We start from the raw sequence: 70,910 nt of genomic DNA on the forward strand, positions 1-70,910 counted from the left end.
TCTGTCCAAGATGGCTAGAGTATGGTAGTGTCTCTAGAGGAGACTAGTATTCCAAAAGATGGAGCCACCAGGCAGCCTTTTAAAGACTTCTTTTAAGAAGTATTGTTAATCCCACCCCTACTCCTCACACACCCATCTCTCATATCTCATGATGTGTGACTGCAGACATGTATACTCCGTGGCACAAGATTTTGGGGATCAGTTCTTGCCTCCCACCTCATTGAAACAAACAGGCCTCCCTTACTCTCCCACTGCACAGTGCACACCAGGCTAGCTGGCCATTTGGCTTTCAGGCAGGTCTCCTGTCTCCACCTCCCTTTTCACTGCAGGAGAGCTGGGGGCACCGATGTGTGCCGTTGCATCTAGGTTTTGTTTTGTTTAAAGAAGGGGTTCCTAGCTCAAATCCAGATCACCAGGACTGTGCGGCAAGCGTGTTTACCTTGAGTCATCTTGACGTCCCCTAAGCAGCTTTCTCACTGTGCCAACCTTGGCTCATTGCCAAAAGACTGTTTTTTAAAAAAAGAAGCAGTTGATTTTCTTGTTTCTGGTTGTTTTGAGGCAGGGTTCTACTTTGTCTGTCTGTCTGTCTGTCTGTCTGTCTGTCTGTCTGTCTGTCTGTTTGTTTGTTTGTTTGTTTGTCTAAGACAAGGTCTCACCATGTAACTGTGGCTGACCTGGAACTCACAGTGATCCGCCTGCTTCTGCTTCCTGAGTGCTGAGGTGCAAAGGCGTGCCGGACAGTGCTCCCTGTTTGTCTCCGGGCTCCGGGGGCTGGAGCACGCACCACCACACTGTGGCAGAAGTTGGTTTCTGTTCCCAGTGATGGCCGACTAGGCCATCTTCTGCTACATATGCAGCTACAGACACGAGCTCCGGGGGTATTGGTTAGTTCATATTGTTGTTCCACCTATAGGGTTGCAGACCCCTTCCCCTTGGTATTGCAAACTTTATATGCCCCAGTATAGGGCCATATGCCAGGGCCAAGAAGCAGGAGTGGGTGGGTAGGGGAGCAGGGAGGGGGGAGGGTATAGGGAACTTTCGGGATAGCATTTGAAATGTATATAAAGAAAATATCTAATTTAAAAAAAAAGAAGAAGCTGGTTTCTTCTGTGACCCATTCAGGTCGGAGAGAAAAACATTGTCAATCAAGTCTTTACACCATCCGTCCGCCGGCAGCTCCCCAAGGAAAAATTGTGATTCCAGCAAGGAAACCCCAACACAGAGGGCTAACTGCACTGCTTGGATTGATTTCTGTGATTTGAGGGGAAAATATAACCTTGGGGCTCCCACTCGGAGTTACAAGTCCTTTGATTCTGCACCTGTAAATTAAAAAAAAAAAAATCTCATTACAGTTTTATTTTTTCAGCACAAATGGGTAGTTTCTTAGGTTGGAAACTATACTCATGCATGCCAGCCCCTTCCCACTCTCTCCCCAGGCAGGCGTCAACAGTTAACATCAGCATCCTTCCCACTAAGCCCAGAGGCGGCTTCAGACTCAGTCTCAAGGCTCTTCCATCTGCAGCAGCTGTTGTGAGCCAACCAGCACTGCCCTCAGGACGATGGAAACTCCTTGCTATTTCTGAATTAATTGCAATCACAGGATAAACTGCACATTAAGTTCTTGTTGAATAAAATACTCAGAAGGCTTCATGTTTGTTGTTGTTCACTCGTTCCCTCACATAGAGAAAGGGTGGGGACAGATGGGGGAAGCTGTGTTTCAGAAAGGCAAGGATTTTTTTTTTCCTTGCCTTGTTGTTTTCTGATTTAAGACACAGTGCAGATCTGCTGGCATTTCCACCGACATCCTTCCTTCCTGGCAGTTCCTAGTCCTTTTGACTGTGAGATTCTTCTCTCCTCTACAGAGCTCAACCCTGGAGCTGGGCACCCCTTCCTTCAGGGACAGCATGTGACACGGATCTGCCACTGGTTCTGTATGTGTGGCTCAGATTTCAGGCCACACAGTGAATACAAACTGAATGGAAAGCTCCCCCAGTCTCATTCCTTAAAGAAAACATACATTCAGTTGCCAAATTTTGTGTAGGGAGAAAAAGAAGGCAAATAGCCAACGTCGATATTCCGAGGAGGCTTCTAATCTGTCATGGAGGAAATTGTTTTTAATTGCCTTTATTTATTTTAGTGAAACATTTCTTTTTTTTCTAAAAGATTTTTTTCATTTATTTTATGTATATGAATACACTGTAGCTGTACAGATAGTTGTGAGCCTTCATGTGGTGGGAATTGAACTCAGGACCTCTGCTTGCTCTGGTTGCCCCTGCTTGCTCCGGCCCAAAGATTTATTTATTATTATAAATAAGTACACCGTAGCTGTCTTCAGATGCACCAGAAGAGAGTGTCAGATCTCATTATGGATGGTTGTGAGCCACTGTGTAGTTGCTGAGTTTTGAACTCAGGACCTTTGGTAGAACAGTCAGTGCTCTTACACACTGAGTCGTCTCACCTGCCCTAGTGAAACATTTCAAATGTATAAAAGCTCATATAAGTTTGTGTTAGATAATAATATCATTAACAATAACCCATGTGCTCTCTGTGCAATTTAAGGAACTGATGGGTTATTCTTCAATGAGAAGCAGTGAAGCTCCTGAACTAGGCTAGCTTCCTTCTCCCCAGAGGACTCTGCCGGGGCGTGTGGCTGAGTAATTGTAGTGGGATATTGGCTAGCACAGATTTATCATCAGTCTAAAGCACTGAATTTCAGCAGTCCCCAGGCGGCTTTGTTTATTGCTGCATTCAATCAGAACTGGATGGAAGTAATGTCCTCTCCAGGGTAAGACCCTGGTGTGGAGTTCTGATGGGCGGGTGAATAGGTTCTCTCTGTCTTAGTACTCCATCTGCATCATACTGAGACCATCTTGGGCTTTAACCCCTGAGTGTTCATGTGGCCCAGCCAGGGTGATTATGAAGCTCTGCAGCTCTGGAGCACTTTCCCAGAGTCTAGCAAGTCACCATTTTCTCCCCCATGGCAGCTCTTATGCCACAATCTCCAGGTGATCTTTTGGATTTGTTGTTGTTGAGCATGGGACCTGGCTGTTTTCCCACTTTGGTATGCCTCTTAGCTTTCATAAGAGTAGGAGGGAGGCTGCTGTATGCTGTTGTATAGAAGGTAAGGGGCCGGGTTGCCTAATCTTCAGGGGCTTCGTTTGTCAAGGAGGGACAATTCATGCCTTCACTGAGAACCTTGGCTCTGACTTTGCCTAGTGGTTTGGGACCCTGGAAGGAGTTTTGTCACAATCGTTGTGATAACGTTACCCAGGCGCCATATATAGAAGAGGCCACACCAGTGTTTACCTATGAAGTTACTTCACCATGCTTTTGTCAAACAAGTCCTCAGAAACAATGTCCAGCATCCAGAAGTTCAAGTCCGGACACTCCTACTTTCTCCAGCTCCTGCCTGCTTACATCTGTCTCAAGCTGTGTCTCACTGCTTCCTGTAATACGTTTGCCCTAAACACTGAGTCAGCATGCTTCTCTTCCTTCCCTCCCTGCCAAGCAAGTCTTTGCTAATTGCCAGAACAACTTCCAACATACTCAACCTTATCACACAGAGGTCTGCACTTAGGCACCTGGACAGCTCTACTGGGGAGGGACCTTGTGCTTTTGTTAGGTGACTGTCCTTGTGTACCAAGGCTGAGCCTTTCCCTGTTCTCTGGTTTCTAGTCCCAAACACAATCTCTCACAGGGTGACCTCTACTGAATGCCCAGAGAATTGACTCAGGGCCTTCCAGCTACCTCTCTGGACTCTGTAGTCCATCTCTTCTGTCACCTCCTCCTCCAGGTTGTCTTCTGCCTTCTGTCACCTGTCAGTGGCTGTCCTGGTTCTCAGAGGCAGAGTCTCAGTGTTATCTGTTCATTCTCTCCCCCAGTAGGACCAGAAACATATCAGCTCGCAGAGGCTGACATACAAAGGTGCTTGCATTTGCAAGTGAGGAACATTCAAATAAAATGCGTAATGCTGAGAGCGCAGTGGTACATGTGTAGCCCCAGCTTCTGGGAGAGGGAGGCAGGAAGATCAGTAGTTCAAGGCCAGCCTCCACTACAGAGTGAGCTTGAGGCCATCTTGGGCTACATGAGACCTCACTCTCTCAACAGAGATACTGGGGGTGGGGGAGAGGAACGGGAGTCTTACTGACAGAAGTTTAAAGGAGATTGCTTCAGCACCGGAGGAAGAAGCCTATGGCTATTCCATGATGGCTTCTCTCTATCATGTGATACCCTCTTTAAGGAATCACAGCCATACCTGTGCATGACAGCTATTTCCACTGATGATTCTTTTTTAAAAAAATTTTATATATTTTTGTTTTATGTGCATTGGTGTTTTGACTGCGTGTTTGTCGGAGTGAAGATGTCAGATCCCCTGGAACTGGAGTTACAGGCAGTTGTAAGCTGCCATGTGGGTGCTGGGAATTGAACCTCTGGAAGGAATAGGTCCTCTGGAAGGGAACAGCCAGTGTTCTTAACCACTAAGCCATCTCTCCAGCCCCTCAGTGATGATTCTTGATTATTCAGTTCCCAACATCCCTCTGAGGACCAGAGAGATTAAATAGGTTGACCAAGGTCACAGAACTAGGAGTGAGACAGAGGATTTGAACAGGAGTTATGTGCTCATAGGACTACCAAGCATGTCAACATCATGGTAGGTCTTTGTGGTAAACACCCTTCAGTCTTTTCCCTTCCTAGGCTAAATTGTTTGATTCTTGATTGACAGACTATCAGACCATCCTCTTGTGCCTGGCTGCCGTGGGAGGAGGACTGTCCATCAAGTAGTTTTTCTTTGACCAGAAGCTAGGCTGGTCATGATTGCAGCCCAGATGCCTCAACTACCACAAGGAATCTGTAGTCCAGAAATAAAGACCGCTGTGATCAAGGCTGCTACTGAAGTTAGGACTTCTGTTTCTGTTTCCGGAGGCCTTGCTGTAGCCACTGGCATCAGCTACTGGAGATTTCACTTAGACCATGATTAATCTCAGTGACCTCCAGGTGACCTCACCTGTGCTTGCTTCCCTACCCTACCCACCCGAGAGAAGGGTACCCACACTAAGATTCAATAAAATGCCAGTGAATGGTGGACTGGAGGCTACTTACACATGAAGCCTGTGGTTGATGACATTGGAAGCTGGACATAAGCATTCCTTGCCCCTTTTCTAAGGAGGCAGCCTGATTCCTTAAGACTCCCCTGACCAGCTGGAAAGGCCTTCTTCCTTGATGTTACCCATGTTGATGTAATATCGGGCCCCAACACAAGCCTCTCCAGAATGGACTTTTGTCTCTATCACGGTTTGATTATGCTGAACAGGTTGTAAGAACAGCAGGCAAAATCCTGGTTCCCCTCAAGTCCCCCAGATACTTAGAAGCAGCACCAACTAGAGAGGCAACTGGAAAATGATGCCTGTGAGTACAGCCAGGGCTTCCAGGGCTGTAAATAAACATTTGACTCACTTAGCAGTGCAATGTTGCTGAAGAGTTCCAGAGAAACTAAGAGCATAGACTCCAAAGGATGTCCAAGTGCAGAGAATATACAACTCAGTAGAGAACTGTGAAGACACTGGGCAAGAGGCTGTGAAGAGCTGAGTCAGCAGAAAGCAAGAGATTGCAGAAGCCATGCAGAAGAACTAGACTGCAGAGCCGGAAGAGTTCCAGAGAGTCACTGGTGTCTAAGCTGAGGGCCCCAGCGTCTGAAGCTTGGAGCTGTAATATTAATTGCTGGGCACAGGGCTGGTGGCATTCAAAAATCTAGAGTAAAACCCCTCTGACTTGAGCATCTACAGCCAAGAGTCTCTGGCCTTGAAAGCCCAGAACCCCAAGCCTCTGGCTTTGAGACATTAGAGCTGTAAGTATCTGTATCTGCCTTTAAAAGCCTAGAATTACAAGTCTGATTCTCAAGGCCTAGAGCTACAAATCTCTGCATTTGGAAGTCCAGCCATGACCATCTCGTGTTCTGGGCTACCTATTGCTTCTAGCCTATTCATGATATCCATCCAAACAGCCTCAGCTGTTGGCAGCATCGGCAGAGACAGATGCTCTAGTGCCACACTGCACACTTCTCCAAGTCTCTTAGCCTCAGTGTCTGTCTGCTGCCTCAGTCTACTTCTGCCTTTGCCCTCCTCTGTGCCTGGGGAAGCTGACTTGGGAGCTCAGCAGCACGGGCTCTAGTGCTGCCTTCTGATTGGGTTTTGTCTATGCAGTCCTCACAGGAGGGACATGTGGCCAAAGGGAAACTGAGCTTTCACTGTGCTGCCATGTTGCTTGTGAGATCCTGGAAAGGTATCTTTTTCACCTGAAGTAATTGTCTCCAAGGCTTACTGCCTCTATCTCTAACCTAGGTCTATTCCTGGAAGTGTCTAGTCTCTATACAATCTTATCCAGGCCTAGAATGTTTCAGCCTCTGAGCCTTACTGCTGAATAAGCTCACCCTTTCTGGTACTTTCTGAACTCTGGCTGGCTGGTTCAACTCAGGTGTTCTGGCTCAAACTCCTCTCCAATCTGATTGATTCTCTCTCGGCTTCTCCTAAATTGCTCTGCTTTACTTCAAACTAACTGCAGCAATCTGGTCTAGTCTTCTGGCTCCTTCTCGTTCTCTTGCTCACTCGCTCTGTCTTTACCTGTGTCCAGCTTGTTTTCTCTTTAACCTGTCTCCGTAAAACAGTGAAACTGCCTCCTTTTCTTCTTCTGTTTTCTCTGTTCTCATGATAGTTTGGCATTTCCCAGGCTGTCAAATCTTTCTCTGATTCATCACTTTGTCTGCTACTTGATTAGACATCACTTTCAAACACTGATGCTTCCTTCTACAAACTAACTTGACCTTCATCACTTGGGATTAAAGAAGTGTACTAGGGGCGTGTCTGTATTTCAGTCAGAGGGATTAAAGGTGTGTGCTGCAGCTGAGCCACACCACAACTAGAAACAGTTGTTTTTTTTTTTCCAATAAAAACACAGTCTCAGGGTTTGCAGTGTGATCAAATATCCTACAACAAGATCCTGGGTTGGTTGTCCTTGATGGAAGATCTGTGGAAAGGGTATTTTATACAAGACTTTCCCTGTTCTGTTTCAGGTTGCTTTTTCATGGGTGATGGCAGTAGCTCTTCCATTCTACTGTCCCCAGTTCCAAGGCCTTGCATGATCACATGTATTTAGCCCATGTAACACCTACACCTTCATGGGCAACCCTCATTAAATGGGTTTGATGGTTAAACTTCATTGTTAATTTGATTGGACTTAGACTCACCTAGGAGAGAGGGTGTGTGTGTGTGTGTGTGTGTGTGTGTGTGTGTGAGCATTTCCAGAGAGATTTGACAAAGGAGGGGGAGACCTACCCTGGATGTGGGCAGCACCTTCCTGTGGGAATGGGGATGGTGGACTGAATAGAAAGGGTGGGGAGGGGAGGAGAAAGCTATTGGGAACAGCAGTGGCTTCCTCTTTCTCTCTTTGTCATTGTAGATTCAGTGTAGGCAGCTGCTTCCTGCTCCGGCTCCCACACTGTCTGCACCAGGATGGACTGTGTCCTCAAAATGTGAGACAAAAACAAGCTCTTCCTTAGGTCGCGTTTCCTAGGTGTTTTGTCATAGCAATGAGGACAGTAACTAGCTCAGCTGAGCTCTGTTTCCTGCTGGGACCCAGTGATACATTCTCTTCCTGTGTGTGTCACATTGGCAAATAGCATCCACATCTGCAAAGTTTCCCAGCCCAATTTTAAGCATACTCTTTTCTTTTTTCACCTATTCTAGGACCCAGACACCATCCAAGTCCATCCATTTGAGTTGCACCCTACTCTGTCGTGTCTGGATGCTCTCCATTTCCACCCCTTTTGTAGCTGGCTCAGAATCTCCAGGCTGGACCCTATCCATCTATCTTATTCTGGCTGAAGGCCTCTCGATGTATTTCTTTTTAAATTAAAATTTTCTGCAGTTGTATTTCTCTGTGTTTACCTGTAGCAATGCAAGGATGTACGCATGGAAGTCAGAGGACATCTTGTGGGAATCGTTTTTCTCCTATCTTATGGGTTCCTGGGATCCAATTCAGGTTATCAGTTTTGCAGCTAGCACCTTTTCCTGTTGGGCCATCTCACCATCCCAGGTCTCTTAATACACTAATTGCTTCCAGTGTTTCTTCATCCCCCACAACATCAAGTCTAAATTGATTGGTGTGGTGTACAGGCCTCCAGTCTTGTGTCCCTGTTTTTCACTTCCAAGCTATATCCACATTACCTACAACATGCACTGAGCTGGGCTTGTGTCCCCACAATTACAAACACCTTGACTCAGGCTGGGACAATTTCTCCTGTGATCTCTGCTCATACTTTTATTAGAGTAGCCTTCTTCTATGAACATTCCTTTTGCTCACCATGGATTTGATGTCACTCCAATAGATATATTTACTGGACAGGAATCTGTTGACCCACCTACCTCCTGAGCTGTGTCTCTGGACCAGGAGTTTTATCCAGATGCTGATTTTAAAGCTGGTGTTCTTTCCGTCACCCTGATCCCAGCTTTCCATGGGGCTACCTATTTCATAGAGGTTATTGAGAAGGTTGTAGGAGACAATAGAAGGTAGGTGCTCAATGAATGTAGCAATGAATAATTTCAATTCTTGTCTCCAACGTGTCTCCTTGTGCTCTGGATTCCAGCACTCAATCTGAAACATTTTCTGGACATTATGATAGTCTGGGCTTCATCTGAGAAGAAGCTCCTATCAAGAAAGATTGAAAACAGGGATGGCTGTCAGAAAGCTGAGCCTGTCAGTTCAGAAGATTAAAGTCCCTGATAGGCAGCACTACTGATATATGTGTATGTGTGTGTGTGTGTGTGTGTGTGTGTGTGTGTGTGTGTGTGTGTGTACGTACGTACAATGTGCTTGTTCTGTGGTGAGAAAAAACTAGCTACTGGGGGCAGGAAGTTAGATTTCTGTCTCTGCAGTCTTGTCCAGCTGCTTGCCTCTTTCTGCCCATATTTTTGAATTTTAAAAAATATTTATATCCATTTATTTTCTACATAGCTGGTAAGTTTCATTTCAATAGAAGATCCACTCTCCTATAAGATTTTGAGGTGCTGTGGTGGAATTTTGTTTACAGGTCAGCCACCAGAGATTGAAGGAAGGGCAGACGTCTAGTCGTCTGGATTTATGAGGCTCTCCCTTCTGGGTTGATGGAGTGTAGTTGATAAGAAGACAACCGTTGTGCCCAGGCTCCCTTTTGTCTGCACTCAGATACCAAGGACAGGAAGAAACAATTTCCAAGCCCAGCCACACCTGCTTAGAGCCACCACTGTGTTAGTGTTCTCCAGGCTGGGCTGAGTGCCTTCCTCATGTCTTTAGTGCAGTGTGTGTGTCCCAGCAGCCCAAGCCTGGTGTCTAGATAAACAGGCATGGTTGTTGCTTTACTGTGCCTCCTAATCCTAGGTAGGAGCCCACAAGGTGCAGCCTCCTTGCCACTTAATGGACCCATGACTGAATACTCTCTTCCCTTTTAGCTGCTGGGCTTCAGCCTGCCTTAACAAGAATGATCCAATTTGTTTCTACGGGAGTGCATTTCCTTGGTTGCCCAAATGTCCACCCGGATAAACATTTCTGTCCCAACCATCCACTCTGTTGCTAACCAGGAATTTCCTACTGAATTTGTCCTCCCTCAACTGAAGTCTCACAGGAAGCTCTCATCGTGACCATCAAAGTGGGTTGGCTCTGGTTTCAGAAAGTGCTCACTTAATCTTAGCTTATATGGGTCAATAGAGAGTGCTGGACCCATGCCAAGCCCCACTGAGGCTGGCAAGCATGGGAGGTGGGTTAGCACTGGATCCTACTTAGTTTTGGTTATTTACAACCCTCTTTTGTAGTAATGTAATTAGTAGTCTTCACCTGCACATATACCCCTCCCCAAACAAATGATCTAGAACCTCAGGACCCGCCCTCGACCTTCACCTGCTGCAGTAAGGCAAATTCTGCCCTTCAAGTGAACCCTTAGGAAGGATCACCTATTGACCATGCATTCCTATGCATAGCTGGGTGTGCATATAATTAAAATCAGATGCACTGTGAGAAGTAGGATGCGTTATGAATAGCAGAAGAAATGAATAACTGACCTAATCTAGCCATCAGAATAGACAGACACCCAAACGATGACCCTTCATAACCAGCCATACTTTCCTTTAAATACCATAAAAAAATAAGAGCCCAGTCTGTAACCCATTGCCTGGGGAAGGGCACGGCAGTTGGTAGGTGAAGGGCTTGCTGTGACTAAGAGACTCCAAGAGGCAAACTGCAGGGACTCGAACTCAGGGCTTCTGGCATTTGAGGGAACCACTCAACCAACCAAGCCACCTACCCAGCCCTGGTTATTTTCATCATACTTTGTTTTGTTTCCCTAAAACTTCCTCTCCAGATAGTTTAACCTCTCTAATTTCTCATGGTGCCATGGAAGAGTGGGACTTCACACTTTCCTCCTCTGATTCATCCAACCGTGGGAAGAAGCCACTGCCCTGAGCATGGACTTTAAACTCTCTACTTGCTGATGATTGAGCTAACCCAGCCCACATGTGCTTGATTGACATTGATCAAGAGTCAGCTCTGGTGCTGGGAATGCAGTCACAGCTCATGAGCTCCGTGGGGAAACTGCTCCTCAGAGGAGAAGTGATACTGAACAAAGGTACATCCTGATTCCTGTTGGGAAGAGAGATGTGGGGAATGGCCCCTACATACAGTGGCCCTTCTGTGTACTGGGTGAAAAGATGAACTGGGTTAGACTAGAGTAGGAAATAAGAGAGCCCACTCCATGTGACAAGGACAAATATGATTGCACAGCACGACCCTCTCTGGCAGTTTCTGTGAACATACTCACACTTGTGGGTGGTGGTGATAACTTATGATCGCTATGGTCAGGAGAGCTGAAAATGACTGAGCTAGCGTGAGCCCTACTTTCGCCTGGGAATCCCTTCTGATGACCCAGTTTGTATGGGGCTGGATCTGAGTTGGAATGCCAACAAAGGATGCGGTCTTCATGTTGGGGCTACATTCCTTCTGGCCCCTCAGGAGAAGAGGTCAGAAGCTTTGTAGCTTGCTGCATTGCTCTCTGTTCTCTGTCACCCACCACTTCTGTGTTGGTTCTCTCAGGGGAGGAGGGATTCACTTCCTGAACTTGCAGGCTGAGCCAGTGGGTAGGCTGATTTCCTCTAACACAGAGATGCCTGGGGCATTAAGTGGGCAGAAATGGTGTGTGTGTGTGTGTGTGTGTGTGTGTGGTGTATGTGTATGGTGTATGTGCATGTGTAAGTGTGTTTGTATGCACATGTGAGCATATGTGAATGCATGCATATACATGAGTATTTCAGAACTGCTCATAGAGAGTTTTAAAAGGCCACAGAGTCTGGTGGCAGGGAGCTGATGCAGATGTCAAGCTGCTGATGAGGGTGGTTAGCTAAGTTAGCTAGGACCCTACTGCACCCAGTCATGGAGCTGCTGGAGTGCAGACAGACAGGATCCTGACATAAGGTAACTCTGGATTATGAATGAATCCTAAATCCAAAGACAAGTGCCCTTATGATAAAGAGAAGAGCAGTGGCCCATACAGAACTGAGGTAACAGGGCTGCTGCCGCAGATGTGAGGAGCTACAGGAGCTGTTGCAGGCAAGGAAGCATCCTCTCCAGGAGGCTGCAGGCGACCTTGATTTCAGATGTCGGGCCTCTTGGCTTGTATAAGAATAAATTTCTGGCCTTACAGTGGTGACACACACCCTTAATCTCAGCACTAGGGAGGCAGAAGCAGGCAGATATCTCTTAGTTCTGGGCCAGCCTAGTCTACAGTGTGAGTTCCAGGACAATCGAGGCCACATAGAGAAACTCTATCTTAAAAAAAAAACAAAACAAAAAGCAAAATAAAAACAAACAAACAAAAGAACACCAAAAAGAAAAAAAATTAAATTTCTGCCTCTTAAGCCATTAAATTATTATGACAAGCAGAGGAAACCAACACAGACCCCCAGGGTATCTGTGTTCACCCTCCCTTCCCTCTAGGATGCTGTTAAAGGACAAGAAACCCAAGAAAACCAAGACCAACCAGTGGTAGGACAGTAAGAGCCATTTCCTTTATAGGCTGTCTTAGAAGAAAGCCTCTCTGAAGGAATTTGAATAGCTGCTACCCTCCCTCCCGGGAAAAGAACTGGTTTCCACAATGTACCACAGTGAATCAACCCAGGGAGCCTCGGAAAATTAACTATGGTTTCTGGCCGCCCAGTTTCCCGCTTAGGGGAAGAACAGAGGGATTAGTAACTGGATCACATTTAATCAAGCTGCCAGAAGATACACAGGAATTATTTCTCTGTGTCTGCCTGCCTGCTTGTCTGTCGCTTTTGCTTGTGACCTGTCCTGGGTGATCAGGACAAGCTACATCAGGCCCAGTTTAACACAGGAGGGTCCCTGCTATGAGGGAAGGCTAAGCCCCACAGTACTCAGCCTCCTCAGTCCTGCTGTGGTGGCCACTGTGCAGCCAAGTGAGTGTTCTGCTTCCTTCAAGCTGAGGGCCCTATATGGCTGATCTCGAAGTTTCTTTTGGTTGAAGCATTTTGGGATTTGGAGATGAGAGTTCACACTGATGTGATAGAAAACCAAGGGCCAGAAGGGTCTGACCACACACAACACAGATCCAGGAACAGGGATCGTGGCTCAGGCCTCTTGGGGACATTCTGCCCCGCCCACACACCCCCTTACTCTTGTTTTCTTTGGTTCAAGTTCCAGCTGTACCTAGAAAGAAGCAGGTAAGACTGGCTAGGAGTGCTGACACGGCTTCTCCGGGACATCTTTCCCGACTGCTTCAGGAGAGTTGGATTTCCTCATGCTCCACACTTCCGGTACACTAGCACTTTTCTTCTTTGACTTCTAGTGGTAAGCATCTTCCCACTAGACTGGGAGTCACTGGAGTCACTGGAGCACATGGAGGCTGAAGTACTCTTGTGGCCAACCAGAGTTCTTGGCTACCAGTGAGATGTGTGTGTGAATGTGTGTGTGTATGTGTGTGTCTGTGTACATGCTAGCACACATGTGTGTACACATGCATGGGGAAGCCACAGGTCAATTACTCTCTGCCTCACTTCTGGGGAGAGAGCCTCTCACTCATCCTGGCACCTGAGCTTGTCACTTTGGCTAGGCTGCCCAGCCATGGAGTCACAGGGATCCTCCTGTTTGTGCTCCCCAGTTCTGGGGTTGCGGGTGTACTCTGAGCCCATTTTAAACACTGGAGCAGGTGATCTGAATCCACGTGTTCCTGTTTATGTGGCAAGTTCATTATCTATGAAGCCATTTCCTTAGTGCCAGACCCTACTTTTAAAAACTATTTGTATTTATTTTTAGTGTGTGTGTGTCTGTGAAGACAACTCTTGAGAAGTAGGTTCTCTCTTCCCACTGTGAATTGTAGAGATCAAACTCAGACCACTAGACTGCGTGGCCTCTTAAGGTTCTCAACACTGCTTTCAGAGACGGTCAGATTCACTGGTTGAGGTGTCTGTGTAGAGACAGAGGTGGCTCGGCAATTAAGCTCACGTTCTGCTCTTGCAGAGAATCTGGGTTTGATTCACAGCATCCACATGGCAGTAAACAGTAGCCTATAACTCCAGTTGTAGGGGATCTAGAAAACCTAACACATTATTTTGGTGTCCATGGATACTCTATACATGTGACACATAGGCACGCATGCAGGCAGAACACCTACACACCTAAAATTAAAACTAAGTTGAGCTTGGTGGCTCATGCCTTTAATCCCAGCACTTGGATGGCAGAGGCAGGCAGATCTCTGTGTGTTTGAAGGCAGGGTGGTCAACATAATGAGTTCCAGGACATCCAGGGCTAAAGACTTTGCCTTTAAAAAAGGGAATTAGCTAAAACAAATATTCAGTTTGTAATAACATAAAGACCTTTTTTGAAAACCACCACTCAGTTATTACAGTGTCCAAACACTTTGGGGGGAGTGATGGCTAATGTTTAGAGAGAAAAGATGACTTGTTTACATTCATACCACCAGTAAGGGGCTGGACCAAGACAGAAATGTAGTGTTTGGACCATGGCTAGGATTGGGGCTGGGGAACAAGATGGGGAAAGATCAGGGATGCTAGGATCAGTACAGTGAGGAGCTGGAGCAGTCTCATCTTGTTGAAAGGTGTGTGTTATGATGGAAAGACAGAGACAAAGCTGAAAGGAGAGTTTGGCCAGGTGGTTCAAAACCAGAGGCTCAGTTTGGGGACAAAATGTGCTCAGGATCCGGGCTTGATATTGAGGTCAGTGGGATTCCATGCGTCATCTGCTTTCAGAGAGGTGACAGCGGATCTCTGGGCTTCTTGGAGGATGGGTGGCAGAGGAGCTAGACTGAGGGGTGGTCCAGTTGGGAGCCATCTCTTGGCAACAGTTAAGATGGAAGATGAAGAGGCTGTGGAGTTTTCGCAATGAGATCAGTGACTAAGGATGACAGGGAAATTCAGGAATCTAGAAAATCCACCTACCAGTGTCTGTGGGACCACTAATCAAGCAGAGAGGACATGGCACCTGGCAAACATGATTGGCATTTGCCTGAGAACTTTGAAGACTCCCTGTATGCATCTAGAAGTCTAGACTTGCAGAAGGCAGGGCTGAAACTAGGACCCACAGTTACATTGTATACTTAAAAGCTTTCCACAGGAATGAAGCAACACTTAGGGAAAAGTCCCTGCCTGGCCTGGCAGTCCATAGAGATCTGGCTTCAGACGATGTGGTCCTCACTGGGCAGCTCTGTGCTCTGGTTCTGGGCTTTGTTCTTGGACACGGAGCTCCATCCTGTTTCTCAAGACACCCAGCAATTCAATGAGTTTCTTAAGGGCCTCATTAAATTTCTTCTGCATTTAAACCAGCCAGGCTGTGTTCTGTTATTTACAATTATGAGCCATGAGAATGAGCGTAGGAGGGCAGATGGAAAGAGGCGACAGGGCACAGGGGTTTATTAGAGGTGTTAGAGAGGTACCGACATGGAGTAATGTCCAAGAGGCTGCTGGCCAAGTGGCTGGGAACACAGACTTGAGATCATTAACACGTTGGGGGGCAATGAAATGCTTTGGGATGAATTTGCAACCTCAGGAAAGTCATTTTAGGGGGGAAGGAAGCAGAGGAGAGTTCAGAGAAAACAAGGGTACCTAGAGGAAGCGCTAGCATGAGAGGAGAGAGGAGGCACTTGTGTCGAGGGTACAAAAGGCAGAGTGAGGGAGGAGATGGTGAAGATGGCACTTTAGGCATTAACAGGGTGAAGGGTGATTCAGGCAACTGCCTCAGTGATGGGAGCAAGAGTGGGGCTGGCATAGGTCCAGGAGAAAATGGGAAGGGAGAATGGAGTCTGTGCTGTCTAGAAATCCATTGAAAGAGACATAAGGAAGAAGTGCCAGGGACAGTGCCCAACAGCATCCACGGGGTCAGGAGGAGTTGCATGGTCTGGTCCTGAGGTGTGGGCTGGGTGGGGATAACCAGGAGGCAGTTCAGGTTGCTAGGAGGCAGTCTAGGTTGCTAGGTGGGGATAACCAGGAGGCAGTCCAGGTTGCTAGGAGGCAGTCTAGGTTGCTAGGTGGGGATAACCAGGAGGCAGTCCAGGTTGCTAGGAGGCAGTCTAGGTTGCTAGGTGGGGATAACCAGGAGGCAGTCCAGGTTGCTAGGAGGCAGTCTAGGTTGCTAGGTGGGGATAACCAGGAGGCAGTCCAGGTTGCTAGGAGGCAGTCTAGGTTGCTAGGTGGGGATAACCAGGAGGCAGTCCAGGTTGCTAGGAGGCAGTCTAGGTTGCTAGGTGGGGATAAACAGGAGGCAGTCCAGGTTGCTAGGAGGCAGTCCAGGTTGCTAGGAGGCAGTCTAGGTTGCTAGGTGGGGATAACCAGGAGGCAGTCCAGGTTGCTAGGATTCCCATTTGTAGGAAATTGATGCTCTTTGATACTACTATAATTCTGTCTCCTCTTTACATACTCCAGTTGTACAATAAAAAATACTTTCAGCTATTTGAAGCTCAGGTTGGTTGTGGGGTGAAAGTTACATGGGTGGGGACTCAGGTTCTAAGGACTATAGGGTTCTTGGTCCTTAGTTTTTGAAATCTAAGGAATGCTAAAGTTAAGGTTGTGGGATCATGAGTTGTACAAAGGCTGGGGAGCTCAGGGACCAGGGTGGATCTTCCTGACCCATATTTTCCATGACTTCTCCATGTGGATACTATATCTGACCACAGTCTCAAAGTTTGTGTTTTCTCAAAATCTTATGTTGGGACCAAATCCTCAACGGGAGAGGATGAAGACATGGCTCCTTTGGGTAGTGATTTAGTTAGGAGGATGGAGCCTTCAGAAATGGGTTAGTGTCCTTTCAAAGATGCTGGAGAGCTTGCAGTGAGGAAGGAGGCACTGTCTGTGAAGCAGAATGGGACCTCACTTGACACCCAATTTGCCAGCATCCTGATTTTAAGCTCCCTGGAGTCCATGATTGAGAGCAGTAGGCTTGCGTTGTCTATAAATCACACAGTCAGAGGTATTTTGTTATAGCTGTAGAACATATTAAGATACCCTACAACTCTCAGTCCCTATTCTGTCTGGTCCCTGCCTGGCTCCTTCTTGTTATAACTGGCTCCTCCCCATCTCCCCTCACTTCTTCTCTTCTTGACAATTTCTTCTTTGTGTAGTTCCAGATTCTGTCCTGATGGCTAGCCTGAGTTCATGATCCTGTATACAATAAGCCAAGTCCTCTTTCCTTCTCTTTAAATTTACACTGTTCACTGCCGGAGTTCTTGCTGTTTTGTACCATGAGTGAGAGCTCATGGCCTGTCTGGTTTAATGGTTTTAGATGTATAAAGTAATATTTAAAAGGAACTCAATTATATTGAAATACAGTTATCCAAAATATCTATTAAAACATATTTGTAATGTGGCAGTGGGTAAGATTTTTTATTAACATGTCAGGAACTTAGAAATGGTCTGACAGGAACCATAATTTCCATGTAGTGATGAGCAGAAGGGATCTTTTGAGCTGTTAGTAGCAGTAGTAGTGGTATTAAAATCACTGTATTTTTATCTTGGTGATGAAATCATAGGTTCTATGAATCTTTTTGTAGGTTTTAGCCTGAAGTTAAAGTGGAAAAAAATCCATAAAAATTCAGTTAGAAGTTAGTGAAAATAAACACTTTTTTTTCCTCTTTACTCAAGTTCACAGGTCCTCCTGTGTTCCTTAGGGGACAGCTACCCCAGGTTAAGAACTCAAGGCTGGATGCCTGAGTTCCCTTTGTTCTGTTGTTAATTTCTTATCTTTTTTCCTAAAATGTTTCACAGCCACTTCACTATAAGGAACCAATGACAGAGGTGATACATTGGAAGGCATGTTAGACAAGAGAGGCCACAGTTCAGGCTGAGGAAGCAAGATCCCTAAAGGAAGACCAGCGACCGTGACCTCAAGACCATCTCAGGAGCCTAAACCAGGTCAGGGGTTATTTTTGCCAATCCTTCAGCCAGACACGCACCAGGTGCACCACACACTCATATTTTCTTTTCCTCCCTCCCTCCCTCCCTCCCTCCCTCCCTCCCTCCCTCCCTCCCTCCCTCCCTCCCTCCCTCCCTCCCTCCCTCCCTGCCTTCCCTCCCTCTCTTCTTTCCTCCCCTCTTTCTTCTCTCCCTCCTCCCTCTCTTCCTCTTTCCCTCTCTCCTTCCCTCCCTCCTTCCCTCCCTCTCTCTTTCTTCTCTCCCTTCCTCTCTCTCCCCCTCTCTCCCTCCCTCCCTCTTTCTTCTATCCCTCCTCCCTCCCTCTCTCTCCCCCTCTCTCCCTCCCTCCCTCTTCCTTCCCTTCCTCTCTCTCCTCCTCTCTCCCTCCCTCTCTCTTCTCTTTTCTACTCTTCCTCCCTCCCTTCCTCTTTCTCTCTCTCCCCCTCTCCCTCCCTCCCTTTCTCCCTCCTTCCCTTACCTTCCTCTCTCCCTTCCTCCCTCCTTCCCTCCCTCTCCTCTCTCCTTCCCTCCCTCTCTCCCTGTTGATCTGCACATGTACAAATGGCTTTTCCTTCACGTCCACCACTGTATGTTGTCGCTGCCCACAAGCTCCCACCATGTCTGCAGCTGTGTAGAGATCTATTAAAGGTTGCTCAGCACACCTCCACCAGCTTGATCCTCTCAGAAGGGAACCCATTTTTTCAGCACTTCCCATCGTCATTTCTCACACTTTCCCAAACTTGCTTCTCAACTCACTTCACCTCCATCCTCATCCTTTTGCCTTTCAATCCTTGAGGTGACTTGAGGTGACACCAGTTTAGTTCCCCGGTCACCTTTCACTCTGCATCTGCTAGCCACAAAGCCATCCTGACTGTGCCAAGAGGGCTTATTCTTGGTGCATTTGATCCTGTGCCCGGCAACTCCTGGTCTTGTCACAGGGGAGGGTCACAGTGAATGCTTGCTTAATTGAGTTTCTGAAGAATGGAGCAATGTCAGCCCTTCCGTAAGCTCCCAGGGTCTCTTCTGTGAGTGCCAGTCACCGGTTGTCACGCCCAGTTCATTAAGCTGGCTTTTCTTCAAGCACTGGCAGCTAAGAGGAAAGAGACTCGTTCAGCCAATGCCACTGCTTTATAAGATTTCCTGGTTACAGTTTCCTCATGGTAATTGTGTATTCTGGGAAGGAGCTATGGAGGGTGGTGGGATCTGGAGGCCCTTAGAACACAGGGGCTCTGAGGATTAGCAATATTCCCAAAGTCATGACGCCAGCAAGCAGTCTGGTTCAAAAGTCAGTGTGTCTGCCTGTGGGGTTCTGGCTTGAAGCCACAAGGTCCAGGTCCACAGGGACCTTCCTCTCACTGCTCACGGATGCCTGCTGATGTCTGCAGGCAAGAACCCTATTTTCACAAAATGCTTTGAGAAAAATGGCATGGTGGTTGAATCTGTTTGAATAATACCACAGGTTGTGTGTCCCACTTGCTGCTTCCTGTGACACCATGAAAAGACCCTAGAAAACTCTCCAGAAAGAAACTGGTTAGGTTGCTGTGCTCGGTGTCCCCCAAACCTCTGACCGTGGAAAGCAATTGTCCCCAAACCTCTGACCGTGGAAAAGCTTTGTAGTACTGTAGACTGAGTACCTCTTCTCTGGTAGTACTGTAGACTGAGTACCTCTTCTCTGGAGTCCTTGAGTGTCCCAGGTTTAAGGGTCTTCCCCCCCCCCAAATCTGAATATTTGCATGTACACAATGGTATATCTTAGATGAGGTTTAAGTCTAAACTTGAATTCTGTCTGTTTCATGATCACCTTATACACCTACCTAAAGGCAGTTTTCTATATATGGCATTTTAAATAGCTTTGTGCACGCAACAAGGTTCTACTGTGTAGAATTTTGGATGGGTCACATTATGTCAGAAAGTCCTCTACTTTGGAGACATCTAGATTTTAGAGTTTTGGGTTGGAGATGCTCACCCTGTATTAGCATAGTAGAAAACATTCCTTGGAAAACACTAGTTTTTATTATTGTAGAGAGAAGATGGATGGCCCAATACAGGATCCATTAGGTATGTAGTAGAGAAGGCTGGAGGGCTTCCCTCCAGCAAGAAGGGCTATGCACAGAGTCACCTTCTCATGAGCCCACTGTGTGTGTCTGCTTGCAGATAAGGCCCCTCTCATGCTCACACCATACTACAGGAAGATCACCAGCATGGCCCGAGTCCACTTCTCTGCAGGAGCTGCCAGGGTGGAGCCTGAGTGCGTTCTTATCTTCAGTTCCTCCTCCTGGTAAATGATCCAGGGGCATTTACTGCTTGTATTAGGTACCTTGTCATTGTTAGCAAAGGCTAACAATTTCATTCACAGACTGAGTGTCCAGCCCATCATGACAGGGAGATCAAGGCTGCAGAAATAGTGGACGCAGGCACCATTGTATCTGTAGCCTGGAGTGGGGAGATGACTGACTGCTGGCACTCAGCCACTTTTTCACTAGTTTGTGTCCATAGCTCATGGTATGATGATGCTCACAGCCATGGTGGATCTTTCTGCCTCAATTTCCTTTTGCTGGAAATACCCTCATAGACGTATCCAGAGGTGTGTTGCCATAGGGATTCTGAATCCAATCAATTAGACATCAAAGCCTAACCAGCTCATAGGTGCTTGTCCAGAGCTTATTAGAGAGCAGCCTCACCCGTGTATCTGTGAGAAGCATCAACACCACAGATGCAGTGTCTGTCTCCATATTGGGAATTTTAACCTTTAAAGTTCAGCAACAGATACCACCGCACCCTCTGTCTTCTCAACCACCTCTGTGTTGAATCCAGGGCAAACACTCACCTAATGCTTAATAGCTTGAGTATGAGAATATAAACACTCACATAGGCTGCATGGTTCAATGTGGGCGAGGAGAAAAAAAAATCAATGTTTCAAATCTCTTGATTCATCACTAAAGTTATCCTCCTGGCCCAAGCAGAAAAGAATGATGCAGAGATGGAAATGGATATCAAGTGAATTGCAGGCAACTGTTTGAAGTGTGGTGCTCTTGGAAGACTTAGAACAACTGTCAAAGTCCCCAGTGTATCCATTTGTATCCTCTCTGACAGTGATGGGATGCTGTTGGAGATTCAGGTCTCATCTTCGCCTCTGAGCTCATCTGAATAATGGTGATGGGAGGGAAGAGAGAGATGAGGCATTTAGAGGCAGCCCTGGATCCGGCTATATAAATCCGAAGGAGGTCGGGTAGGACAGCTTGGCCTTCTCGGCTTGTCTAGCACAAGGCAGCGCAGAAGGAAATAAGGGGTACCAACGTAGACTGTGTTTGTCTTCACCTCAAGTGATCATGAGAGGTACTGTGCATATCTTCATCATGCTCCTTCTAGCAACAGCGTCCGACTGTGCGGTCATCACAGGGGTAAGTTTCTAGTATTCTCCATAGACCTGGTATCGGGGCCAAGATCGGGGTTCTACAACAGAGAGTGTACTAAGCAGCACAAAGGCGCTGCTGCTCCAAGTCACCTAAACCAAAGGGATTTTGGAGGTAATCACTGTCTGGGAGTGGGGTTGTGTGTGACTTCGGATGGGTTAGACCTTACTCTGGCAGACAGAGTTGTGGGTAAATAGAACACCATTTTAAATACATTAGGAGGGCGCTGGGATTTTGACATCGAGTCTTTAGTAAAATGGAGATTCCTTGGTGTGTGCCATAGGACATTTCTTCACGGGGCAGATTAGTGTCCCCTCCCCAGCCCCATTTGTCTTGTGTACACCTTGGTTGTCATCTTTGTCTGGTTCACTTGTCCGTGTTAACTCACAGAGCACGCTGTGAGTTCAGGGCGGCAAGCACACAGGATCCCTTCTCAGTCTTACTTTAGCGATTAGAGAGAATGCTTAAACACCCCCTTTCACTCTTTAGTGGCCTCCGAGGGGGAGATGTGTGGTGCCAACATTGGCAGAATGCACCCCAAACATGTTAACCTTGAAGCAGAGGCTCAGGCCAGGGGCACTGAGTCTGTCACTCAGGGCATGGAGTCTTCTCATCTCCTGCTATACCTGCGCTCCTGTCATGTAGGTACGCGCAGGGCCATAAACTGGACCTAATCGCAAACCAAAAAAACAGTGCTTCTCTTAAGAGCTCCCCAGGCAAAAGTCAGGAATTAAAAGAGAGAATTAAGTTTTATTTCAACTTCCTCCAACCTTCTACCTGGAAGGTAAATATGGAGTAATGCCAGCCAGTTCCTGGAACTGGATAAATTTTAATTTTCACAGAAAAGGCAACCTCACTTTCAAAGGAAAGAGACTCCGTTCAAACTAACACACAGGGCAAGCACATGCTCTGAAGGCAGGCTTGCATCTGGCAGGCATGACTGATGAAAGCCGTCATGAAGACCAAGGTCAGACCCAGGAGAGAAGTTAGGGTCGCCCGACACAGTGAGGGATGGGGGTACACGGAGGACCCAATGAGCTGCTCAGTCACAGTGCCACCAAGCCAGCGCCAACATCTATTCCAGATTGGCAACAGATAGAGAGGCCTAAGGGAGGTGGAGGCATCTGTTAATAAGAGCCCAGTGAGAGAAGAAGGTCAGGTCAGTCTCGGGGAGTAAGTGAATGGTAAGATGAACAGTCAGAGGAGGGTCTTGAGGGGAGGAGAGCCAGGCAGGCCCAGCTGCCCTCCATTTCCCATATCCTTCTGACATTCCTCCTCTGACTCTCAGAAAGAAGTCAGCTCCTGACCTCCTGACCTCTCCACCTTCCATTGCTCCTTAGTGACAGCCCAGCTGTAGGGCCCGGCCTCCCAGAATGCCACGGCTACCATCATCAGGAGAGAGGAGTCCAACTAGGGCCCACCACCCTTCACCTGCCATTCTCAGGGGGCTGGCTTGGGTGTGAGAAGCACCCCTGGTGGGCTAAGATTAGCTGCTGGTGACTGCCACCTGGACCTTCTCTGGGTGATGAAAAAGATTTGTTATCTGTTTCCTTCCTCATCCTTTCTAATAGAAAGGTTGGAGCTTCCACGTCCTGTCATGTCCCATGCTGGTAGCCTGAAGGTGTTCTGTGGCCTGCTACTGAAGAATAACGAAAGAAAACTCAGCCTCAGACTTCAGTTCTGAAGAAGCCACATGGCCTCTGGGTAGTGGCCAGGTTGACTGGCTCTCCATGAGGCCCTACTTGCTCTCTTGACCCTGGCTTTGGTGTAAAGTTAGCTTGTTTGAAAGTTTCTTTTGTTACCTGGTTATCCAGCAGGTCCAAGCAGCCCAACCTAGAAGGGTGCATCCATGTCGGGGGGGGGGTCCAGGGAGGCCAGCAGAGAAGTGTGTGTGTGTATAACTGTTCATTAGGCCTCTGTGGGTTACCAGATGGGAGACTCACAGAAAGGCAGCTTAGAATGGATGCTGAAGAACAAAGGAAAACAAAAGCTCGGCAGCCAACATCCAGGGCCTTGGACCACGAAGGACCCTCCCTCCTTCACCACAGAGTTCTAATCCATCAAATTCAACCAGTGTTGACTGGGATTAGAAAAGCTATGCCTTCTAACACAGGGTTTCCCGGGGAACAGGGACTGACTGCCTCACCACTGAGCAGGAAGAGTTCCCCAGACTGAAGTCTGGTACTCTGCTGGGCCCCAAGTGTCCCTCTCAAGAGACAAGCAGTGATATTAGACCCAGGCCAAGGTGTCCTGTTGACCCGAGATGCTTAGTCACCGCCTCCGAATCCTAATTGGGATCATTCCTTTGGGCTACACTAACGGGTTGGCCCTTTTTTCTCTCCCTTAGGCCTGTGAACGAGATATCCAGTGTGGGGCCGGCACCTGCTGTGCTATCAGCCTGTGGCTGCGGGGCCTGCGGTTGTGTACCCCACTGGGGCGGGAAGGAGAGGAGTGCCACCCAGGAAGCCACAAGGTACTAGGTTGGCATTCGATGGGCCTGTGTGTGAACAGGCATGGGCTCAGCAGACAGGGATCCTGGGGCCAGTTTAGAACAGCGAATCTGTGGCTTCTGAGGGTGATGTGGGGAGGGGCAATATACTGCTTCCTCCACAGTGGATCCAGCCTCTGACTGAAGTCAGGCCAGCAAGCAGCCATGGCTGTGCTGCTCCAGGTGACCTCACATAGGCCTTTTGTTTGGATACTGGTTCAGGTGTTGACAGAGTCCACCTACCCTTCTTCTTCTTCTTTATTTTCCTAAAACAATTTTTTTAAAGATATTTTCTTCATTTACATTTAAAATGCTATCCCCTTTCCTAGTTTCCTCTCCAAAAGTCCCCTATACCCCCCCCCCCCCCGCCCTGCTTCCCAACCCACCCACTCCTGCTTCCTGGCCCTGGCATTCCCCTGTACTGGGGCATATAATCTTCACAGTTCCAAGGGCCTCTCTTCCCAATGATGGCCAACTAGGCCATCTTCTGCTACATATGCAGCTAGAGACACAGTTCTGGGAGTACTGGTTAGTCCATATTGTGTTCACCTATAGGGTTGGGTTGCAGACCCCTTCAGCTCCTTGGGTTCTTTCTCTAGCTCCTCCATTGGGGGCCCTGTGTTCCATCCAATAGCTGACTGTGAGCATCCACTTCTGTATTTGCCAGGCACTGGCCTAGCCTCACAAGAGACAGCTATATCAGGGTCCTGTCAGCAAAATCTTGCTGGCATATGCAATAGTGTCTGGGTTTGGAAGTCAGTTATCACAAATCTGGTAAACAGTGGGTCTGGGATTTGAACCCATGTAGTCTGGTGCTGGACCTAGTCCCCTTATTGCTCTATTTAAAACTCACTGGGGGCTGGTGAGATGATGGAGCAGGGTAAGGCACTTGCTATGACAACATGGTGCCCTGAGTTCCATCCCTGGAATGCTTGCCAAGGAACAGTCTTCACAAGTTGTCCTATGATCCTCACAGGCGTGCGCTCCCCACTCTGCCTTCACACACATATAATAACATATATATTAAAAAAATAACTTTTCAAAACTCGGGGAACCCTTGGATGCTCTTTGATGTGAGTTGGTGGACAGAGAGGATGTTTGTCCCTTCACAGCTCTGCCTCAGAACCTGGCCACAGAGCTGAGGACACCCCAGGGTAAGCAGAGAGATTCACTCAGCAGAGGTGGGAGGGTGTCTGCCCACAGGGCCACACATGTTCTGAGTGTGGAGAGTCCGCCTGATTTGGGTTCAAATCCTGGCTCCTCCAGCTGTGTGATGTGGACATATCATTGAGTCACTCTGTGCCAAGGTGAATACAGTCACCGCTATTGTTGGCTGGCAGGGGACATTTGCAGGCCTTTCCTGTGGCTAACATACCACCTTCTTCTCTCTCTAGATCCCCTTCTTGAGGATACGCCAACACCATACCTGTCCCTGCTCACCCAACCTGCTGTGCTCCAGGTTCCCGGACGGCAGGTACCGCTGCTTCCGGGACTTGAAGAACGCCAACTTTTAGTTTGTCTGGACTCTGTCTGGATCCTGACTGGGTGACCTCTTGCTTTACACCTGTGTGATTTAGTTCCCTGCAACTTCGCCATTCCCCATCGTGTCCGTGTATGTGCAGACAGGCAGACCTTCTGCTATGGAATAGTTCACCAGAGTGCAGAGAGGAGTTCGTGGCACTGAGAAGTTGGCCAGCCTGACCTTCCTGGCTCAGACTGCCTGAAGTTGTGACACTGTGGTTCTCTTCAGTTGCCTGCTCCTTCCTGCATGTGCGCTTCTTCCTAAACCACACCTTTCTGGGCACTGGCCCATGGATGCATCACTAAGTCACAGGGTCTGTGGGGCGGACGATCAACTTTCTCTTCATTTTTCTTTTATTGACTGGCTGCTTATTTTTAGGTCTGTTAAGTCCAAAGTCAGCACTTCTCAGGACACTATTCTAAAGCGAGAGGATTTCAGGGTCTCTTTGAGCTAGGGTGGGCGGCAGCTTAGAGGGCTCTGGGGATGTGTGCGTGCTCGCATCCGAGTGCTTGTGGTGGTGCGAGAGATCATCTGGGAAGGATGGGAGCGTGCAGAAACTCTATGGAGGGGACTGGCGTTGGCCACTGCAACTCTCAGAGCCAAGCGTCAGTCCCTTTGGCTTTATGCCAAAGTTTCGACCCACAGGCCACGCGTGCCATGTGATAGTAATTTGTGTCAGTGATGGAGCTGGCAAGGTCCAGAGCCTGAACCCACGCCTGGGAGCTTTCTCTACACGCAGGTTTCTGGTACAGCTGATTCTTCCCACCCCATTCTTATTCTAGATACAGGACGTCCAGCAACATTGTGACAAAATTTTGCCCTCTACAAAGTTCAGAAAGGAGCAATTGAGTTGCAACAACCAAATCTCTTTTTCAGTAAGCTTACACTTTTTGCCTTGGGCCACATTGATAGCTCTCCAAAGCAAGCAAGCAAGCAAACAAATGAACAAACTAATGAACGAACAAACACCAAAAGAACGTGAAACGTGAAAGGACAGGGCGCTGCACCCACTCCGGTTCTCAGGAGCCTTAAGGAGAGTTCACTGAGGTTTCCGAGGCCCCGGGTTCCTGCCCTCTACCGGTCTTTGCTCAGTCCTTAATCCAGGGCCCACTAGCCTGGGCATTGGACAGCACAGGGATCTTTCTGTGCTTTTGTCCCCTTTAGACAGACATTGTCACCTGTTCTGCTGACCTATGCAGCTCTTCCCTGAATGCAGACCACAGTCTCTTTCCTTTCAGGCTCCAGGCCTGGTTCCTGGTTCCTTTCCAAGTCTATGGACCCATATCTGACAGATCTCCATGTTCCACTAACTGCCCTCGGGTCCTAATCCCCAGACTGTGTCCCTCCCAGCACACAGAGCAACCCTGAATGCAGTGGCCTACAGCCAGTGCCTCAATGCTCCATAGATAAGATACTGGGGTGGCCTATGGAGCTCCCCTGCACAGTCACATTGCCTGTCCATCCTAGCCTTAGGGCAGGCCACCCACAGAACTATAGGGTGAACCATCAATTTAATGTGACTGTATTCATTTTCGTTTTTAATGTCATAATTTTGAGGACTGTGTAATGAGTCTCTACCTTACTTCTCTGCTGTGGCGAAAGATAGGACAGTGGAGAGGTTAGGAGGCTTAGAACTTATATTCAGGAATATGCTCTTCAGAAATATGGATATAAAAAACTACCTATAGGGTGAGTATGCAACTAAGAATATATTCTAGAAGAATTAGGAGAGGCAAAGTTGACCTTCTTTCAAGATCCATCCACAGCTTAAGTGACTGTTCTTAGGCCCAACACTTCCATCTTCAACTATTGGTATCTGGCGCCATCTCGTGGACAACATGGAAGTAGCAAGGAACATGAAGACGAAAAGAGGACTGCATGATTCCAGAAATAGATGTGGGAGTTCTTCCTGGTTTGGACTCCATTGGAGATCCTGAACAGTGCTTGTCAAGAAGCCAGCCTCCCGAAGGACCACAAAAACAACTCTTTATTAACACTCTGTCCTGCCCCACCTTACAAGTGGCCTTGGAAGCCACAGTTGCCTTCCTGTTGGGTTTAGGTTCTCTAGAACGAGAGAGCACATGTGGATAAGGTCCCCATCCTCCACCCTCTACACCCCACCCCCCTCTGTGAATCACCAGGATGTAGCAGGCTCTGCAGGGCCGCTTTTGAAGCTAAATCACTCGGACTCCTCCCCATCTCTGGTTCATTTTGAGTGACTTGCTTTCATCACTCTCTAGGTAGCCAGGACCTAGAGATACCCCCATACTCACAGGACAAAAGGGCCAGATCCAGAAGGTCAGAGGCCAGAGCAGAGGCTGTGTGGGGACCAACGCTTCCAGATCTCCTGCCAGAGCCTTCTCTGTCTGCCGTTCATCTTCAAACTCCCCTCAGTGTGGCTCATTCTGAGTAATGTCCAGGGAAACTCGAGTTAGCTACTATCTATCCAGTTATTACCTAGTGATGAAACTCGAGTTAGCTACTATCTATCCAGTTATTACCTGGTGATGAAAGGGCTTCTTGAAGTCCATGTCCAGGGGTGAGACTGGACCATGCAGGAGCAAGAGGTTCTTAAGGCTGAGGAGAAAGACCAGAGAGGGAAGAAAGGCTGCAGGGTTGGATGCGGACTCAGAGCTGACCCTGCCGAGTGGACCCAAATCATTGATCCAAGGTCAGCTCAGACCAGCCAAAGAGCCAACATCGAGGCTTTGTGTGCAGTTTATTAAAAAGCAAAATAATCATACCCAGCCATGTAGGTAGAGAGAAACACATGCTGAACTGGGGTATACTAATGGTGTCTTCTGAGATGTTTTCCCTGACCAGGGCTGGGCACTGAAAGCAAAGAACTGACCTGGTACGAAAAGCTCCTTTCCATTCCAGATGAGGACAATATGATATCCAAGCATGGAGTATCACTCAGCGCTGAGAAGACATAAGGCACGGATATTCTTCATAGCACGAGGGGCCCTTGAATCATTAGACAGTGGAAGCTAGTCATAAAAGGTTACATTGGTACAACTCCACTTATGTGAAATGTCCACAACAGGCAAACCCACAGGGCAGGAAGCAAGTTTGTTAGGATTGGGGTGGAGTGAAGGCAGAAAAATGGCGAGGCACTGTAAAGGGACTCAGGCTTCTTTAAGGGTGACAAGAACATTCTAAAATTAAATGGTGGAGATGGCTGTATAATCTGTCAGCATCTGCAACATTGCTGAAGTGTATGGTTTGTGCGGGCAAATGGTGTGCTATATGGATTACATCACAATACAGCTACTTTGAAAGTGTTAAAATACACAAAGTTGAAAAGAGGATGGAGGTTAGGAAAAGTGTCTCCCCCCTCCCCCGACTTCAGGATCCCGAAGGAAGGACTGGGTGCGGTGTGGCAAGAAGACCCTCAGAGTCTCCTGTGGGGAATGGGTGCGCTGTGTGCTGTGAAGTGGCTTGACTTCCCTTCAAACAGGAGGGCGAGGAGAATGGATACCTTATTAACTAAAGCTACACATAGCATCACGCGACCCAAACCGCATATAGTCAGCCCTCCGGACCCTGGGGGCTCTTCATGGGAATTCCACCAACTGTGGATCAAACATATTAAAAAGTGCATCCGCATTGAACATGTGTTGAGCTTGTTCTTGTTATTCTCTGAACACCACACATATGGCTGTGTGGCACGGCACTGTGTTCAGTTTTATAACTAACCTCGGAAGAGTTAAAGCGTGTGAGAGGATGAGCACAGGTCCATGTGATCCCACGACGCTTTCTATAAGGGACTTGAACATCCTCAGATTTTGCTACCCACTGAGGGGTCCTGTGAATTCCAGGGATGTTGTTGTCTCTTCTCTTGCATATTTGGGATATTCAGTTTTCAACCCCAGGCAACAGCTCCATGAATGGAAGTTCTGATTATACATTGGTTAGTCGTACCAAAGTGGCCAGGATGGGGTGTCAATCTGTTGTGACTGTGGTGTCTTTAAATGAACACGAGGATTGTTTTTCCCTTCCCTGGAGGGCACTGCCCTGCCCACCTTGGCAGGAGCAGAGAATCTAATATAGAGTTAACGGACACCTAGTCCTGCCTGTATCTCTGAGATGGTTGTACCCCTGTTAGGATCTTGTCATGTATGGTGAGCGCTAGGCAGGAGCGAGGCTGTGATATATGAAGCATACCCTCACTGTCTGCTCCCCAGCTGGGGCTGTTTAGCTCCAGAAGCCCACAGCCACTAGACCACAGAGGCAAACGAATTTCAGATGGGTAAGCATGAGCTCCCCCATATGACTTTACCTTCAACATCTGTAAAGAAAGCACCATATGTTCCCACTCCATGTGGCTAGCACTGCTTCAACCTCCCCTAGCTCTCCTGCCTAGCTGAGAAGAGCAAAGCACTTGGGTCTTGGGAAGATCATGTCACACAAGGCATGAGACTCAATATCCATTTCCCTTAAAGTCCTCGCTCTCTCCCTCCCCCTTGCTTTATCTGTGTGTCTCATTCCCCCTCCTTTCCTCTCTCTCTCTCTTTCTCATCTCATCTTATCAGGTACCCTTGGATATTCTGGAACTCATTATGTAGTTCAGATGGGTCTCAAACTTACAGCAATCCTCCTGCCTCTGCCTCTCAAGTGCTGGGATTATAAGTGTGACTACTATAGCTGGCTGCCTAGGCAGGGAGATGCTTTGAAGAATAAGGAGCTGTGAGCATGCCTCAGGAGCCTCTGAAATTCTGTCACAAAAGCAAAGTCCAAAGGTTAAATAAACAGACACATCTGCACTTGTCATTTCCTTTGCTCACAGTGCAAGCTGCTGTAGTCTGCATGTCTTGATTCCTGACAAGGGGCAGGCTGTCCAGAGCTTAGCATCACAGCTTGCACCAGCTGCTTCCTAAGTTGGGGCTTTTGGTCAGTTTACTGAACTTTCTGTGTTTCAATTTCCCCCTTTATTAATGGCACCACCATTATCATCATCATCATCTTCTCCTCCTCCTCCTCCTCCTTCTTCTTCCTCCTCCTCCTCCTCCTCCTCCTCCTCATCATCATCTGCTTCTTGGGGTGGCAGTGAAGATTAAGTGTTAGCGAACGGGAAGTGCTCAGGATATCATCTGCCCTGTGGAAGCGTCATGGGGGTGGTCAGCTACTCATCTTTCATCCTTATGAAGGCATCACGAAGAGTCAGCTTTCAGCTCCTTGGCCCAGCCTCTGGGGGCTTTTGTACCACACCCCTTACCAAACTGTCAGAGCTTGGACGCCTCTCCTTAGTTGGGAAAACCAAACATCTGGGAAGAAAAGCTTTCTGGATGCCTTTCAAAGGCCCCAAATAGTAATTTAACAGCCAGAAACCCCTGTGTGTTCAGTCAATGTTCATTCCTTGCCAAGTTCAAGTTCACACACAGGTTCCTAGAGGCGGAGCCTGATAACAGCTGTGATTAGAAAGAAAAATACACTAACCGTATCTCCCGGAGACCCTGTTAAACTGAGAGGCACCGATCGTGAGTGAGGTATAATGTTTGCTCTGTCTGGGATCTTAGCACAGAGCTGTCCGCACAGTGGACTCTGGTCTGCCCTGGCTTTCCCCAGACTGTGAACAGAACAACTGTATCAGGAGCATACATTCCCTGGCATAGGCCTCCCTGGCAGCTTCCAGCTATGTCAAGCGGCACAGGATGGATTCTGGGGTTACCAGCAGGATTCATTTGCATTTCCTGGCCCCTCGTCAGCTCTCTAGCTTTGACTCCCACATGAGACTTCTGTACCTTTTACCTTCTTAGAAGCCCCACCTCAGCCTGTCAGTCAACCCAACCATTGGAGGAAACTAATTCAACAAATAACGAAAAATCAACACTGCTTTGCAAAGAGAGGTAGCTCCCATTAGCTAACCCTCCAGTCTATGTAGAGTGTGGACTTCATATTTAAACAAGTATCATCATGGCTGCCAGCATAGCTTGTCTAGTCCACCTGAACTGGGCAAGCGGGGCATGATTTTGATTCCCATGTTAAAAAACAAAAACAAAAACAAAAACCCAAAACACAACCACAGCAGCTGGGTGTGACGATGAATGCCTGTGGCCTCAGTGCTGGGGACGCAGAGGCAGGCTGACCCTTGGGGCTAGCTAGCTGGCCAGTCAGCCAAGCTGAATCAGCAAGCTCCAGGTAAGAGTGAGAAATCCTGCTTGGTAAACAAAGCAGAGGCCTGGCGGGACAGGTCAATGAGTAGAGGCGTTTGAATGCATGTCTGATAGCTTGAGTTTACACCTTGGATTCCACAGGGTGGTGGAAGAGAATCAACCCCTGAGAGTCGTTCTCAGACTTCCATGAACACAGTAGTGCACACACCACACACACACACACACACACACAGACACAGACACACACAGACACACACACACACACACACACACACACACACACACACAGACACAGACACACACACACACACACACACACACATACACACGCACACACACAGAGACAGAGGGAGAGACAGAGAGACACAGAGAGAAAGAGACAGAGAGAGAATAAACAAGATGGAAAGTAACTTTGATACCCAGGTCTTTACATGCATATTCATGTGTGCGTCCCTGTATAAGCACACAACATGCGAGCACCACAAGAAGTACCAGGGTAGTAAAGAAGACAGGAAGAATGGGGCGTGTTCCTTCCTCCTCCTTGGTGTTTGAGATGTTGATGCTTGAGCTCACGTAGCACAGGCTAGCCTCAAACTCACCATGTGCCCCAGGTTTTCCTTAAATTCACTGTGTAGCCAACAATGACCTTGAACTTCTGACCCTCCTGCCTCTACATCACAAGTGCTGGAATTACAGGTGGGCAATATCACATCTGAACTTGTGTTTTGCTTTAATGTCTTAGACTTTGTCCCAGATAGACCCATCCCATCCAGTACTTCTTATGGCCGCCCCCTCCAGTCTGTGCAGTGCCCCAATGGGGTCTGTCCATTCAGTTCAGGGTGAAGATTGTAATCAAGGCTATTTTCAATTCCCACAGGGCAGCAAACATTAGCTTCAAAGTACTTACGCCAGATATCAGCTACAATATTAGGAGGGAAACAAACATTGTTATCAATTAATGTTGTTAGAGATTAAATATTTGATATTTTAAACACATATACATCTTAGGAAAAAAATGCTCCTTAATTGATGTAAGTAGGTGGTGGTGAGCAGTTTTTTTCACTGACATGGGGTTATTGAACATCTTCAGGTAAGGATCTAACAGAAGGCAATAGGTGTAGTCTCATGTTAGATTCTCTGGTGTTTGATGGCCCAGCCATATCTGCATGTGAGCCTGGACCTGTCCTCCACAGCCTCCCTCTCACCTACCCCATCTTCTAGAGAAACCCTAGTTGATTCCATCGTGTCCAGAGGCTTCAGGCTAGGTTTTGCTAAGGCCCATTGCTAGGTTGTTACTGGAATGAGGGCTTTGGCCTACCTATCTTATTTTGTCTGTATAATATTACTGAATGTCTACCATTATTTCAGAGATATATATCTGCTCCCAAATCCACATTTTTGGTGTTTCTTGGAAAATGGCAAGCCCCAGAATCTCTGCTTTGGTCTGCTTTCATGGAGCTAACTCTGTGTCTCCATGTACCCGATCCACCAGTACCTGGTGTCTACCATCCAAAGACTGTGTAGGTGTTAGAACAGGGTAGACCTGTGGATATTTTGGTCTGCATGATATTTACTTGTGATACACTTTAAAAGGTTAATTTAGTTTTAAAAAGAAGGGAACTGAACTTACTAGGTTTTTTGATATTTATTTTTAAACTTGAAATACAAAAATCTTACAGGTTCACGTGAGGTTTCCTGCATATTCAGTATTATTGTAGTAAAAACAGAGGGAAGAATTCTGGCCCATTTCCTCATATCCATCACCATACTCTTTCGTATCACCCACCTGGTTCCGGTGATAACCTGAGCTACGTCCTGATGCCTAGTGTCATGAGGCCAGACCCTCTTACCTGCTGAGTGAGGCTGCAGAAATGGATAGGAAGCTTAACTCTTATAAGCTTCATTGTTCTCAGATGCAGATTACACCCAACAGCAACTGGGCTGCACACTTTAGGTAATGGCTAGAAAGGAGGCGCCAGAGCCAGGCATGGTGGCACACAAACAGCACTTGCGTGTGAAGGTGAAGGAGCAGGCGGTCAGGCCATCATCAGCTACAGAGCGAGTTCAAGGACTGCCTGGGCTATATGAGACTCTGTCTCAAAAAGCAAAAGGAAAACCAAACAACAGCAAAAGAGACGAATTACAAGAGAAAAGGAGGGGGAGCGTAAGGACGAGAGCTTTTGTGGCGTGTAAGAAGAACTTGAATGCTCAGAACACTTTCAGGAGCCTTCTAGGGCCTCATCAGTTATGAGAAAACCCTAGGAGGTAGAAGATGGTCCGCCGACTCTCTTTATCTTTTACTTAAAAAGAAATGTATGTTTTGATTAGCAAAAAAAAAAAAACGAGATTCATGATGATGCTTCCATTCATATTTATCATCATACTTTGTCTTATCCACCCTCCCAGTGTTCTTCCCTACTCCACCCCATTTGTCTTCTCCTCCCATCCCAAATAGCAGCCCCTCCTGTTTTCATGACATCTAAATTCTGTTACCCTCTCTTGTTTTCCATCCCTGTCCCTGTAGGCTCCTTCCTCTCTCACAGCCCCTACTGCCAGGTTTATATCACTTATCATATGGTTTCTAGTTTCATCTATTTTTTCCTACAAATTCCATAATTTTCTTCTTTTTTTTATAATTAACCAATCAGATTTATGTATCAATAAATTCTTAATTTACAAGGTGCCAATACAATAATTTCAGAACCAATAGATAGTGATAAAAACTTTATCCCAATTGATATATGATATCATAACTACCCGTGGCTGGTTAGAGCTGTGCTGGTTCACATCTGCCTCCATCTTGGCCTTCCTCCTTCTCCCCTGAGATGCTCTCTGTCTCTCAATTTTATTCTTTTATATAGTGGAATAAAATTCTACCTTGTATTCATACCACGTTCTCTGTATCCATTCATGTTGATGAACATCTAGGCTGGCCCCATAGGTTGGCTGTTTTGAATAGTGTAGCCCTCAGCATGGATGTGCATAGATGTGCATTGATGTGCATGGATGTGCATGGATGTGCATGGATGTGCATGGATGTGCATGGATGTGCATGGATGTGCATGGATGTGCATGGATGTGCATGGATGTGCATGGATGTGCATGGATGTGCATGGATATGCATAGATGTGCAGTTGTCTCCCTGGATGCTGACTTGGAATTCTCTGAGTATAGAGTGCTATAGCTGGATCACAGGTAATTCCACATGCAGATTTCTGAGGAGCCTCTAAACAGAGTTCCTTCATGGTTGTGCTAGTTTGTATTCCCACCAGTACTGTATAAAGGTCCCCCTTTCCCTATCTCTTCTCCAGAACTTGTTGTCATTTGTTTTCTTTTTCTCCCATAAAATGTGTGTGTGTGTGTGTGTGTGTGTGTGTGTGTGTGTGTGTAAAACTAAGTACAGTGTCTGTGGAGGCCATCAGTATTGGTTTTGGGAACTAATTTGAGCCCTGTGCAAGAGCAGTCTGTACTCTTAACCTCTGAGCCACATCTCCAGCCCCATTGTTTGTTTTCTTGATGATAATTCTGACTAGGGTGAGAGGAAATCCCAGAACAGTTTTAATTTGCTTTTCCCTGATGCCAAGGATGTTAAACCACTTGTGTTGTCCGTTGTGTTTCTTCCCCCGAGAACTAATTTACCAACCCTTTTGTTGGATGACTTTTAAATTATTTAACTTTTAGACTTCCATTTATAGATTCAAGACATTAATTGCTTATCAGAGGTACAGCTGGCCATCTCTTCACTCTGCTGATCATTTCTGTTACCAATAGGGGCTTTGTTACTTACTCTCCTGTGGCTGCGATAAAATATCATGACTAAGTGAAGCTTTAGAAGAGTTTAGCTTGGTTTCCAGCTCCAGGAGGTTGGAGCCCATATGGCAGGAGCAGGAGTAGGGAGTTGGCCAATCACATTTTCATCTACATGAAGAAGCAGAGCAAGTAGACTGGATTGGGGTGAAACTGTAAGTCCCCAAAGCCTGTCCCCTGTGATGTACCTGCTCCACCAAGACCTGCCAATCCATGGGCATGGGGCATCTGCACTCTTCTAGTAGCTTCTTAAATTTCCACAGTGTGTTGAAGGTTTCATTAAGGAGATTCTTTGCCTCCTTGGTTAAGTTTATTCATAGTTGATTTTTGCTTTCACTTGTGAAGCTACTGTGAATAGGCTCCCCCCACCCCTACCGATTTCTTTCTTGGCAAGTTCACTATTTGGCATAAAAAAAGTTACTGTGTGTGTGTGTGTGTGTGTGTGTGTGTGTGTGTATGTGTGCGTGCACACGCGCGTGCAAGTATACATTCAATATGTGTGTTTGGATGTGTGGGTCCTGGTATAGACATGATTGTGGAGGCCTGAGGTCCACCTTGGGTGCTGCTCTTGGTGTTTGAGACAGAATGCCTCATTAGCCTGAAACTTAATGATTAGGCTCAGCTGCTTGGCAAATAAGATCCAGGGATCTATCTTTCTCCATCTCCCCAGTGTTGAGGTTACAAGCATGAGCTGCTGCGCCTCCTTGTGAGTGCTGGGGTTTGAACTCATGTCCTCACGCTTGCATGTAAGCGCTTTATTGACTGAGCTTTTCTGCAGTCCCCTGAGTGTTTGTCAGGTCTGAGATTGTAATGGAGTCTTCACAGTCTTTTAAGTAGGGATCCTGTAATCTGGAAATAGGAATGATTTAACTTCTTTTCCTGTCTGTATCCCTTTTATTTCTTTCTCCTGTGTTATGGTTCTAGCTAAGACTTTGAGTATTGTATTGAGCAAGGGTGGGGAGCAGGTATCTATCTTAGTCACTGTTCCATTGCTGTGAAGAGGAACCATAATGATGACAGCTCTTATAAAAGAGAAAACATTTAATTGAGAGCTTACTGACAGGTTCAGAGGTTAAGTCTGTTACCATCATGGCAGAAGCTCGACAGTAGGCATGGCTTGGTGCTGAAACTATTGGAAGGTATGTGCTGATCCTCAGGCAGAGAGGAGAGAGAAACTGGACCTGGCATGGGCTTTTGAAAATCTCAAAGCCCATTCCCAGCCACACACTTCCTCCAACAAGGCCACACCTACTCCAAAAAGGCCATGCCTCCTAATCCTTCTAATCCTTCTCAAACAGTGCCACTGCCTGATGACTAAGCTTTCAAATATGTGAGTCTACTCAAATATGGGGGTAGTCTTACTCAAACCACCAGAGCACACTTGTTCCTTTCCTGATTTTTAGAGCAAGTGCTTTCAGTTCCTCTTCATTTAACATAATACAGCCTATGTTCATCCTATGTCACCTTTGTTATGCTGAGGTGTGTTCCTTATGTTCGAATTTCTTCAGGGATTTTTATAATGAAGGGATGTTGAACTTTGCCCAAGGCCTTCTCTGTATCTGTTGAGATCTGTGTAAGATTTTAATGTAGTCTTCACCTTTAAGTAGGGATCTCCTTTAAGCTTATTCATGTGCTGAACAATATCTATTACATATGTTGAACCACTCTTGCATCCCTGGAATGAAACCAACTTGACCATAGTGCATGACTTTCTTTATGTGCTCTTGAATTCAGATTGCAAGTGTTTTGTTGAGATTTTTGTTTCTATGGTATTAAGGATATTAGCACTTGATACCTTTATCTTTGAATCTCATGTAACCCTATCAGTGATCCTGTCTATCTTCAGAAGAAGAAAGTGAGGCATGGAGAGGTAAGGACATTTACTCAAAGCCATATCACATGTAGCTGACCCTGGATTCAAGGCACATGGCCATGCATGTTTTTCCAGCAGCCACAATTTCCCTCCCAGTCACCTTGCAATTTGGGGAGGGGAGTTCCTTTGAATTTCTCCAATTAGACCAACGTATGCTCACTTGAGTGTGAACTCCATGTGGGTTGAGATGAGAGTAGTTTTGTCTGTTGTGTCTAGTGCAAACACACACAGGAGACATTTAAGATATTGACCTCAGTTGGCCTCATCAGTGCCTATATCTGAGTGGAGAACAAAACCTTGTGCTGAGGAAAGGGTGCCCTTGGGTCCTGAGTTGTTTCAGCCACTTACACAAGTCCTCAGACACAAACCTTCTAAACCAAGGTGATTCATTCTTGTGTGGTGCCAGGTGTCGAGTGCTCAACTCTTATCATGGTCGTTCTTAAGAGCATTTTCTAGATTGTGGTTTGCACCCACAGATAACCTCTCTTTGCACCATGGGCTGTAGGGCAGTGTTCCAGCACACACTTGAATGCTCTCAGATGGTTGAAAAGCAGATAGCACTAAGGGATCTTTGATTCTTGACTTTGCGGTCACCCTCCAGTGGGAGAGGTGGTTTCACCTAACACCTGTGGTCATTATCCTTGAAAGGTTGCCACTGGGTCAGGCTGGGCCATTGGGAGACATAGAGCCACAATCTATCCTTCCTCAATGATGGAGCTAATGGCCTTGGAGTGTTGGACACTGCAGATGGGACCCACTATACTTACTGCAACTGTCTCAAGGCTGGAGGTTGAGACGAAAGAGCTAGAAGCAGAGTTGCTCTCGCAGTGGAGTGTGAAGATATTTGTTCAAGATACTTGAGACAATGCCAGGCTACTATAACAGGACTCTCTGAACCTCTGTCTCCTCATCTGCAGCATGTCACACAGGTATCATCAGCTACTTTCTGATGCTTATCAGAGGCAATGACAAGGATACTCAGTCACACACCTGCTTATTCAAACATCCCCTGAGTACCTCTTGTACATCTTTCTCAGTGCTAAAGTATGGATGGAGATACAGTCCAGATGCAGGGTCATCAACTGCTACTGGGCCTCTGGGCCCTGGCCCATCAGAGCGGCACCGTTAAGTGAAGAAAACAAGAAATAAGCTTCACCACTTAGTCTTGATTTTGCCCCTTACTTCTCTGGCTTTGGGAGTAGAAGGCGCTGAATCGTAGCTGCATGTCCTGTGGTCACCTCTCAGGAGCCTGAGAAGCAGCAATCTCCTGGAAGCCTGAGGACACACCTGGTAGCTTCGTGAAGAGATGTGCACAAAGGAGGGCATTGCCATGGTAGGGATCAGGCCTGACTCCTGTCCTTAAGTCTGTTCAAACACTCCTGTGCCTGGCCTCTTGGGGACCTCTTATAGCCCCCATAAGACAAACGTGTGAAATTTCAGTTGACACTTCTTCCAGAATGGCTGATGAATCCGGATCCCCCACCTGGCTTCAGCTATTGCATCCTGCCCTGTCCCCACTCTTTGTTCTTGCCAGGTCTCCCTCTCTGTGCAGATGTTTGTCCTGTTAACAGCAGGCAGCTGTTACCATGTTCTCTTGTATATCATACTCCCGAACCTCCTGCCTTCCAATTTGCCCAACTTATCCTGGCTTCATTCTGATTTTCCAGTTCATCGGCCTGGTACATAATTGTCTCCACAGATACAGTTACAGATACAGGCTTTAGCATCTTTCCTTTCTCAAATCTTTCTTAGACCAGAAGGCATGACTATGTGGCTTCTGACCTTGTCTCCAATAGAACACTCAATATATGTGTATGTGTGTTCTCCCTGTACCACTGAGTGGGCCTTCTACATGCAGTCTCAGCCTCCCTTCCTCCTTAAGCTGCCACTGCCATCTTTCCTGTATCCCTTCATGTGGGGCATGTATCTGCCTTCCCTCTGTGTCCTCCCCAGCCCTTCCAGCTGTTTCAGTGAGCAGGGATTTGCCACTCAAGTTCTCAGCATCATTTCCATTGAACACAGTGTCTCTAGGAATGCATGTGCCTTCTCCTTTAGACAGTACTCTCTATGGGAACTTGGTGTACTGTTGGCCTAGGCTTTAATGTTGAGCTTCCTCCGCAGGGGTGACAGATTATACAAGCATTCTTGGTCTCAGATGCCACTTTGAGACTAGACCAAGACATTTGTGGAAAAATTGGTCTGGGAGACCAAAATCAGGAGCACCTTGGACATCAGGAAAGTCTGGCCTGGGGAGAAGACAAAGAGAAGGGAGGTCTGTGGCCTTGTGGGAACAGGCTGCTCAAAGAGCAGAAGGCAGAGCATGGAACAAGTTCCTGGTAGCAGCCCCACCTGTGTTAGCTCAGAGGTCCCATCTAGAGGGGGATTTGGTGTGAAGGGGCCCGTGTTGACTTTTCCCAGCTTGAAGGCCTGTGTACCCTTCAACGTTGAAGTCTTTAGAATGGTAGACTTTGTAGTTCTTATCAGTGTGGGTCTAGGGTAGTGGAGGTGCTATCTCACTACGTTTGTGAAGTGGTCTGAAGTTGGGGGTGCCTCTGAAGTCTGGGCATCCAGCCAGAAGGAGCCCTGCTCTATAAAGGCCGAGAGGATGAGTACTAGCTAGAGAGGCCGTTTCCTGTGGTCCAGAATGAGGCGCTTCGTGCTGCTCCTTGCTGCTCTCGCCATCTCCCAGAGCCATGTGGTCACCAGGTGAATGTTGTACCCTGGGTGGGCAGGGGGACTGTTGCTCTTCCGGCCCTCAGACTCCAGGGGAATTTGCTTTCACTCTTGTCTTTACACACTGAATGTGGCCCCGAGGAGAGGGAGCCAGGCAAGAAGCCTGGGGGATAGGAAAGCATAGTTTCTAGAAAGAAAAACAAAACTTCTCAGTGTTTGGTCCCAGCTCTATCACCCTTAGTTTCTTCATCTGCTGTGAAACTAGAGTCTTCACAATGCCCATCTTTTAGGGTTGTTATGAGACTGCATGAGTTAATATTTGTAAAATGCTTCAAATAGTACTAGACCTACTGTGAAATCTATATGCACACTCATTAAGCTAGGTTTCCTGGTGTAAGAACTCCTTTAGAGAGGTCTGAAGGTTCTCTAAAAATAACTAGGGCATCACCTCTCTGGTCATGGGTTAGATGATTTGCACTTTACAGCTGAGAGCATTGTTCAGGGAGAGTCTCTGTGCTACCCGACACCATGTGGCTAGCACTGGAGGATCCAGGGCTCAGCCTGGCTGGACTTGCACTCTTGCTGCCTCCATCCCCATCTCGGGTGCTCATATGTGTGTTCTGCCAAGGCCTGAACACAGAGAAGACTGCATACCTTCTTGGATTGGATCCTTGAAAAGAGGCTGCGTATCTTTGCTAGTGAGGGCTCTCTGACAATGAATTTTTCTCAAGTCCAAGGTGTGATGGCAGCTAGATAAGAAACAGAACCGGAGATGAGGATCCTGGGGTGAATTCCAGGCAAGGGTGGCCTTTTGACATGAGGTAGCAGCTGCATTCTGATTATAGCTGGCTTTCCTCTGGAAGAAGAGGCTCCTGAAGTCCCTATATGACACCTATACTTCTGTAATCTCCAAGTTGTCTTTTCAACTAGCTCTTAGAGAGGACGACATGATTGCTAGAAGTTTTAGGGACTGTGAGATGCACAAAGTTCTACTTTAATCTATGGGGAGAGAAAATGGTTAAATGGTCAAGTACAGAATAAAAAAGTGTTGGAAAGGAAGGATTAGCCCTATTGTATAAGAAGAAACTGAAAATAAAGGCATTAAATCCCCTAAAGTGAAGATCCCAGGGCTCCAGCAGCCTCCCACTGGATGTGCAGAGGACTTGGAGAATCTCCTGGCGGAAGCTCAGGGCACTGTGGCAGATTTCAGGTTGCCAAGGAACACAGCAGAGCCAGGTTGAGAACTGTTTGTTTTTTTTGTTTGTTTGTTTTTAGTTTTGTTTTTTTTTCCTGCAGTTTTCTTTCTTGATCTTTTCTTCCCCAGTTGAATTGCCTTTATTATCTCAAACCTAAGCTGGGCCAAGAGGTCCAGTTTGGTGTCCTGCTCATACTGAGGAAGTCCTGAAGAATTTCCAGCCACTTTAGTGAAAACACTACTCAGAGAAGAGAAAAGCAATTGGCAAAAGGTGGTATCACTGCCAGAAGCAGGTGCCACTGTGTAGGAGACATCACTATCTCTGCATAGACAGGTCCTTCTCACTGTGTGACCGCTGTGCTTTGGACAGTTTCTGGCACACAGTAAGGTCACAGGGAGGATTTGGTGACCGAGTGACAGTGTTCTTAGTATCTTTCAAACCAGGAGTAACAAAACTTATCACTTAAGGTCTCATAAAATAAATGTAGCGAGTCTCTACCACACTGAAAAAGAAAAGTAACAAGAAATACCAGGGTGTTCTATTTAATGACACTAGACAGTGATCTGTATAGCAACATAGAATCTATTATTTTACTTTGGCTTATGATTTTTAAAGTTGGAAAGTCACTGGCAATGCCAGCGGATTGCCGGCCAGAGGCTGAGCTGGGAGCGAGTGTGGAGATGGTTCATGGAGCCCAGTCTTCCTTATTGTGACTTCACCCCATCTCCTCAGGATCCCTCTGCACAAAGGGAAGTCTCTGAGGAACACCCTAAAGGAGCAAGGACTGCTGGAGGACTTTCTGAGCAGACAGCAGTACGAGTTCAGTGAGAAGAACTCCCGCATTGGGGTGGTGGCCAGTGAGCCTCTGATCAACTATCTAGATGTGAGTGTCTCAGCAGACCTTCTCAGGCACAGATTCTAATGTTCCCAGGCTCCTGCCTTGCCAGAGCATTCCTTCTTCCAGGAATGGTGGAGTCTGTGGGGCATGGAGGCCACTTCCTTGCCATCAGTAGCTCTATAACGGGTCAGCAGAAACAGCAAAGGCAGCCCTCTGGTCTTCAGGGCTCCAAATGCCTTGCTGGATGGGTCTGAGTTCAGATGACCTTCACATACAGCATGCTTCCCTGGATCAGGGGGAGCAAGTCTTAGTGTGTGGCCATTAGATCTGGAGACGGCAGGTGCCTGGTATTCAGCTTCTAAGGCATGGGTTCTACTTTTCTCTTCTTCGCACCCAGGCAAGAACACCATTGTGCCCCTTTCCTTCCTGAACCCTGCCCCCCCGACCTGTCACTCATGGCACTAAACAACCGGTACTTTTATGCCTGTGTTTTCATTTCTACATCTAGGTCACAGTCCTACCCCAGCCTCAAGGGAGCTGGAAGCAGCAGGTAGAGTGGAAGTTTGAATGGGCTCCTGGGACTCTGCTCTCAGCAGGTGCCCTAGGTCTATGGCTAGCTTCTTCCTGCCTTGGCAGGGTAACCTGGTCTCTTTCCCAGGCAAGACTTTTAGTTCTGGCTCATGGTGTGCTTCTGAGCTGATTCCAGTACTACTGTATGGCCTGGGGAGGGGTGCAGAAGACTCTGGGATGAAGAGTCCTCCCTGTGGAGTGGGCACCACTTTCTCCTCTCTCCTTGATGTTCCTCTTCCTAGGTCTCTGAGTAGAGCTTGCAGGACTCACTCACAGGCATCTGTGCCCAGCATCAACTCCTCCCCAGTGCTCCCCATCCCTGACATCCCTGACTAAATCTCTGACTCAGAGCTGTCTGTTCTTAGAGCGAGTACTTCGGGACGATCTACATTGGGACACCACCGCAGGAGTTCACCGTGGTGTTTGATACAGGCTCCTCAGAACTCTGGGTACCCTCTGTCTACTGCAACAGCAAAGTGTGCCGTGAGTGATTCCCAATATGATCACCCTCTTGTCCCTTCCTTTTCTGTCCCCCAGATGAGGAAATGGAGGTCCAGAGAGGAGAAGGGTCTTGGCTAAAGCTACTGAGATAACAGGAAATGGGCTTGGAAAACACACATTTGGGTTTTCTTCGCTTTGTGTTTGGAATTACTTGGGCAGGGATTTGGGGTGGGGATTGACTTTTTTGACTAAACTATGTGACCAGGTTGTAGAGAGACCGGATTATGTATTTTCCACAGAGAGCACGGCGGATCCATGGCTGTGCTCTTATAAGGCCTAGCGAGGCTTTCCACCCTGATTGAGAATGTTGAAAGCAACAGGACACCGAGGAGCCACTAATTTGGGTCTTTGTTGCAGGAAACCACCACCGCTTTGACCCAACCAAGTCCATCACCTTCCAGAACCTGAGCAAGCCCCTGTTTGTCCAGTATGGTACTGGCAGAATGGAGGGCTTCCTGGCCTATGACACTGTCACAGTAAGTGCGATGGCAGCAGCCTGGGCTTCCCCGATGTTTCTCTGCAGTGACCTCTCCCCCAAGACCCTCCAGTTTCAATGGGTTGTGCACCTGGTGGGAATGAAGATCCCTTGGGTCCTGTCCACTGGGTGGCTTCTGAGAGGGATTCCCACTGGTACCCATTTGTGATGTCCCCTTCCTCCCTCCATTGCTGTGACTACTATCAGAACTCCACTTGAATTCTTCCCCAGTTCCTGGTATTTATGTTTCCATCTTGGCCAGACTTCTGGACTTGGGTCATTCACTCCACACACATTCTACATTTGGTCCCATCATCTGTACTAACCTTTCTTTTGACCTGTTTTGCCCCAGTCTTTGCTTCTCTGCAGAATGTTACTCTATCAATGAGGTCTCTCCAGCATCCTATAAAACCACATGCTGCCTATGGATTTACCCTGATTTGTCTTTCTTCTGAGGGCTCATCGCTCCTGACATGTTCTGGTTCTATATCATTGCTTTTAAAATCCATGATTGGCCTTTCCTGTTAGATTAAAGGTTACCCAAGGCAGGGACTCCTTTTTAGCCATCGCTATATCCTTAAAGCCTTACACACTGTGCATCAGAGCTCCTCAGTAATAGTTTGTTGGCTGAAAGAAAGAGAATTGAGTTAATTCCTTAGTATTTAGCCATTGCTCATTTATTCACACGGTGAATGCTTGCTCTAAGAAAGATATAGTGTGGGACAAGTGGAGAAAGGACCCGCTTGCCAAATGCTGTCTAGAAAAAGGCACTCAGGTGGCCTTGTGAGAGCAAGGTCTACACAAAAGATAAGTCAGATGGTTTTGAAGGTGCCAAGTACGGCATGAAGAAAACAAAACTAGAATGTATGAAAGAACACTTTGGTGGACATGGTTGCCTGTGGCAAGCTGGAACCCACACGATATACTTTAGGAAGCCAGGCCAGAGATGATCTGGGGTCAGCACTGCAGAAGAGCTGATTGCAAAAATCCTGGGACAGGGAGGAGCTAGAGCAGTTGAGGAAGGAGACAGAGGTCAGCACTGGGGGTGGGGATAAGCTAAGGGTCGAGAATGGGAAAAGTTGTGAGAGGCAGGACGAGAAGCAATGATTCTGTTCCGTGTCTACTAAGATGCAGGAGGCAGCTGTAGCCTGTGTGGCAGGTTTGATATCAGGTTTTAAGGTTCACATTTGCTGCCCGGTGTGGAGACTAATTAGTTTTATGGGACAGAGCAGAGGCTGGAGACCTACTTCAGCTCCGTGTGTGGCTCAGAGCACACATCTACCCTCTGGGGAAATGGGCAAAAGAAGAACAATTTTCTTTAGCGTGGTAAATAACTCTTCAGTAAACAGGCATTCAGTGACTGCACAATGGTTGTTCAGCTATTTGGCTTAGGCACTGATTGGAGATTCAGGCATTATTATTCTGTCTATCAGATAAGGGCCTGGGGCCTGGAGAGGAGCTTATTCAAGCCCAGTCAGCAAGTGACTGAATAGGGACCCACATGGCACCTGCTTTGTGCACGGCAATGCCCATGGGAAGACCACGGGAGAGGACCATGACTCCAAGGTGCAGCTGTTTCTGCAGGCAGCCTTAGAGCCATCATCAGCCAGCCTACTTCCTTTGGGCTTGTGCCCGACACGAGACCTGTGTCTGCACCAACACTGTCCCCTCTTCCTCGTCCAGGCTCAGCAGAGCAGTTCTTCAAAAGCAAGCAGAGAACATGGAGGACCCAGCCCACTCCAGTCTCTTAAGTTAAAACTAACCCTGTGTTACCTATCAAAGTGAAGGCAGGACAGCGAGGGCTGGCATTCTGACACTGGCCTGTGATCCCAGACTGGCTGCCCCTATCCCTGGGATTCTCCCTCTCTGGCTGCAGAAGCTCCCAGGGGGAAATCATCACGACAGTTTCTTTCTTTCTTTTTTTTTTTTAATCTTTCCAGGTCTCTGATATTGTAGTGTCCCATCAGACTGTGGGCCTGAGTACCCAGGAACCGGGCGACATCTTCACCTACTCTCCATTTGATGGCATCCTGGGCCTGGCCTATCCTACTTTTGCCTCCAAATACTCAGTACCCATATTTGACAACATGATGAACAGGCACCTGGTGGCCCAAGACCTGTTCTCCGTTTACATGAGCAGGTAGGGGCTGCATACACCAAAGGTCCGACTGATACCTGGTAAGCACTGCTGGCTAAGGTGAATGTCTTCCCCTTGGGGACACTAATGTGAAGGTACATCCAACTATTCAAACTACCTCCATCCTGGTTTCTGGGCACCTCCGACCTTCTGTCCGAAGACCTTACTGGAATCATTCGTGCAGCTAGAATTTACTGGGCCGAAGAGGAGATGATTTCCATTCTATATCTCGATCCCCCACAAAAAGCTAAGCCTTACTGGGGATGTGTTAGAGGGCTTGTACGTGCTAGGTCCCAGGTTCAGTCTCTGGCACTACAAATAACAACAGAAACAAAGCCTGTTTCCATCTCTAGATAAGGGCTTTTAGCCTGTTCTTCCTAAGAGAAAGGGTCTCCACATCATCTGTCAATGTCTTTGAGATCCTCAATCCCAAAGAGTCCAGGGCTCTCCTCCCACCAGAGAGAGAAGGAGGGTTGCTTACTCAGGAATGTGTGTCGGAGCCAGGCTTCAATCCCAGCTACAATGTTGCTGCTTTATTTTCCTGCTCCTTGTGATGACCTAGCTCCTCTCAGACTTGGGGTAGGCGGCAACACAAGGAGAAAGAGACCACCCCCAGGATAGGAAGCTGAAGAGAGGAGACCCCATGGACAGAGTAAGGTACATCTCATTCACGCATGCATTTAGATATTCATTCATTCATTCATTCATTCATGTACTCCATGCATATTTGCTGGGCCTTTATATGCAGGGGTTAGGCCAGGACATGGGTACACACATAACCAAACAAGACAAGCTAGAAAATATATTCTAGCAAGGGAAAGAGACAGCACACAGCTCTTCACATTGTAACCAAGCAGCTGAGAGAAGGGTGTCGCAGCAAAGAACGGGGCAGATGGGTGCCTTAAAGCATGGGATGTCCACTCTGACAATGTGCATGCATGCCTGTGTGTACGTGTGTGAACATGCACACAGGACAAGGCAGGACATGATTCATTGATGGTGAGTGAGAATTATCAAGGCGTGGGGTGGAGAGCCAGTGCATTTTAGGCAGCAGGTTCTATGCTCTAGAACCTGGAGGTAGGAAGGGCTCATGTTCTGGGTGTGGGTGTGGGGATGGAACAGTGTGGATAGATGAGGCAGTGAATGAGTGTGTCCCAGTAAGCATTAAACATGCAACCATATCCCCGAGGGCGCAGAAGGGATCTGGCTCTGGGAGGCAGTTTTAACTCAAAGTGTGGGGCCTTGTGGAAGATCTTCCAGGGGTGGAGGTTCATGGGGCTGCTGGGAGGGTCTGAGGATAGCATGTCAGAACCTGGTGGTCCCCTGACCTGTGTGGTGTGTTGCTCCCTCCCCTATGGCAGTGCTGACTCAGGGCTGTGAGGCTGAAAGGAGCTGGAAAGCCCGTTGAGTCTCAGTGAAGCCTGCCAGAGGGAGAGGCTGCTGAGGTTGCCCTGTTGGGTTGGGAGAGAGGCAGTGAAATAAATGCCTCTAGGTCTCCACCCGTCTGCCTCGGGGATGGGACTGGGCGCTCTTCCCCAGCTGGGTGCCTGCTGCTGCTGCAGAGAGGTCTTTCTCCCTTCCAGGAATGAGCAGGGGAGCATGCTCACGCTGGGGGCCATCGAGCAGTCCTACTTCATAGGCTCACTGCACTGGGTGCCTGTGACTGTACAGGGATATTGGCAGTTCACAGTGGACAGGTAGGTGAGCAGAACCGAGGTTCTGGACCCCTGCGAGAGGCTTACTCTTGCTGTGTGGATGGGGGGGGGGTCAGTAGCTGTGAGATTATTGGTTGATTCTGACAACTAGCTTTGCAAAAGGTTATTGTTGTATATGCAACCTTGCACTGATTGGCTCTTTGCCGGAGGCACCGTGATGAGCGGTTCTATGGCTGTCTCATTGGTTGCCCCTGAACCTGTAGGAGGTGGGTGCCAGTATTGCCCCCAGAGTGTAGGTTATAGACTTATGATTTGGGCCTCATGACCATCGTCCAAGGAAGCCAATTCATGGATTACTCATGAGAAGCCCAAGTATATACAAATGGTGGGAGACTTATCTGAGACAGGTATTGCATAAACGGCAGAGAAAACTTGAAACTGGATCTTTAGGCAACTAGTGAGTCTTCAGTCCACCCACGGGATGGCATGCAGGTGGATTGTTTTGTTGTTTTTTGGGATCCTTGCAATTTGAGCTGTTCTCAATTCAGCCACCAATTGAGGGGGAAGAGTTCAGTCTTTGATCTTGGGAAGTTTTGGCGGTTCTAAGAAGAGGCTCAAAGGAGGGATTTGGACCTCCCGTCTTCCTTGAGGATTCTGACATGGGTAGGAAGGATCCAGGGGGAGAAGGCTGGTTATAGGTTGGTACCCTGAAGCCCTTCTATTTAATCTTTTAGGATCACAATCAATGGTGAAGTGGTGGCTTGTCAAGGTGGTTGCCCTGCCGTTCTGGACACAGGCACTGCCCTGCTGACGGGGCCTGGTAGAGACATCCTCAATATTCAGCAAGCCATTGGAGCTGTGCAGGGCCATTATGACCAGGTAAGGTCAGGCCCTCCCCTTACTTCCAGAAACTCCCTGAATCAAGAGCCCCTTTCTACACAGAAGGAATGTTGAAGGAGAATGTTGGGTGAGCCCATTTGTTAAAAGTGGCCAATGTTTTCCTTCCAGCGTTGGTCTGCCCTTGCTGTGAGAGCTTTATGCTTCCTTTGCATGGTGGCTATCATCTCTTTCCTGGTCCTGAGAGCCTATGCCTTTTGTGGCTCGGTAACCTTTGCTGCACCTTCTTGTTCTACTCAGTCCACCGCTACCACCAGTCAACCCCTCTCCCTTTTTCCTGAGATAGTTGTACACTTTGGCTAGTCCTATAAGGAAGACACTGTCCATGTGTTGCTGAAAGCTGATACCTCCAGTGGGACTATTGTTTTGAGACCCGGCCCCATCTGGACAGCCTCCGTTTCCCTTGAGAAGAGTCATACAGTGTGGAGGAAGGAGTTCTGTACCATCAGTGCCTCTTTTAATAAGTGACATTCTTCTTTCTTCTCTTAGTTTGACATCGACTGCTGGAGGCTGGACATCATGCCCACCGTTGTCTTTGAGATCCATGGTAGGGAGTTCCCACTGCCACCCTACGCTTATACCAACCAGGTATGTACTTCCAGAGATGCTCTGGGTCTATCTAGCATCCCTTCCCCCTGGAACTTTGATGAAGACTAATGGTGTGGGCCAGACCAAGAATACCAGGCCTCTCGTATGGGTCACAGTATTTATCATTGAGCTTCTTTGTGTGGCCACTATAGAGACTTGCTGAGAGAAACAGAAAACAGGAAGGACAGTGGAGGAAGGTTATACATTGGATCCAAACTACCCATCAGGGCCTCTATCCACTGTTCAAGCTTCTAAGCCCTGGTGGCTTAGAATTCCACCTAGGGTTTCCTTAGCTCTTTTTGGCTGCTGTGGGCCTGCTGGTCTCAAAGTGGCCAGATCCTGAGTACCCTAAACTAATGACGATTAGGGTGATGGATGCTGAGAGTCTGATGGTAAGGGGTTGGAAATGTGGGGTACAGTACATGGGGTCAGGACTCAGAGTCACAGGGCCTCACCAAATCACCGAAGATTAAGTCAATTTAATTTTCTTAAGATCTATTTATTTATTTAAGCCTTTAATCCCAGTATGTGGGAGTCAGGGGCAAGAGGATTTCTGTGAGTTTGAGGCTAGCCTGATCTACATAGTGAGCTCCAGGACAGCCAGGGCTACATAGAAAGACACTGTCTCAAAAAACAAAACAAAATTTTAATGTTTTCTTTTATCTGAGTATTTTGTCCACATACATGTCTACATAGCTTGTGAGCCTAGTGCCCACAGGGGTTAGAATAGGATGTCAGATCCCGTGGAACTAGAGTTACCAATGGTTGTGAGCCATCATGTGGGTGCTGGAAACTGAAACTGGGTCCTCTGGAAAAGCAACAAGTGCCTGGTAACTCCTAAGCTCTCTCTCTAGTTCACTGTTTTAAATTTTAATTATTTTTAACGTGTGTGTGTGTGTGTGTGTGTGTGTGTGTGTAGAGGGTATATGCATGTGAATACAGTTGCCTGTAGAGGCCAGAAGAGGGCATAAGATCCCCTGGAGCCGGGCTTACAGAAAGTTTTGAGCCACCCAATGTAGGTACTGGGATCTCTGGTCCTCTGCAAGAAGCAGGTTCTGGTAATTGCTGATCAATCTCTTCAGCCCCTACTTTCTTCATCTGTTGAGTGTGATGAATCTCATTCTCTTTGCTTGCCTGGGAAGGTGATTGCAGGATGCAATGAGACAACAGAGTAACTGAGTGATGGGGGAGAAAACCCTTGCCATTGAATCCAACCTCATCGCACTCTTGCTTCTTCCAGGTCCAGGGCTTCTGCTCCAGTGGCTTCAAGCAGGGCTCCCACATGTGGATCCTTGGGGATGTTTTCATTCGGGAGTTCTACAGTGTGTTTGACAGAGCCAACAATCGTGTTGGGCTGGCCAAGGCTATCTGATACACACACACACACACACACACACACACACACACAATTTATCAAGTGGAACATTCCCAATAAACACAGCATTTCTTGAAAGACTGTTTTCTCTTGTTTTGAAGGGCACTGGAGCTCTGCACCAGTATGAGGTTGGGCTGAGGCTGCCATGTGGGCAGAGCTGTGGGAGGGATGGGGATATGTTGGTAGGTAGAAATGGGAGGCCTATTTTGAACTGTGGTGGAGGAGACTAGGTCTGTGTGCCCGCCTGACTTTCCACTCTAGAACTTTCTAGAAAATGGTATTTGAGGAGTAGAGGTAGGGCTGAGTAGAGAGCACTCAGCCCACGGAGAGGACATCTCCAGCTTCACAAAGAGTAGGATTTCGTTGCTCTTGCGGACATGGATCGGAGATGCAAAATGCCTTGGAAGGGTCCAGGGTCATACATTGTTGTTTATCTTGGGTGGTTACGAACCCGGACGTTGTCCCGTACTTTGCTCCAGCACACTCATGGTGGTCTGCTTTGAGGCTGGTAGTTGAGGTCAGGCCCCAGCAGCCAAGTTCCCATTGAGGACTGGGTGTCAAGTAGATGGAGGGTCTCCACCTTCAGCCTTACACATTCTTCCTGAAAGGGCCGCTCTGGAGAGCCAGACCTCACAATGAGATCAAGGGATTGAAGGTAGATTTGATTGTTCTGTTTTTTCCCCTCAGTCACCTTGGGGCACAGGCAGATAGGCTTCCACGGGAGATCTCCAGAGCTTGGGGGTCTGTGCTGATTCCCTAGGAAGTACTCTTCCGGGCCTGCACATGTGTGCTTCCGCTCCCTTTTCTCTTTTTCTTTGCATGCTTGGGTATGTATGTGTGCAGGAACACATGTGGAAGTCAGAGGGCAGCCTTGAGCATCATCCTTGGGAACACTGTCTTTTGAGGCAGGATCTCTCACTGCCCTGGAGCTCACCAACTAGGCTAGACTGGCTGACTGAGGACCCTCAGGGATTCTCTTGTCTCTGACTCAGTGCTCTTGCTTACAGGTTTGTACCAACATGCCCAGCATCTTTATATGGGTTCTGGAGCCCACACTCAGGTCCTCATGCTTGCAAAGCAAGTACCTTATTGGCTGTGGCGTCTCCTAAGCCCTGGCACTGCCTTCATTTGATGGGCTTTTCCCTAGGACGATATGAGAGCTCAGACTCCAGTTATCATCAGTCTTTTATAGTTTCAGTATTATCACATAATGACAGTGAAGAATTAGACTTGGTTGTACTTATGAAGTCAACTCACTTCCTCCTGGAAGAGACCCACTTTGTCTTGACCACCAGCTGGTCCTGCAAATGGGGAGGAGCTATAAGATAGGCTGTGTCTCAGGGGCTGGGAGCTCCTGGCTTGGCCATGATACTTCAGAGGAGATTAAAGAGGGCAGTGGTGGTCATTGTGGAATGTTATTACTGACTGGTCCATCTAGAGGCATCTCTTGGGTCTTTCTCAGAGTTATCAAGATGAGGGACCAGGACAATGGGGTCCGCAGAGGGGTAGGTGTGGCCTCTAACAGTGAAGGCACAGAACTGGGCTATGAGAATGAGGAATGACTCCAGCTATATCCCTAGGGAGCTGAGAGTCTGGGGTGGCTTGGGGCAGAGGCCATGAGACTATAAGGGGTTTCAGGACAAGGGGTGGTGCCTGCAGTGGTCAGGCCCTGGTCTCTGAGCCCCAGGGAGCCAGGAAAGCTAAGTCATTTTTTAAGAAGGAGTAAGTAAGTCTCACTTTTCATAGACCAATACTGTCTCTGTGTGACGAGTGAGACAGAATTGGGCCATGTTCATTACTTTCAGCCTTTGCATAGATTTTTTTTAAAAAGCAAAAGAGTTATTGGATAAGCTTATAAAAATCTTGTTATGTGCCTTAACGGTTTACATTTGACAGTTGTATTTTAACCACTCAAGCCTTACTTGGAGACCATGGATAAAGTCTAAATGTGGTGACATAAATGCAGAGCTTGGATAGAACAGCATCACCCCATAGTGCTCACCTAGCCCTGGTAGTATTTCCCTGTTATGAGCTGTTGGTGAGGATACAGTAAGCCTGGCGTAGCATCCTCATCCTGGGCTTCTCCCATCACGAGCTGTGGCCTTGGTTCTTCTGCTGACTCAGGCCAATGCTCTACCTGTAATGTTCTCCTTGCTAGCATCTTAATGGATGTGTTTCAGTCATCACCAGATCTCAGATCAAACTGTCTGTCTTCAAAATGTTCTTGACCAGGCAGCGCTTAGTTTTGATCATGTGGGTGGGAGGAGCACTAGCTGCCTTTAGAGAATTACTCTGAGTGCTGGGCCTGGGCCCAACCTTCCAGGGGCTCTGCTAGGGGTGAATAAAGGAGCCACCAGCACATCTAACTGTGGTGTGGCCTGGGGGCTGGTGGGGGAGATGCTCTGCAGGGCTGGGCTGGCACACAGACACTTCCTACTCTCTGTGTCTGGTGGTGGACCAGGTTGGGGGGAGAACAGCAGAGGCCCCTGGGTGGCTTTTGTGTACAGCCTTACCCAGCACCCAGTCGCAGGGTTTTGGGCCACCTTCTGTACTCTTCTTAGCTCACCTTCTTCTTCTTCGCTCATCTTCAGCAATCCTCATGCTTCAGACACCTTAAATATCATCTGCTCCAGGAGGGTACCCTGATCTGTCGTTTAAAACAGAACATCTGAGCCATGCATGCACCCATCTCTGGAGATGCTGCAGGACAGTGGGGGTCTATCTGTCCTCTGAATCCTCTGCTGTGTGGTAGGGTAGAGTTTCTGGCATAACACTGAGGCTCAGTTTATCCCTGCGGGCAGCTGTGCCTTTGTAACCTCCAATAGGATGGCATGAAGAGTGCTTGTGAGAAGCACACCCACACATACACACACACACACACACACCCACACACTCACCCACAGACATACAGATACACATACAGACACACACTCAGATCCAGATATTACACATACATACACCCACAGATATACCCACAGACACACTCACAAACACACAGACACACACACCACACATAAAGATACACACGCATACATACAAACAGACCTACACACAAAGACACACATAGACATGCACAGACATACAATACAGACAGACACCAGCCCCCCTGCATCCCCATCACTCACCTCCTTGCCAGTTCTCATCCTAATAAGAGGAAGTGTTAGCCCAGGGAGCCGCTTGGGAAGGAAGCCTTTGAAATGGAAATGTTATGACAAAATGATGGATTGTTTTCCTGGGGCTGTGCAGCTTGTTTCTTTCCAGTGGCAGAAGGGAAAACAGAACAGACAGGAATGGCAGGGACTGCCCCATGGCAGAGTCCAGAATGGTATGGCTCAGTGATAACTGTACTGAGAGCTGATAACCACACTGAGTGCTGGAAGTGAGGACTTGGGGAAGGTGAGGGCAGCTGAGGGATGAAGCCTGGCTGCTGTCAGGTAGCTCTGCTCATCCCTGAGGGCACAGCATGCAGCAACTGTGGGAAGAGCACAGTACCAACACCAAGAGGGACATCAGGACTGTCCATCTGCCTGTGTGTACCCAGACTCACACAGCTTGCCTCTGCCATCTCTGCTGTCCTGAGGCGTGTTGTGTTCCTTGATTTCTCTACCTTCACGTGTGTGCGCCTCAACCTTCGTGCCAGCTTGAGCGTCACCTCCTCTGAGAAGGAGCTTGTTAGTCCCAAACCCTCTTTTACTAAGTGGCAGGAATAACTGATGGCTGAGTCCTACCCCTAAGTTGTCACTTGTCATTTTAGAATGGGACACACTGCTCTAGGCACTGTGTCCATTAGTAAGCACACAGAAAGGACCTCCCACGTGGTCTCTTTTGTAGACACACAGACATATAAATGCATCTGGAAGCAAAGCTCCTTAGCTAGTGTTTTCCTGGAATGCACAAGGACCTGGGTTCGATTCTCAGTGCTGCAAATTAGACAAAAGAAAACACCCCAAATCAAGCAAACAGGAAGTGCATGTGGTTATTGTTGTGTTTTATAAAAAGATAAGGGAGAGAAGGAATACATTTGGTGAAGGTGCAGTCAGGTGTGGGGAAAGGGGTGCCTCTGCTGTCCCATCCTTTCCCCCTGAGGGACAAGCCACACATTGTCAGTATAGTATAGAATAGAGTTGATTCAGGGCATGGCATGGGGAGGGGAATTGAAGGAGTAGAGACAGAGAAAGGCAGAGAGAGAAAGGGAGGGAGGAAGGGAGGAAGGGAGGGAGAGAGGGAGGGAGGGAGGGAGGGAGGGAGGGAGGGAGGGAGGGAGGGAGGGAGAGAGAGAGAGAGAGAGAGAGAGAGAGAGAGAGAGAGAGAGAGAGAGAGAGAGAGAGAAATAGAGGAGTAGAGGCTGGCCATGAGCACATAGGGGGTGGGGATGGGGAGAGAGAGGGAACAGGAGCAAGGGAACAGAGAAAGAGTAAGAGAGCGGGAGGAGTGAGAGAGGAGGAGGCTAGCAGCCCCTTTTATAGTGAGTCAGGCTCACTATAGTTGCCAGGCAACTGTGGGGCGGAGCCTAGACTAAAGGCCAACAGTTATCAGTGGGTTTGAGTGGAGAGTTTGAACAAGACTAAGAATATTGAGCTTGAAAGTGAGGCCAGAAAGGCAGGGTCAATGAGAATGCAAAGATATGAAAAAGATACAAGTTGGACAAAGATATGAAAGAATGTTAGCAGTGCACTAGGAGGGAGAGAGAGAACCAGTGGGTTGTTTGGTCTCAAACCAGAGTCAAATGCTAACTGAAGTGCTCATTAACATATCAAAGCAGACACTGGGTTCTCCCAGCATCCCTCAGTCCCTACTTGCTACAGGGTATGACTAGTATCCCCTGTCCCCTACCCTAAACTCTTTCAGCCCAGGGCTTCCCTAGCTGCCCTTCCCTATATGATCTAACCAGTTTGGCTACCTGGCCCTTCCCTTTCATCCCCTGGCCTTTTGGTCTGGTTCTCCCTTCTCACATAGCTCAGGATCATGTCCACTCAGGATTCTCCTAGATGTCCCTGCTTCTGGCTACTTTTGCCTTTTATCTACAGTGAGGTTTTCCCTTCACCATACCTAGGAGCAGTCATGCCTTTTTTATTTTATTTTTCATTCATGGGTAAACATGAATACACTATTTATTTTTCTCTCATATTGTCTGGCTTTCTAATGAAAGATGAGTCATTTCCAACTTCTTATAGCGTTTAGCGTTGGCATAGAATTGTTCTGTATTAATGTGCTTAATGTTGAGTGAAACAAACACAGAAACAAACACAGGATCCTCAATTTTCCAGCCCAGGAGGCAGCTCTAGTCCTGGAGCGCCCTCTAGTGACCAGACCAACTTAGAGCATCTTGTTTATACCCCGGGAGGTTCTTGGCCACTTCAGGTGACTTTGGGGGGCAGTGGTCAAGTAGACAAAAGAGTTGACTGTCTCCCTCATGCAGAGCATAGTGGCAGCTTCTTCAGGACGCAGATAAAGAAGGAGTCCCAGTCTTCCACCCCATAACTGCAGATATCTCTGATTAGCTTTTCTTTCTGTTTTTGGTCTCCAGAGCCCTGTCTCTCCAATCTTTCTGGAATGTTGTGATACTGGGTTTGTGTGCTGAGCTGAGCTGTCCGGGGAGAATGTGTCTACTGTGTGTGTCTTAAGGGATTCAGGGCAGCACTGGTCTTCCAGGTCAGCAGGGAATCCTGCCCCACCCCTTCTCAGCATTTACAGTGCTAGCATCTGACCCACGAGATCCTATGGGGATTTGGGGCTGGTGCCAAGGCTGGGCTTGAATGAGATGGCTGTCTTAGGATTTTCATGGTTGTGAAGAGATACCATGACCCTGGCAACTCTTATAAAACAAAACATTTAATTGGGGCTGACTTACATTTCAGAGGTTTAGTCTATTAGGGTGGGAAGCATGGCAGCGTCTAGGCAGATATGGTGCTGGAGAAGAAGCTGGGAGTTCTACATCTTGATCTCAAGGCAGCCTGGAGGAGACTGGCCCCACACTGGTCAGAGATTGAGCACCGAAGACCTCAAAGCCTGTCCCCACAGTGACACAATTCTGCCAACAAGTCCATGCCTACTCCAACAAGGCCACACCTCCTCATAGTGCCACACCTCATGGGCTAGGCATTCAAACACATGAGTCTATGGGATCCAAACATTCTAACCACCACAATGGGAAAACTCATTTCCCTCTTCTCATTGGTAGAGTTTCACTTCTCTTTTGAGGACTGTAGTGGCCTTGGAAGTCTCCTCTGGTACGGGAGATGCAGTCTCCAATAGCCATGGTTGAAGCTTTACCCCTGGGCTCCATGTTCAGGCCATGACACTTGAGAACCTTCTTCTTTCCTAGGACTCTGTTTAGCATCTGGACTAGAGTAACTGTGCCATTAGAGCTTTCTTCTTAAGGCGCATGAGAGGGAACAAGGAGTCTGCAGATAAGCCTGTATGTTTCTCTGGCAGTGTTCTGTAGGGTCAGTCATACCTCCTGCAGCTTTGAACTGGTGCTAGGACAATATGAAAGTAATGTCTTTCCCTGTGACCCCCAACCACAGCCACAGTCACCATTCCAGATCTCAGGGACACAAATCTTAGCGCATGTTCTCCATGTGTGAGGACAATAAGTAAATAATAGAGAAAAGTGTTTTCCTGAGTCCACAGGATGCCCAGAAGTCCTCCGCACAGCCAACAGAGATGGATGAGATTAGAAATCTGGACTCTAAAGAAATTGTCTTTAGTCAGAGTCAGAGGAACTGGACATAAGACTCCACATGGACATGCCCATCACTGGATGCCAGCCTGGCTGTAGATCTGAACCAGCCTTGGAGGATTTATTTGGATTCAAGAGGGACAAGAAGAGCTTCTGTAGCCTGCAAGTCAATCCCTGTGGAGTCTAGTGGGTGTTTGCACATATGCCTCCTGGACATTTTTTCTGTCAAGTCCTGCATCCTAGAAGAGATGTTTGCTTGGAGTGATATCCTAGAAGAGATGTCCTTCCTCCTCCTCCTCAAGTCTGCCAGCCTGAACCAGCAGCCACTGACTAGGACTTACCCACCAGAGCTTCTAACAGCACTCACCCCATGGATCCCTGCTTGCCTGGGCTCAGGGGCAGGGGTTTTCAGGTAGCCAGAGATACCTGATGTAGGAGAGTGGAAAAATGAGCTAGAGAAACCTGTCATATTTCTCACATAGCTGGCTTAGCTTGAGGTCAGTTGTTGAAGTATCTTTCTGTCTCATCTGTTCCTTCCTGGGTGTGTCTAGTACCAGGTGCTAAAGCTACAATGGCATCCAAAACATCATTCTTCATCCACACAGAGATTTACAGAATAGTCCAGTCAGCTTTCTGTTGCTGGGGCAAACCACTCCAACAAGAAGGAAAGGCTTATTTGGGGGGTGTCCCAGGCTTCTGTCTCTGGATGGAGAATGTGTTGTTCTGTGGGGAGAAAACATATGATGGCAGGTAGTTTACAGCAGAGCAAAGCCGTCATGTCACAGAAGCCTGGAAGCAAAGACAGAGTGACAGGAAGGTATTAGAGTCCCCATATCCCCATCATGGATACACCCCATGACGTAACTCCTTCTTACTAGGAACCTTCTAAAGGTCTCATCAGCTCCCATTAGCCCCACATGCAGAGGAGCGAACATTAAACACATGTCCCTTGGGGGGGGGCACTCCAGATCTCACCTATAGCAGGAAGTAGGAGCTATGGGACGTTTTCTCCTGGTGATATTTATTGGGAGGACAATATTTTGGTCTTTACATTTTTAATATTCTGTTCCATTGTCCTCTTAGTTGGTTGCAGTGTCCTAGAAAAGCTGGTGATTCTGAAGTCAGACTCCATCTGCCAGACTGTTATTTATGCCAACAAGCAGCACAGAAATCTCCATCAGGCCCCGGTGTCCTAGTTGCCAGTCCAGACGCTGTGTTTTCCATCCAGTGTGTGCTTCAGAGCCTGGCTGTGGAACAGGGCTTTGAATGGCAAGAGGAGCAGCTGTGGCCTGGGCTCTGAGAACTCCAAGTGTGTGCTCCCTTCTCCCGGAATCTAGTTCACCCCCTGGCCAGGGTAAGGCCTGTCTGGTTTTCCTGTCTGCTGGTCCAGATGGAGCGAGCATCTGGATGTCTCTAGCTTCTCTGCAGCTTGCAAAGGCCCCCAGATGATATGATGTGACCTCTGTTACCTTAACAGGGATAGCTGGAGGACCTAAGTGCTGTGATGTGGTGGAGACAGGCAGGAAGAGGGAAGGTTATCCGCTGACTTCTATTCCTTAGGTCTATACATTATGCTCTAACCCCCAATGTAACTGGATTTGGAGATGAGGCCTTTAAGGTTAAATTGGGGTCACGAAGGTAGGCCTTCCTCATCTGAGAAGCACAGAAGAGACATCAGATATATGTGTGCACAGAGGAAAGAGGGCACAGTGAAAGGACACAGCTGAAAGCCAGGAAGAGAGGTTCCAACAGAAACCAACCCCGGCAGCACTTTGATCTTGGATTTCTAACCTCCAAAAGTGTGGTCCAAGCCTCCCAGTCTGTGGTATTGTGTTATGGTGGCCTGAGCAGATTGAGCCAGGGCATGCTGGAGGTGACTCCCACCAGGTAGTTAGTAGACTGCTGTTCAACCCCACTCTGAGGGTGAGGAGAGGGATAATCTGGCTGATGGTCAGCCCCAGTGTGGAGCTGAGCTCTCCCTTTCCAGGTCTCTAGGCCTTAGGACACAGTGACAGGTGTGTGTGTGTGTGTGTGTGTGTGTGTGTGTGTGTGTGTGTGTAGACAAGCCATGACTGCTTTTCTGGATGAAATAAGACCTAACCCTCCAGGTTGAAAACAGTCTTAGCCAGAGTTTCTATTCCTGCACAAAACATCACTATTAATAAGCAGATTGGGGAGGAAAGGGTTTATTCAGCTTACACTTCCACATTGCTGTTTACCACCAAAGGTAGTCAAGACTGGAACTCAAGCAGGTCAGAAAGCACGAGCTGATGCAGAGGCCATGGAGGGATGTTACGTACTGGCTTGCTTCCCCTGGCTTGCTCAGCTTGCTTTCTTATAGAAGCCAGGACTACCAGCTTGGGGATGGCACCACCCACACCATGGGCTAGGCTCTCCCACCCTCGATCACTAACTGAGAAAATGCCTTATAGTTGGATCTCATGGAGACATTTCCTCAAGGGACGCTCCTTTCTCTGTGTTAACTCCAGCTTGTGTCAAGTTGACACACAAAACCAGCCAGTACAAAAACCATTTGGGGATCAATCCTTGTACACCAGAGGCTGGACCATCAGCTTCTTGGGAGTCTTTGTCTCGTGACTGCTGCCACCATACATGATCCCTTGAACTTTCCTGTTCCATTACAAGTGCACGGACTCCTACTCCTTCACCAGGACCCACACTTTTGTAGTCACCTCTCCTGGCTCTGACTTCCTGCATCTTGTAAGCACCATTGTGATGACATAGAACCCACGTAGAACCCTCCAGGCCCTCCCCATCTTCAGGTCCTTAGCTTTAATCACATCTCCAAAGTGTCTTTTGCTATGTAAGATCATACATACAGGGTTAGAGGGATTGCAATGGGGTGGTGGTGGTGGGGGGTTGGGCGTGCTCAGTGTTGCTGCCCTTTGGCATGTAACTCATGTCCAGGCTCCCTTCTTGAGATCCAAATGATCCTAGGGGGGATATTTGAGTAGAGACAGAGGCTTCCCAACCATCTGCCTGTGATCTCCTCTTTTGATGAGATGACAGAGTCGAAGAACCCACTTCCTTCAGAGCCTTCTCTGGGCATGACCCTCTGTGTGGCTGCTCCAGGCTAAATCATTAGAATGCTACCTGGTATCTCCACATCATTCTATCCCGAACAATGCAAGTCCAGAGAGGGGGCCTGAAACTAAACCATTACCACTGACTCTCCTCCACATGAATCCCATCTCACCCACCCTGTCTCTGCATTCCCTGTGAGAGCTGTTTCTACAAGGAGAAGGGGAAGAGTGGGTTTTTAGAGAGAAAGACATGGACCAGACTCCATCATACACAGGCATGGAAAGGAACGAACCCCTTTAAAGCCCTTGAGGCTATGGAGTTCCCCTCATGTCCCAGAACTGTCACCTAAGCCCAGTTTGAGGCTGGTTTCCATATGGGCAGGGAACTGGTCACCAAAGCCAGAAATTCCAGATGGGGGTATTGCCTTGACCCTAAACTTTATATATATATATATCTGGGCTTACTGTAGATAGTAATCATGTGGGATTTCTTCTGCTTAGAGTTGGTATTGTTTAGTTGTAGAAATAAACTATAAAGTACAGATAAATTTGAGGATATTAGACTGAGTTCAACTCATTAGGGTATGTGACCTTGTCTTTTCTAGGTCATGATTTGTAAAACTGGACCTTTCTAGGTCCATGATTATAAAGTTAAATCACACAAGAGCATGTCAATGGTTGTCACAAGGACACAGCAAGGCAGTGAACACGAAAGGGTTTTGTATAGAAAGAAACCACGTTGGAGTGTAATTACTAATGTTAGGAATATGAACAGGTAGGAAGCTCTCATTTCCTAGGAAGCTGGGGACCAGGAGGACAATTGCACTTCCTTACATCTCGCACCTTGGTGGTACCTAGTGGCTATTTCATTGTGGTAGACGGAGTATTTTCACATGATGAGACTTCCAGTTCTTTTAGTTACTCCTCTCTTGGATCCAGCACCACTTGGGCAAATTAAAATAGCCTATAAAATGCCTTATCCTGTGAGTAAGGTTCTCTGGCAAGCTCTGCACAGTCTTCTCCCCTTGAATGTGGGCTGGGTCCAAGGACTAGCTGGCAGCAAATAGAAGAGGTGGCTCAACAAGGCACCAACTCTGAAGTTGGGCTGCAAAGAGTCTGAGATCCTCTTCTGCATTTCTTGCTCACTCTGGGGACGCAAGAAGTGTGTTGTGAGCAGTGGTGTGGTGAGGTCTCTGTGGCAGAGGTCTGACGCTGACCTCTAGTAACAGCTAAAGAGGAACTGGCCCTGTCAGTCTGTGAGCTTGGAAGTCCTCCAAGCCTGGCAAATGTTGAGGTGTCAGAAGCACAGGACAGCCACCAGGGGATCCAGGTAATGTCTGGGAGATATCAAGTTGTTTTAAGTTGGTGGACATTGTAGGATGAAGCTGTGACTTAAAGGAACACATTCTTAGTTTTGCACCAATTCTTTCCTCCTTCCTCTGTTCTTGCATTTTATAAAGATATGTTGAGTATCTACTATGCACTAGGCTAATATAGAATGCACTATACTATAATTATTGAGGTGATGATATTTAAAGGATGTAGGCAAGTGACCCTGAACTCAAACTGCAGTAGGTTTTGTCCTAGGCACCCTCCACCTCACGGTCTGATTTCCTTAAATCTGCCATGGGACAGTCACATCTTCATTGATTCTGCTTTGGAAGTGTCTGTTCCAGTTTGCTAAAGACTATCATGCAGTATACTGTTTGATTCTCACTGTAGTCTCAGGAGCTTGTGTTTATTGTAACTGTTAGCAAACGGGGAAGCTGAGGTCCAGGGAGATTGCAGTTAGGGCCATGAAGCCTCTGGGGACGAAAGACACAAGAGATTTTCCCACGATGTCAGCTGTTTGCCTCTCCTGCAGGCTGGGCAGGGGTAAATTGCTGTGGAGGACTTGGGTCCCCAGACACAGACTGAGGTCTTGCTTGTGCAACCTGCAGGTCTCTGTGTCCAGCTCCTGCTCCTTTTTTGGACTTAGAATTCAATGCAGCCCTGGGATCTAAAGCAGGATTGATCCATTTAAAATTGTAGTTAGATGCAGATGATCAAAAAGGGGATTTCTGCCAGAGGGTGGCCGGCTCACTCTCTGGTTCCAGATAAGTTCTTTTTGAGATTTGTCAAATACATGTTCCCCTTGCTCTTCAGCCATAGAGGCTCAGGGAGGATGCAGGCACTGATGTGTGTGTGTGTGTGTGTGTGTGTGTGTGTGTGTATGACAGAGAGAGAGAGAGAGAGAGAGAGAGAGAGAGAGAGAGAGAGAGAGAGAGAGACAGAGAGAGAGAGATTGCCCATGCCTCTTCCCTCTTTCCCCTACTTTTCTCCTCTTTCTCCTCTTCCTCCTTTCTTCTTCTTTGACAGGGAAATAGGGTTTCCTATTTTGGGTTCTTAATCTCGTTAGTAAAGGAATTTTGAAACAGACTCTAAAGGAAGCTTGAGTCTAACAATTTTATTAAAGTTTGAGAGAAAAACAACAGTGCAGGCAAGCTAGAGGTCCCAGCAATGTCCACAGGGGAGATGGAAGGAAAGAGTTAAACAGAGACCAGAGCAACAGTGAGAAAGCCTGGAATATCAGGAGTGCTGAGCTGCAGATATGAATTCACAGGGCATTGGATTCCAGGCTCAGTGTCCCAGGGCAAAGGACTGTATCAGAGATACATATTTAGAAATGGAAATAGAAATAAATAGAAATAGAAATAGACATAGGAATAGAAATAGAGGGGCTGGAGAGATGGCTCCACAATTAGAAGCACTTGTTGCTCTTGTAGAAAACCTGGGTTCAGTTCTCAACACTCACAACACTCATAACCCCAGTTCCAGGGGACCTGATGTCCTTTTCTGGCCTCAAAGGCATTGCATGCACATGGTACCTATACATACATGCAGATGAAATACTTATTCTTTTGAAAATAAGTTTAAAAATTCTAAGAACAAAAAAAAAATGTAATAAAGACAACTTATTAGGGAAGGAAAAGTAACCCCAATAATGGGAGTGGAAAGATTTCCAAAAGCTCTGGTCATGTGGCCTGTGACCCTTTATAGGACATTTGTATGGCACTCTGAGTTTGTGCTTTTGTACTCTGTGTCTAAAAGTAGCCCAGGTAAGGATGGGCTCCCAGTCTTCCTCTGCAAACTGGCTTTCATAGGTTAATCTTATTTTACTAAAACAAAAATTTGAGATTTATTTATTTATTTATTTGAGTGTCTTGCTTGTGTGTATGTATATGCTCCAGATGCATGCCTGGCTCAGAAGAGACCACTGAATCCCCTGAAATTGAAGTTACAAATGGCCGTGAGCCTCTATGTGGATGCTGGGAACTGAACCTGGATCCTCAGCAAGACCAGCTACTGCATGTAACTGTTGAGCCATTTCTCTAGCTTCTTACATGACAATCTTGGTCTTGCAGTTCAGAGCCCGTTCTCCTGCCACATCTGCATATGCTGTGTCTGCTGGGATTACAGGCTGTACCATCACACCTGGCACCACATCTGGACCCTGCTGGGACCTCCAACTTGCCTGGTGTGAGGTAGGAACCAAAAGACTAAGGAAACAAGATGTGACTCAAACAGCTGCATGAAAGCAGTTTCATTTTTTTAAAAAGCACTTGGAACTGCTTTTAGATACCAGTCAGTGTCCTAGAGGAGAGCAGAGGGCAGAGGCCCCTCCCTCTGGGAGGCACTTCCAATATCCCTCAGACATTACTCCTTCCTTCCTGTCCCACCATCTGGCTCCTCTATGCTTATTCCTCTAGCTTGAGATGCATCGGGCATCCTAATCCTCAGAACTTCAGCATGTGGCCTTATTTGAGGTCAGTGGGGTGAGGCCTGATTCAGTATGACCCATGTCCTTCTACAGAGGGAGAGATTTGGACCAGCAAGACATAGAGAGGGAAGGCAAAGTAAAGACATAGAGGGGAAAGACAGCTGTCTACAGCCCTAGAAACCAACTCTAGCTTTTGTTATTAAGCCACCAACCTGTGGCCTTGCCAAAACAGCCTTCTTACACTGATATTGACTCTCCTTAGAAGGGGCAGACTACACACCCAGACCCAGGGGAGCTCATATCTTTTAGGATAGTAGAGGGGCTCTTTCTCTGTTCTTTCCCATTTTCTCTTAGAGCAAATGCTGTCTCTAAGTGGTAAAGTGTACTTGTCAGGAGCCATTCAGTGGGGGGGGGGGGCAGCAATGACTTCAGGGGAGGCTGCCAGGAGACTCGGATGATGCTCTGAACTCTTTAGGATCTGTTTCCACCAACACTAAAGCAGGGCAAGTACTCAGACCTCTCGGAACAGTGTGCAGGGGTGTTCTGAGGCCCACCTGGATGCTCTGGATGTCCCCAATTCATGGCATTGGTCACTGCTATGATTGTTCTTATGCTAGGAGGCTATTCTGAGAATGACATTGAGTGTCAGAGGGAATCTGGGAGGTGGTCAGTCCTGCAACTGTCCTAAGGAGCTCACATGATCGGAGGCCAATGACTGTGCTCTGACCTGTTGCTAGGACTGTCCTACCCTGAGTTCAGGCACACAGTTACCAAGGGACGGGGGTGGGGGACATTCTCACATTTTTAACCTTTTCCTGAGAACCCACATGGGAGAAAAAAATGACTATTTATTTAGTTCTTGTTCTGTAAAGAGACCTTTATATTTGATATCTTTATCATCAGTTTCTATTACTGTTGTTGCTGGCAAGTCATGTCAACTTGACACACAAACTAGAGTTATCTGAATGAACAGAACCTTAACTGAGAAAATGTCTCCATAAGATACAGCTGTAAGGCACTTTCTTAGTTATTTATGGGAGAGTGCTCAGTCCATTGTGAGTGGTGCCACCCCCAGGCCAGATGTGGGCACAAAACAAGGAAGAGACTGGCATCCCATTGCTTCCTTTGAGGGCACATTCCCCAGTGCCCTAAACAGGCTCCAAATCTCTCACCTTCTGAAGTTTCATCCACCTTCCAAAAGCCCCAAGCTGGGGACCATGCCTGTGACAAATGGGCCCAATGAAGGACAGGACTGATACAAACTTGGCAACATCTTATTTAATTTTCTTATAAGGAATCAGAGCACAGATTACAGGATTCAGTTGCTGAGAGTTTGAGTACCTGGGCCATAGTCATTCACAAAAGCTGGGATTTTGAAGTTAGGCCTACAGTATAAAGCATCTAAAATGGGGCTCCTTCATAGAGTGCCTCAGGAGAACCAGCATGGCATCTCCTGCTTCGGTTTCTCTAGCAAATGCAGTACACCAATTTTTACTTAAAAAAACAAAACCAAAACCAAACTCAAAAACCACCACCTTTAAAATAGTTCAGTCTGAAGAGTTCCCATTTAGAGCCACTGCAGTGCAGGCTACAGCTGCGTTCTTCAAGCTGTTGGAATGCCCCTTTCCTCTTTAAGAACCCATTTTACTTTCCTTCGCTCCTTCTTTAGCTCCACATCTCTACCCAACCCTGAGAAAAATGTTGCTCACTTTGCTCTTTCTAGTTCTTTAAACCTAGAAGAAAATGGGTCCTCTGTTCTCTTCATGCATGCTTTTGAGTGGCTTAGGAAGAAACTTCTTCCTAGTCTGTTTCCCTATTGCCCCTCATCCTTGTCTCTCTCCTCTTCTCTCTCTCTGTCTGTCTCTGGAAACAATGCAAGGTCAAGACGTTGGCTTCTGTTCTCGGGACATCCAGGACCATCCTTCTGCCTTTCTTGCTGCATCTGGAACTTCCCGGACCGCATTTATGCTCAACATTGAGCTCTCAGAGTCTTTTCGAGTTGGTTGTGGCCGTGTGTCATTCGGTAAGAAGAACGTGAACTTGTTCAGTTACACTCCTCACATCTAAGGATGATTCACAAAAGGTCAGTGTTACCACTTGATGGGTAGGGAGTGTGGGTGGGGTGGGGGAGGCTGGCTTCCTGTGACCTCACAGGGAGAGATCAGGAAATTGGAAAGGTAAACTATAAGGAAAGGCCTCTTACTCACAGGGAGGGTGAGAGTTCCTGGATCTTCTGTAGCTCATATTAGGGGCAGAGATGCCCCTCCTTGGCTGCCTCTATAACCCCGGAGACAGACTGAGCATCTGGTCATAATTTGAGGGTTACTTGAGGAAAAGGGCAGTTTCGTGTCTATACCGTAACCAAGCTGGTCGTTGGCACCCTGTGGTGAATCAGTTATTTTTGGCTTAGATTTTGAGAAAAAAAATGGAGAATTCAGGGCCTGCATGCAAAATTCTTAAATCAAGCTTTCTGGGTTTGCCTAGAGATGTAGTTTAGTGTGTTGAATGTTTGCCTAAAATGTAGGAGGTTTTCTGGGTTTGATCTCCAGCCCTGCATAACACTGGCAGTTATGGTGGATGCCTGTGATCTCAGCATTATGGAGACGGAGGCAGGGAGATCAGAAGTTCAAGGTCCTCCTTGGTTATATAGTCTGGGCTATCTATATAAGACTGGGTCTTAGGGAAAATAACAACAACAACAACAACATGGCTGCAAAGTTACCTCAGTTAGTAATGGGTTTTCATAAGCATGGAGATTGATCCCCAGAAATCAAATTGAGAATAAAAAATAAGAACAAAAATGAAAAGTCAGGCATGCTAGTTCAGACTGGACAGGGAGAAGCAGGTAGGTCCTGGGGCCTCATTGGCTGGCCAGGTTAGCTTACTTAACAAGGAGTTTCAGGTCATAGAGAGGCTGTCTAAAAATAAAAAAAGTTAGCACCTGAGAAATGACATTTGAGGTTGTTTTATGACCTACACACACACACGCACACTCACATACACACTCACATACACGTCATTTGCACAGACACACACATGAACACATATCATCACTACCACCACTACCACCCAAGAAACATTTTTTCAGGTGGACCATAATTAATGTGAATTCGGTGCCAATTTGGGAGGCCTGGGGATTCTTGGTGGGCTCTGACTTGGTCCTTTTATGCCTCAGTCCTTCCTTTTTTGATCACCTATTATGTACCCAACACAGTCCTGGGGTTATTACACTCAAAGAATGCAGCTGTGACCCCTGCAGAGTTCATAAGTGACAGGTGGGCTTTTATCCTAGGCTCTACCCACCATCCACAGACTATTTATCTGTCATTTAAGTGTCAAGTCACTGTTTGCACACTCCTGGTTTGCATGGGACCCTGTATAGCTTGCTGAGTCTCACAGAGCATCCTGTTTAAATCTCACGATAATCTTACCAGTGTGGTGTTTTTGTTACTTCTGTATTGTCATATTTATATTGTGTGCATGCGGGAGCCCTGCGGACTGCAGAGGAGGGCTCAGCCATCACCCCTCTGGTTCTGAGGCGTACAAGATCACCCAGAATTCCTTCCTAAGGAGAGAGTGCCTTCTCTCCCCAAGCCTCTGACTGACACTTCAGCAATGGGAGTAAAATAGCATTCATTATCTCGTGACATTTCCAAGGAAGCCTTTACCTCCGCTTCCCCTGAGATTCCATAACAAAAGTTTGTCTGATCTTCCTCTCCCTCTTTGCCACCCCCTCCCCAGCTCCTTTTCATCTCCCTGTTTGAGGGCAAACGTTCTCCTGACAGCAGTCCCCAGGGAGACTGGGCTGTCTTTCTTTCTTTCCCTTCAAAGAGCCTTTGAGCACTCCACTCAGCCTGGTGGATGGGGCATGTTTCATCTTTCAGTAGGCTCCAATCAACTGCTGAGCAGGGAAGGGCACCTTGTGAGTTTCCTTCATAGGGAGGGAGAGGGTGAGAGCCTGGCATCTGGCCTGGGTGGACTCCCTGTTCCAGGGGGAGGGCTGCTTTGTTCTTCTGAGCCCACTGAGATGGGCAGAGGCTGCTCCAGCCGGTGAGCAATGCAGATAGCCAGGGTTGAAGGAGAGAGACCACCAGATTGTTAGTCCTGAGCCTCTTGAAGGGAAGTCCTTGAAGAAAAGCCCTCGAAGGATGTGGCTGGGTCCTCAGAGAGGCCTTCAGCTGCCTTTTGGGCTTCCCTTTTCTTGCTCTTCTGAGTCCTGACTAAGTCCTGTGGGCTCCTTCTCTGATAGAAAGTTCCCTTCCACTATTTACAGAGCTGTAGACTCCATGCCAGTAAGTCACTGTATACACAAAGGGCACATAACACAACTTGAGTTTCTTTGTGGACACATTTCCTGCCTCAGTTGAACAAAACTACTTCAGCATCAGCAGGCAGCGGGCAACTCTGGGGAGAGGTTTACTTACTTACTGTTATAGTGTCTCCAACCCAGACACCAACTCTCTGCAGTCAGGTCAGGGACCCCAGGGGGAGCGGGGAGAGGGCAGCCTCCTCTCTTTGTGCTTCTCTGGCTGGCCTGTTTTAGTTAGGTTTCTGTTACTGTGATAGCCGCCAAGACCAAAAGCATTTAGGGAGGAAGGGTTTATTTGGCTTGTTACAGATTATAATCCACCATCAAGAGAAGCCAAGGCAGGAACTCAAGGCAGGGACCTGGAGGCAGGAGCTGAGGCAGAAGTCATGGAGGAACACTGCCTACTGACTTGCTCCCTGTAGCTTACTCAGCCTGCTTTCTTAAACTGTTCAGGACCGTCCTCCAGAGTGGGCTGGGTCCTCTCATATTAATCATCAGTCAGGAACATGCCCTGCAGATTTGCCTACAGGCCAATTTGATGGAGGTATTTTCTGGACTAAGAGCTCTTCTTTCCTGCTATACCTAAGCTTGCGTCAAGATGACAAAAACCAGCCAGCACATAACCATCATCTAATTTCCCAGTGGAAACTAGAGATTTGAATATTTTCTATTACAAAAATTTTGGACATACATAACAATAAAAATAGTAAAAACGAGCCTTATAAATACACCACCTGCATTGATAATCTCCTGCATTTGATAATTCTCAAGAATTTGGTGCCCTTGTTTGATGTATTTGTAGGTACATGTGGCACAGACATGTGAGTGTGCAGCGCTCGCAGCCACACACATGCAGAGGCCAGAGCAGGATGCTGAGTGTCTTCTCTGTTGCTCTCCACCTTGTTATTTTGAGGCAGTGTAGGCCCAGAAAGTCATGAGACAAGAGAAGCCAGTTTGGAGCATGAGTGAGGTTGAGATGTGTCTAAACCCTGAAAAGGTTATCCCTAGACTGGCAGGAATAGGACTGTTTCCTTCCTGCTCTGGGCCTATACGTCCTGTTACATGTAGCCTATACACACCTACCTCTACCACCCTTGAGGTAGTCCCAAAGTGCAAGTTTAACTTCCTCTTTCCTAGATAAGGACGTGTCCAGCAAGCACCTGGAATCTCTCCTCAAGCAATGAAGTGTTCCCAGCACCTCAGCCCAGCCAATGATGTATACTTCCCCCAAACCCCTCCCCACGCCCAAGGGTTTATATAACCCTTATTTACCCCCAATAAACAGAGATGTTTCACTAAAACCTGGGAGGCTGTTTCTCCCCTCACCCACTGCAGGCCAGGGTACTGTGTAACACATCCAGGGGGCGAAGCCTCTTTACTTCCAGTCTAGCTTGGTGTACAATGATGCCTGGACACCGCAAGGGGAGAAGCATACCTGAGCAGGCAAGTCAGGGTCTCTCACTGAGGAAAAACCTCCCTGTTTTGGTTAGGCTGTCTGGCCTGTGAGCTCTCAGGATCCACCATTGAGTTCAGTTTGTTTGTTTTTTTTTTTTTTTTAGGGTAATTAGAAAAGAGCTTAAAGGGATAATTAATTAACTCAACAAGTATTAAATATCTACCATATACTATAAACAGTCACTTTGAACATAACTGGATTTAAAAAACTCCACCTTCTAAACATTAACATTTTAAACGAGGAATCAGCTAATAAAGGACATTATGTATACAACACACATACTCTCTTTCTCTCTCTCTCTCTCTCTCTCTCTCTCTCTCTCTCTCTCTCTCTCTCTCTCTCTCTTTCTCTCTCTCTGCTTTAAGTAAGGATAAAGCTGTGAACTAAGGGCTGCTAGTCTCCCTGTCTCCCTGCTCTACAGAGATTGTCCACTCCGGGCACAAGGAAGCAATCCAACAGAACATAGGAGGAGAAATCAAGAGCTCTGAAGTGGAGTTTAAGTCCCCAGATGCCACCACCCCATTCTTGGCCTTCCTCTTGGCAGTTTTCAGTTCTGGGAGTCGTACAATCTGAACAAAACTGATTCAGTCTGGGCTGAGTTTCTGTCACCTGTGACTGAAAGCATCCTGCCTAACTTACTCCTGCACCAGCTTGTGCACTCCTATTTGAGACTTGAGGAAGGCAGAGAGGTCCAGCAGGGCCAGCTTCTGAGAACCTGTGAGGAGCACACAGCAGCTGTCTCTGTGGGTGACTGTCTCTGGAGGCCACATTGGGTCTGTGCCCAGGTGGTTGTGATGCAGTCTTGTAAAATCCCCCTTCCCAGACCAAAAGATACAAAGGTGGACCAGGAGGGGCTGGGACAGCAGAGGTGACTCTAACCAGCCTGTCCAATGTCCCAGGACCTCAGGGAACGAGCTATGCAGGACTATGCTACACCTTTAGTTTGGCTGGGAGGAGGAAGCATTGAAGTTTACAACACAGGTAATTAGGTTTCTGACCCAGAAGGTGTGAGAGAGAATAATTGGCTATTGTCACATCTGCCAATTTGGTGTTTCCTTCACTGAGGTGGCTCTGTCACAGGAAAAATATTACTAAACTTCATGAAGATTCGATTTCTCACCAGTTATATGGAAATAATATCTACTTTGTAGTAATTAATTTGAGATAAAAACCACTCATGCAAAGCAGCTAAAACACAACAGTTGGTTATTAATTGTGATAGTATCCAAACTCTGGCTACACTCTGCATCCAACATCAGGTAGTTTGATTATCTTATGTGTATGTGTGTGCTTTTGTGCATATGTGTTCATTTTGCCTGTGGAGGCCAGAAGATAATGTCTGATGTCACTCCTCATATTGCCTACTTTTTTTCTTTCTTTTTTGAGTTAGGGTCTGTCACTGTCCTGGAACATGCCACGTAGGCTAGGCTGGCTGACAGTGAACCCAAGGGATCTGCTTGCCTCTGCCTTCCCAGCACTGATGTTACCAGTGCGTGCCACCACCCTGGACTTTTTAAAAACATGGGCTCTGGGTATTGAACTAATTTCTTTGTGCTTTTAAGACACTCTATTGACTCACAGATTTCCCCAGCTCATTGATCAACTTTTATGCTGTCTCTAGACTCAGTTTACTTCTGCTGAGGGCTGTGATCTGACTGGGACTATAAAGGCAAGTTCCTTCAGTAACTGTTAATTAGTTCCAAAGGAAAGCAATCAAAAAGTAACAACTCATTTATTTATGTGGGCCCTCCCACATCAACTATCTACCAACTATCTGTCTGTCTATCTATCTATCTATCTATCTATCTATCTATCTATCTATCTATCTGTCTGTCTGTCTGTCTGTCTGTCTATCTATCTATCTATCTATCTATCTATCTATCTATCTATCTATCTATTATCTATCTATCTATTTATCATCTATCTATTTATCATCTATCTATTATCTATCTATCTATCTATCATCTATCTATCTATCTATCTATCTATCCATCTATCTATTATCTATCTATCTATCTATCTATCTATCTATCTATTATCTATCTATCTATCTATCTATCATCTCTCTCTCTCTATCAATATCTA

The 70,910-nt window shown here is 47.3% G+C and overlaps 2 protein-coding genes across 3 annotated transcripts; both read left to right on the top strand.

Annotated features, from left to right (window-relative positions):
• The first annotated feature begins 20,779 nt into the window (after positions 1–20,779).
• Prok1 (prokineticin 1) lies at positions 20,780–25,144 on the top strand. 2 transcript variants are annotated; one of them, XM_021159143.2, is made up of 3 exons: positions 20,780–20,851; positions 23,211–23,336; positions 24,746–25,144. In XM_021159143.2, exons 1-3 carry the CDS (start codon positions 20,780–20,782, stop codon positions 24,863–24,865), a joined length of 318 nt encoding a protein of 105 aa, XP_021014802.1. In that variant the 3' UTR covers positions 24,866–25,144. The 2 variants fall into 2 exon arrangements, with proteins under 2 accessions (XP_021014802.1, XP_021014803.1); XM_021159144.3 differs by lacking the exon at positions 20,780–20,851 and adding an exon at positions 21,807–21,830.
• A 14,169-nt stretch (positions 25,145–39,313) lies between these two features.
• LOC110291784 (chymosin-like) lies at positions 39,314–49,571 on the top strand. Its single transcript, XM_021159050.2, has 9 exons — positions 39,314–39,375; positions 41,271–41,421; positions 42,312–42,429; positions 42,805–42,923; positions 44,863–45,062; positions 46,643–46,756; positions 47,449–47,593; positions 48,101–48,199; positions 49,440–49,571. The coding sequence occupies exons 1-9, from the start codon at positions 39,314–39,316 to the stop codon at positions 49,569–49,571; spliced, it is 1,140 nt and encodes a 379-aa protein (XP_021014709.1).
• The last annotated feature ends 21,339 nt before the right edge of the window (positions 49,572–70,910 follow it).

Source organism: Mus caroli, unplaced genomic scaffold (genome assembly GCF_978045245.1).
Source record: "Mus caroli unplaced genomic scaffold, Mus_caroli_1 scaffold_3, whole genome shotgun sequence".
NCBI lineage: Eukaryota > Metazoa > Chordata > Mammalia > Rodentia > Muridae > Mus > Mus caroli.

What these genes read in the sequence shown, in the direction of transcription:
- Prok1 (XM_021159143.2), top strand. Translation starts at nt 20,780, where the DNA reads ATGAGAGGTACTGTGCATATCTTCATCATGCTCCTTCTAGCAACAGCG. An exon ending in ACTGTGCGGTCATCACAGGG is followed by an intron (nt 20,852 to 23,210) that starts GTAAGTTTCTAG and finishes TCTCTCCCTTAG; the next exon opens with GCCTGTGAACGAGATATCCA. An exon ending in GCCACCCAGGAAGCCACAAG is followed by an intron (nt 23,337 to 24,745) that starts GTACTAGGTTGG and finishes TTCTCTCTCTAG; the next exon opens with ATCCCCTTCTTGAGGATACG.
- LOC110291784 (XM_021159050.2), top strand. Translation starts at nt 39,314, where the DNA reads ATGAGGCGCTTCGTGCTGCTCCTTGCTGCTCTCGCCATCTCCCAGAGC. An exon ending in TGGCAGTTCACAGTGGACAG is followed by an intron (nt 46,757 to 47,448) that starts GTAGGTGAGCAG and finishes TTAATCTTTTAG; the next exon opens with GATCACAATCAATGGTGAAG. An exon ending in CCTACGCTTATACCAACCAG is followed by an intron (nt 48,200 to 49,439) that starts GTATGTACTTCC and finishes TGCTTCTTCCAG; the next exon opens with GTCCAGGGCTTCTGCTCCAG.